The sequence below is a fragment of the Tiliqua scincoides genome, chromosome 3 (assembly GCF_035046505.1).
Source record: "Tiliqua scincoides isolate rTilSci1 chromosome 3, rTilSci1.hap2, whole genome shotgun sequence".
NCBI lineage: Eukaryota > Metazoa > Chordata > Lepidosauria > Squamata > Scincidae > Tiliqua > Tiliqua scincoides.
In genome coordinates, this window is record NC_089823.1 from 99,854,239 (window position 1) to 99,926,327 (window position 72,089).

General features: G+C 42.6%; 1 protein-coding gene and 1 pseudogene across 1 annotated transcript; one reads left to right on the forward strand and one right to left on the reverse strand.

Annotated features, from left to right (window-relative positions):
• The first annotated feature begins 38,718 nt into the window (after window positions 1-38,718).
• On the forward strand, window positions 38,719-49,710 carry SLC10A2 (solute carrier family 10 member 2). Its single transcript, XM_066622091.1, has 6 exons — window positions 38,719-39,167; window positions 41,742-41,860; window positions 43,351-43,439; window positions 44,393-44,568; window positions 47,978-48,135; window positions 49,538-49,710. The coding sequence occupies exons 1-6, from the start codon at window positions 38,719-38,721 to the stop codon at window positions 49,708-49,710; spliced, it is 1,164 nt and encodes a 387-aa protein (XP_066478188.1).
• On the reverse strand, window positions 46,407-46,523 carry LOC136646984 (5S ribosomal RNA; annotated as a pseudogene).
• Window positions 49,711-72,089: the final 22,379 nt, after the last annotated feature.

Sequence of the window (72,089 nt, forward strand, 5' to 3'; positions counted from 1 at the left end):
GAAGGCCTGAAGGCTTTTTCCAGCAGCCGCAGCAGCAAAAAGTAATAACAATAAACATTACTGAGCATGAAACATAGTAGTGTTGGGAGCACACAAAATAGTTATTTTCACTCTGAGGCCAAAATTTGATAACTATGAAAAAGCATTCCATGTTTCAGTATATGTCTTGCTCCCAAAAAGCCATGTGCACATAAAACAAGAATTAGGAATTCAGCTGAATTTCTTGTGAGTAAAATGCCTCACTGGTAAATACAGAAAATTTGAGCTAGCCTTTTCTCATTCCAGGGATGTCCTCATTTGTTATAGCCTGCAAATACACTGCTGGGACCCAAAGCTGATCCGGGACCAAAGCAGACCACTCACATAGTCTGGGTGAGACAGGAATAATGGCCATTTTGCCAAGGAACAATGGCAGAATAAAAGAAGAAGAAAAGGCACAGATAGCAGCAGGTTTTTGTTCAAGATCCAGACCAGGGAAAACCCAACAAGTTATTTTCTATCTCCTTGTGACTGATAAAATGTCTGATTTATACACTGGCCATTCTTTTGAGTCACAGGAGTTCTCCATTCACATGAGAGCATCACAATATGCCAATTCTTTGCTCTCAAATACTTGTGAGCTTACAGCTTACAATTCTACTTACAACTCTGTAAAGTAAGTGTGAAATGCTGCCTCACTTGTTACTTTGCAGCCATCTGTGGATCCAACCAAGAAAGCAGTTCCCAACATAACATATAAACTGGCTGTAGTATTTTTGCCTTCTCTCCTCTTAGAACATGACCTACTCCACTTCCTTTGGCATATAAATGTTGCTGTTGCTGCCATTTCGAAGTCAATATTTCCCCAGCCTTTTAAAGATGCAGCAGATGGTCCCTGCCATATCAAGCCGATTCTGGCCTGGTTCAAACTTACCCATCAGATCCTGGTTTGATATCCTGGTTTGTGAACAATTATTTGTTTGAATATCTGCATACCTTGCAGTTTTGTCGGGTTAGGGATCAACACCAGAAGGGTAATGCACTGCCCCAGTGCACAGGGCAGTGACATCACAACATCATGTGATGTCATGACATCACTTCCAGGTTCTCCCTGGAGGAGGAAATACTCGCTGCTGCTGATTCACACTCCCATTCCTTCTCTTGTGGAGGCTCCCCTTGAAGGAGAAGGGGCACAAAGTTGCCAGCAACTCTTCCATAAGTAGGGTAGAGCCTGTGAGGGGCAGTCATGCTCCCCCCTTGGCATAGTGCCTGGGTCAGGTGCCACTCAGGCTACACCCTAGTTATGCCATCACAACTTTTTTTAAAAAAGGGTCATACATTCTTTAACATTACTGAGCATCCAGAAGCAGCCAGTGCAGATTGGAGGCAAAATCTTCTACCTGGTTTGCTGCACACCCGACAGGAAATGGTGGAGCCACCTGCCCAGGCTCATGGAGACCCTGTGCTGCTTGTGGAGACTTGGGCAAGAGGCTTTTGCGCATGCCACTTCCAGATGCTCAGCAATGTTAAACAATGTCCAGCCTGTTTGAACAACTGCCACTTCCGAATGCTAGAAAGGTCGAAAGAAGATGGCCACAGAAGTTAAAGTATTGCTCCGTGTCCTAGATTCAGATACATAAAGTAACCCTGACTAGAAACTTTAACTTTTCTCCCCTACCATGCAAAAGAGGAGAGGACAGCAAAAGATCATAATTCACCATTTCCCAAACACATAACAACAAACCATGGTTTCATTATATATGAAACACGCCAGAAAGGAGGCCCTCAGTTTGAGCTGGGAGAGCAGGCAGTAGTTCGGTAGAAAGTCATAATTTACATATTGTGGAACTGATGTTGCTCACAGGAGAGTCCTATAAACACTCTCCATCCAAATCCTCAACCACAAATAAAGCAGATATCACAAATGGTAGACCTCTCCAAATAAAGCCAGAATCTGGGTAGTGCCATGCCCGTGCAACTTGCTCTACTTGAGAGAAATGAGTGCATGAGCACATAATTCTATTTTGGATTTTTAGACATCTTCTACGTACAGGGGCTGGCATGTCTTTCTCTGTTTTAGCTTTTTTTTATACTATTATTATTACAAAAAATAAAAATACAGGAAAAACAATAGGTGGGGGAGCGGTTTTTAGATTGTCACAGGCACCATTAGCTTCAGCTGCAAATACAATGAACATGTTTCCTGAGCTTAATGCTTAAAAGGAGAGTGTACTTCAGACCAGAATGGGGTGAACATTATTCCACAGCAGGCTCACATCAAGTTAGGTGTATGTCTGTATGAACCTAGCATTTACTACAAGCTTCAAAAAGCCCTTGCGCAAGACATTTCTCCAAAACGTCAGGCCATTAATATGTGAGAAGCACTTCAGTGCATTTTAATTTCCCTCTTTTGCAAAGTTTCCGAAGATTACAGTACTTCGTACTTTTTCAGAACGATTTAATCATGCGAGCTAAAAACAAATTTCACACACCACAATCACTTTTAATCAGCCTGCAGTGAACATGCCCGGCATTCAATGTCTTCTTCCAAATGTCAAAACAAAATTAACATTTATATATTTACCACTAAACTAGTGCTCTTCCAAAACCTACACTCAGTAATTTTCACTAAAGTTTTTTTTGTTTGTTTTTTAAAAAAGCAACATTGTCATTTACATTCATTTTCTTAAATTGCTCTTTGCTCCAGGGGCTTTCAAGACTTTTTTTTTTTTTAAAAAGAAAACTTGTGGCTTCTTTAACTAAACACAGCAGCAAAAATTAGACTACCCAACTAGTAATGGTCTTCTCTTGGAGTTTAAAACAATTACAACATGTTCCATTGGCACTTCCCCTAGAATTTGTATATACAGGTGGAGCCTATTTATCCGCGTTAGTTCCATTCCGTGACTTGGCGCATTTAACAAAAAAACGTTGTGCTAAACTCCATAGAGTTACGCAAATACACTGCAGCCTGACACTTCCAGATGGAAGGAAACTAAGGCAGCTGTTATCCATCCCCTCCTCTCCATACTCAGCCTTCCCTGTTGCCAGCTGCCCAGATTTTTTCACATGGAATGCTGATCTTTTAAGAGTCCAGCCCCATGCGTTTCTACTCAGAAGTAAGTCCCATTGTAGTCAATGGGGCTTACTCCCAGGAAAGTGTGAAGAGGATTGTAGGCTATATCTCATGCTTTGCTTGGTGGGAAGGCTTACTTATGTCAGTGATTGCCTGCACCATTTCGGGGGGGGGGGGGGATTTGGCAAACATTCCCTGGGTTTTTTAAAGCAATCCCCTCTGATGCTACCACACCTGCCCCTGTATGAGTGAGAGTGTGTTAGTGAGAGAGAGAGAGAGAGAGAGTGCTCCACCTTGCTGCATGTGCTCTGGCTACAGAGATTTTTGGGCCCCCTTCCCCTCTTCAGCCTCTTTGCTGGCTCAGGGGCTCCAGGAGTGTTACTGTTTGCAAGGGGAACCCCTTCCAGGGCTCCAGGGCTATTTCCCTGCCTGGGCGAGGCAGACCCTTTTTGCAGTGTTTTGGGCTGCCTGGAAATGGAGCGAGATGCCAGCTCAGGGCAAAGGAGACAAAGATGTGTGTGACTTTCGGTTCCCCCACCCCATTCTCATTAAGACAAATTTGCAGTTAAAAAATCTGTGGATGAATAGGCTGCACCTGTACTTTGCCCCATGCCTTTAACACACATATGGAGACTTCAGCCTGTACTGATGCTCTCAAGGAGCTGCCCAAGCAGGGATGCTGCCCTACTACTCCTGAACACACACATACACCAAAAAAAAACTACATCCCACATGCATGTTAGTGTGCACACACTGCTCCAATGCTTCCAGCTTTTCATCCTCCTCACCCTCCTGGCTGTTTAGGAAAGTAGTCAGCGTAGCAAGGAGAGGTCAGGGAGGCAAAACAGAGCCAGCCCCTCTTACCTTCTTCTCCAGCACCATCCCCACACTCTTACTTAGTGTGATCCTATTTAAAATAAACAGTATGGGTGAAGCATGCTGGGAGCATTCCCACCAAGCTCTGCTTATCCTGTTAAATTTAAATAGGACCCTGTAGAGGAATACCAAGAAGTGGCACCAAAGGGGAAAGTAAGAAGGGTGGGTTGCTTTCCTAAGCAGATGGGAGGATGAGAGGAGACATAGTGCATAGATTAGTTAGTGCATAGATATTTAAGCACATCCCTCATCAGTCAAGGATGTGTTGAAAAATGTGCATTTCTCAGCAAAATATTGAGAAGCAACAGATGCTGCTACCTCCATAGTGTCCACGACTGCCAACTGTAAATAGCATCATAGCAGATAGCTATGTCTCTAATGTAAGGTGATATAGAGGTGTGTGTTTCTGGTGGGTAAGACAGGATTACAGCCCAAGTCTTACTGAACACAATGGGCTTGCTTCTGAGTAAAACAAATAACACCTTTTTCAAACACCTCTAGCAACAAACCAAGTCACATAGGCCCAGACAACGAATAAAGGAACATGCAGTTACTAGCTAACATCCCACAATTGAAATCCTACCCACCAATTTTAAAATATACACAAAGGAAAGTTTCAGGACAGGGTCCACAAAAAGTCAGAAGAGACCAAGACTTTTGCAGCAAGCAAACAAAATAGCTTGGCACTCAGAAAAGAATGTCCATGCAGTGCTTGTTAAACTGATATAGGACAGAGCTCTGGGAATGGCCCTTCTGCCCATCACATGCAAAGAAATGCCAAACTGGAACAGTACTAGGCAATGACTTTAACAACCAGGGTCTCTGGTGACCCCCCTATCCTTCTATAACACTTCCTCACCACTCCTAAATAAATCAATGAATACACTGTGTTACCATTCATAATGGCAGCAATTTAACTTAAAAATAATAATAAACGACACACAGACAAATTATTTCCATGGACATATGTTTCAGAGGATGAAGGAGCAACAACAAACCACTATTCCCCATTCAGGTCTTCCTTCTTGAATGCAGTCACTTTATCTCTCCCAGTACATTTTTTGTATATGCCTGCATACACACAACCCCACAAAGAGTTCACTTCAACCTTCTGCCAGCATGTATTCAAAGCCAAGCCAGGTGGCAACCTGCCTAAGTAAAAAAAAAAGCCAGAGGGGGGAGAACAGCATGGTCAAGAACAAAACAAGGTGAGAGATGAGAGATGACAGTCCAGGTCGAAATCCAGCTCAAGGTTTACATAGCGTCAGAGGCAAGGCACTTGCCTCTCTTTGCCTAGAAAGCTAGAATGCATGGGGGCCAGCAGAACAGCAAAGAACAAGACAGGAGGGTCAGGAAAAGAAAGCTGGGCTTCCACATTAAGCAGATTCAGCCAGACATATGCATAGATGGAACACAAGGACACCCTCCAGCTTTTCACTGGTGAACATAAGGACAACACCCTAATTTTCTACATCAAGGATAAATTGCAGAGAGCTAGGTTGGACATTGCTGAAGGCCTCTGTTTAGCATGCTATATTGGAATACAATACTTTGCAGCAACACATCCTTCTTTTAGGTAAAAAGGAAAAAGAGATGGCTACCTTCCACCACCACCACCCCCCAAAACAAAACTACAGAAACAGACCTACAACAGTCCAAAATGTATCTCAGAAGTTGCTATATGCAAACTGGCAGTTGTGCACAGCATATAGTGCCTTTGGTGTGCATGCACAAATAGATAAATGCATGAGCGTTAGCGGCATGATGCAGCTACACATGAACAGGAAGTCCAATCCTACTCAACTCCCTTCACAGTGATGCAGCTGCAGCAATGTGGCAACCGCTGAATCCTGTGGGAGAGTTTTGGCTTCCAGAAACCTCTTCAGGATAAGGGAACTTTTGGATAAGGGAAATCCTATAAGCCTGCTTTATAGGATATTGGCATGTACCACCACCACCATTATCACCCCTTCCCAATCCACTGTCCGTCCTACCCCATCTCCTTCTTGTTCCTCTCCCTTCCCATCCCTTCCCATCCTCCTGTGCTAACTTACTGGCGCGAATGGGTATACCAGTCTGCTGGCACGTGGATCAAGTCACTTACCAGTTGTGGCAGCACCCAGGCCACACCAAATAGCTTGTCACATTTTGCAACTAAGGTCAACAAGCATTCTGGTGGCATAAGGCCCAAATAGAATTGACTCATGAGACACACAATTTATATAGATTCTAGAGTAGGAGCTAACACAGAAGAGTAACTAGCAAATTCCACAAAACAAAACAGTAGTAGGACATTCCCAAGAGGCACAAGTAGAGACATTTATTTACCTGTGAGTTGTAGTAGGGACTGTTGGTTTTCCTATATATGTGAACTTTTTCCTATTCAAAAGTTGTACATAAATATTCTCAAACTAACATATACAGAGAAAGAATTGGCATATATGTAGAAAGCTAAGGGTCTCACAGTAGCTCAAGTCCTAGAGAAGAGGTCCTTTTATGTTGAAAGGGGAGAAAAAGCCATGGAATATAACCAGTGGTTTTACAGGCAGGTTTTTTACTTAAACAGTTTACAGGACACCCTGTTTTCAAGTGTCCTCATCATGAATTTTACACACATAAAATTAGGAATGCTCAGTGGGCACCATAAGTACTATTGTTTCAGTCATAAGCTCCGCAGTCAACGCAGTAGGTTTGTTTACATACCATTTGAACCATGTAAGTGGGTGACATATTTAGCATACATCCTCACCAGCAGTAACAATCAGTGGTGCTTCCTATTTATCCAGGGAAGGGCCTTTGAAAAGTGATAACAGGTGTTAATTGTAATGCAAATTGCAGACACAGTACTGTTGGTCAACATGTAAATTAATTTCGTTCTTTACTGAGCCAGATGGTCAACTGTAGAGCACCAGCACGGGTAAATTTAATAAGCATTCTCACAGCAGAACATGATGTTTCATCTTTAGGTTCTCTGGTTTCTCATTCCAGCTCCCCTCTGGTTTCTAAGTCCAGCTGCTAGAGTTCTTCTCTGACAACAGGACTGGTCTGCTCTTTGCCAAGAAAACTACCCAACGGATCAACTAAGGGTGTCCAAGACAGCAAACAAAGTCCAAAGATTATCACATGCAACAATATTTTCATTATTATCTTTTCATCCTTCCACCCTGAGATTTCTGTATCATGAATCCCTCTTTGTTGTTCTCTGACTGCCTGACCTCACTGGAGCTTTTCAGAATATTTAACTACAGCACTAAAGTACAAAAAATACAGTACATTATTAAGAAGTGCCTTCACCTAACCAGAAACAATGGATATTAAAAATAACAAAACTTCCACATTATTCCTTATTTAGAAACATTTGGAGATAGATTTATAGACTCCTGATTTGATCACCTTAAAAGTCTTAGCTCCTTACCCCCCAGATGTGCAGGAAAGAACTTCAAATGCAAACTCAATGTCTTCACTAATGCTGAGAGATACACTCTGTGTTTTGCAAATAGGTCTAATGTGCCAAAATCTGGAGTAAATTCAATCCAGGTTGTATGGAAGAGGAAGGCTAGAAACAGAAGTCTGCTTAGGCAGTAGTCAGCCCAATCCTAACTAGTGCTGGCGCAGCAAGGCCACATTACATCCGCTGTAATCTACCTCCAGTTGGGAGCTGGCTGGAGGTCTCCTTGGGGTATTTTTTCCCTTACCCCGAGTAATGCCCCAGCATGCCCTATGGAGTTACTTGGATCTCTGCCAGCTATTTAGCTGGTGGAAGTCCGAGCAGCCTGGTGTGACGTGAGCAGGCCTGGGACAGACAATAGAATATGGCAGAGAAGGCCCCTTCCAATTCTGCCACCCTCCTGGACCTGATCCACCCCCCTGCCAAGAGACACTCCCTCCCCTCCTCCTACCTCCCACCACCCTCTGCCACCCCCGCACCAGTTAGTGCAAAACTCATCTCCACCAGTGTCATGGGGGCCTGGTTGCTGGACTAGAGATCAACCCACTGGCGCTGCTTGCTTGCAAACTCTGAGAGGAGTTCTCAGTTTCTGCTGGGATCTCTGAAGAATCCAACAGTGACCACCTTCTCTTTATTGCCTAGGCATAGATGTAGCAAACTTAGACATACCAGACAGACTTATGACTCCTCTGTAGCAGTGATAGCAAAGCAGGGGTGCCAACTAAACCCAGAAAGTGACAAAAAAGTTCTCAAGTTTTTATAAAAATTCTCAATACTGCAAAAACCACATAAATTAAGAAAAAAAGTACATTAAATTATGTGCATTGCTAAAATATAATTTGTTTAATTATTCAAGATTAAATCCTGCAAAACCTGCAATTTGCTTTAGACTAATGTTTCTCAAACTGTGGGTTGGGACCCACTAGGTGGGTCGCGAGCCAATTTCAGTGGATCCCCATTCATTTCAATATTTTATTTTTAATGTATTAGTCCGGTATGTGACTGCATTTGGGGAAATGTTATAGATCTGTTCTTTTAACAGGTTACTATGTATATGCTTTTAACAATGATAGTCACTGCTGGGTAAGTGTGGGTTGGATTCTAGCCTAGGATTGTTAAAAATTTTCCTGCTTGATAATGTCACTTCCGGACATGATATCACTTCCAGTGGGTCCTGACAGATTCTCATTCTAAAAAGTGGGTCCCGACTCTAAACATCTGAGAATCACTGTTAATGCATGCGCATGTACTTACAGGTGACCAACATGATCATCATTCTGTTGCAAGGCTGATAAGCAACTCAAGACAACTCGGTACACAGCGATGAAAGTTCACAGGCTTTTATTTGAATTGTATACAATTGGTCCACGGGACTCATGTCCAAAGCATGGACCCTGACGTGATGGGGTCCAGAACTCTTATAGATTTCTCACCTCTTTGTTTGAAAATCTAGATTTCCCATTGGCTGAAATTTGACATCGGAAATGAGGCTAATTCCTAATAGGATATAGATAAGATGCCATTTGCATTAAAGATAGAAAATAGGTGGGCAATAAGTGGGCAAAACCATTGATTGGCTCTGATTTACATACAGATGGGGTTTCACCTTAAAACTTAGCCAAAATTACACAATTCCCAAAAGTTTTCAAAAACCAGCAGGGTACGCTGTAACATCATTTGTCCAGTGTTGAACCTTATTCACATCCATCATTTCAATTAGGACTTCCTTGACAGGTCTCCGTACCATCCTCATTAAAGGGAACGTAAAAACACTTAAACACGGGTGTGAAGACCTCATCTTTGGCAGAACTTCAGACTCATTTCTTGGCATACATCCCCTTCAGACTCATCCTAATTAGGGTGGCCTTGTTTGAGCGACCTATCTTATCTCTTCTACATTTCTTTTCTATGTGTTCTGCAAACCTCTGCAAAGCAAAAACTTTTAAACTTCTTTTAACTGTTTCACTAAAATCAAGCAAGTTGACTTCTATGTCTTAATTCTACATATCTATTGTGACCAGTTACCTTGAGTACATACTTTGGTTTGGTATCAAGGGTCACACTGGCACACTGGCATTCCCAGCATGCTGCCTTGATTAATAAACACTAATCAGACTCCATCTGACAATTAAATATGCTAGAATCAAACTCAGAACTTAAAAGATCCCAGAGCATGCTTGAGTAAACTGGCATCTGAATTTTAAAAAAAAATTAAAAAGTGATGCACTAAGAATTTATAGAAAATTCCCCAATATTGTATGTTTTAACTTAAAAACAACTCAAATTCTCCTTTTTTTCACAACAATTGAGAAAAGTTTCACACTTCGGGAATTTTTTCCAGATTTCCCATCACTGTTCCCTAGCCCAAGTCCATAGCAATTTTTCTCCCTGTTATGACTCTGACCCCTGACATAGAGCCTACCCACATGATGCTTCTATAGGTCAGCTGACCACACAGCAGCAGTGTTCAATTATACCTTGGTCAGCTGCCCACTAGCAGGATTTAGAACTAGTGGGGCGGGATTTATTGAACATAGCTCTCAGTGTTAGTCTTTGTGGAATTTTTCTGCAAATTGGTGAACTGTGAACTTTCAAACACAGCAATCAAATGCATTAAAGCTTATGGCCTTATATGGCATTTGCAGAGGGATGTGTGATGATCTAAATAATTTGTAGATATAACCTACTGTTAAGCAGTCTTTCAGAAAGATGTGTGATTTAAAAAGAATTGTGCGTATCATGGTTTATTTCTCTTACACTAGGCAAAGATTAGATCTCTAAACAAACAGGAATCATCAGCCGATATCCTCTAAACATATGGGATCTTCTTCTTGCATGACCTGTTTCCATCTGTAGATGAAACAGAAGTAGCTCAAATTCCAAACCCAGATGGCTTTTGAATGCTCAGTCTTAGCAAGAGTGAACTGTTCAAGAACGTCTAACATGCAGTTTTTAAAACAGAATTGACAAGAAAATTTTGTGCATTATCAAAACTGAGCACAAGAAAAGCCACAGGCAGATCACAGCAACATGTTTTTGGTCTTGATGCATCAGAAAGCTCTGGATACAGCTATTCACAACTGGATTGTACTTCTATACACATTTTCCTGGGAATAAGTCCCATTAAACCCTATGGAGCTTAATCCTGAGTAGGCATGCCTAGGACAACGCCATCAGAGAAATAACTGATTATTCCCAGAACAAATTAAGGGTCTAAATTACACAATATACTTATACACAGGTCAGAATTGCTTGCATTTGCAACCACACAGCATTGTTATCCAGCATGAAAAGGGAATGGGGTTACTGGTTACCCAAATATATACCAGTTAAAGCTTTCTCAAGACTTTCAAGTCCAAATGGGCTCCCCCTGCTCCCTCATACTCCTTTCTTCAGGGCTCCCTCTGCAGTGCTGCTCCTCCCTCCTTTCTTCAGGACCTTGCAGGGATAGACCACTTCCTTCTTCAAGAAGGCCGCATAAGGATGCAAGTGGAACGTCTCTATTCCTTGATGGTCCTTGTGAAGAAAGAAGGGAGGAGTGACACCAGGAGTGTAGCTAAGGAAGGGCCAGAGGGTCTATTGCCCCAGGTGCCATGCCTCGAGGGGGTATCAAGGGGATGCCTTCTGAGGTCTCTCATCCTCAGAAGGATGAGACTGGACTGGATTTTTCCTGGTTTTTTCCAAAAACCAGAAGTGCCTTTCTAAGGCCTTTAGGAGGCCTTTCAAAGCATGGGAAGCCTGCGTGCAGCTTCTGGGGACCCCAGAAGGCGTCTGAAGGGCACTTCTGGTTTTTGCCTTCTGAGGCCAGGGCAGTGTGTTTTGGGGTATGGGAGGGTGTTAAAAATTTAGGGGCTTTGGGTGTCAAGACGCCCTAGCTATGCCACTGAGTGGCACCGTAGAGGGAGCCCTGTCAAGTACATGGGAGAGGAGGCTGGAATCCCACAGGGGGAAACGCAGTTTGTCAGGCATTTAAATCAAAGAAGTAGAAGGCAGTAAAAGGGTTAAGCTCTCCCTACCCCACACTCAGTTACTCCTTCTTCGAACTGCTCTTCCTTTAAAACAAACAGCTGTTGAAGTTGCACAACACATATTTGCATGCAATGTGTCTTAATACTGAAGTTCCCTCACGATAATCACTCCCACACTTCCTGTTTTCCCTTCACTCTCCTTTCAGCTATGAAGATAAAAAAGATCAGGGTCTATCCTGCCCTCTCAAGTCTGTTTGTTTAGTCAAGTATAAGTATTAGACTTTAGCAAGATGCTACATTTAGGGACCAATACTTCAATAAAAAGGCCTGCAGATTGAGATGAAAACTTGCAGCAGCCAAAGAGCTGGCACAGGTCCAAGAAGACCTATTGGTGATTGGGAGGCTAATGGAAGGGTAAGGGAAAATACATTTTCCTTTCTCCTCCTTAGCCTCCAAATCTCCCCACCATCACCACAGCATATGGCACGCACTATGGCCAGGAAAAGCGTAGATTTGGGCTGTAAGAATCAGAAATCTTATTTTTGTCTCTAATGAAGAAAGATGGAAGAATTTGTAGACCTAGCTCTGCCATTTCCCCTTGAAAAAAACACAGTTGCTACTGTTTATTCAAAGCAATCTAGTTATCTTTGAACCAAAGCCTGAAGCATATCTTCCGTTCTTACAGATTAGCTCACAAACTGGTTTATCTGTAAGAATTAGTTAACTGTGTTTCTTGACACTTCAGCTTAATACATGCAGTCGCCATATAATACCAGTATACTTTATAATTATTTTGATGTAGCCAGCTGATGAATTCTTCTCAGGCACAGGGTAATTATTTGCGAGTGCCTATTATACAAATAATGACAATTGCTGCTATATGCCATCATCATCAAGTTTTCACTGGGTTTGGGTTGTTGTTTTTTTCCCCATGTTATTTCATTATCAAATTCAGAGCTGCAGCTATGATGTTTCTAAGTTAATTCACCAAAAAAAAAAAGTTCACATATTTTAAGATTAACTGTTGGAGGGTCATTTTTTAAGTTATGTGGAATAATATTTGGGGCACAACACAACTAAAGTGAAGCACTTTTGATTCCATTTATTTCAGTGGCAAACATATCAGACTTAAAGGACATATGTTTGACGGGAGCCTGGGTGGACCTGTTGTTTTTAAGATAGGCTACAATCCAGTCTAGAATTTGGTGCAAATAAAATGTTGACTCTGATGCTGGTCTGTCCACAAAATTAAGAACAAAAGCTCTAATTTACACACACACACCTATGTATGATATATATATGATATATAGAGATATAGATATGCACACACATACACATATATACCCCAATGTGTGTATTGGGGGGGGGGGGACATGAACACACAGCACAGGTTCAGACCAACCAACCCTTCCCCCCACAAAGAAAACCATTGCTTTCTTCTACAAGAAACATGGAAGAGATTTAAGCTCATCAGCATCTCCCCCGTCTGCTCTTATTTTTTCACAGGTTTAGCAAAAGTGTCATTTCCCAGGCTCAAGTAAAGCACTGTTCCATGTTACATTTGCACCTGAGGGACTCTGTTTTATTCAAACCACCGTTACAACAAACTAGAAAGTAAAGCCATTGAGACCTGTTTAGGGCTAGCATTGGGTTTTTGCAGCATCTGCAGGAAAATAACCACATTTGTTTTTTGCAGTGTTCTGACCCTGCAAGTTTAAAGTGCCTCCAGATTTTGCAGTCACCATACCCAAGGGTCCTGGTGATTATTCACTGATGTGGATATATTCGATAAGCATATCCTTCCACCTTCCCCAAGGCACTAAACACCAACTTTCTCACTCTCTACAACATCCTTCTATCTCTTCCCAGAAATATCTTGCAAGCCAGATTCATATGCCCACTTTACCCTTTCTGGATGGGGGTTTCTGCTTCTGATGCCTTTGCTTGCATTCAAGTATTTGCTTCTCCATATTATGTGGGATAAAAATATTTTTTAAAATCATTCAATCAATCCAATAAATCTATTCATACTTTAAATGTTAGACAAACATTCATACAACAGTAATTATGCATCTGCTTCATAGAATTTAAAAAATGAACATTTAGACTTATAGATCAAATGAACAGTGAGCAGATTTATCCTTGAATGTGAAGTATTCTTCTGATTTATTATTAGTGTTTTAATTTTCCTTTATGGGAAAACTATATTTATGTAAATCAGAACATGGCTGAACTGTGAACAATTAAGTAAAAACTGATCATTTCAAATTTGCTGCTAAAGCTCTCTTTCAGAGTAATAATGTGATCTTCACCTTCTTCTAACTAAAACAGAGCTTCCACACCAGTCCGTAAGAGTCACAGTAAAATATTATTATGAATATTCATATACCGCTGTTAACAGGGATGGGCAAATCCAGTGCGAGCCACAAGTCTCTGCCCCGCGACTCAGCTTGAAAACGAATCCTCAGAGGGGCAACTTTTTAAAAATCTAGTTTGTGCTTGTTGGTTGCTCAGGTCTGAGTGCCAGCAAGTACTTGAACCAGGCAACTACAAGCAACCCCATCAGTTGGTGTAAACAGCCTCTCTGCAACAGTGTGGCAGCAGACTGGTAGCTTTACAGAAAGCAGTAGTATGGGATTGGATATCTCTTGGATCATCTGAAGAGGAGGGGCACTCACTGTGCTGTGATGTTAATACACCTCCCACCCCTGACTGCCTGAATGTCCCAATTTTGACCAGCTATTTCCTCTTTGGAAGACGCATGGGGTGAGTAGGAAAACAGTGCTGAACTTGAAGGGCTTCTAGTTTGAGCCCACCAGTGCATCTTCACTCTGCTTTCTAGATTTTGAAATACATTGTGTTTTAAAATATCATACCTGTAGAGTTCCTTGTCTCAAAAAAGAAAAATTCTGTATAAAAGAAAGAATACAAAAATTTGGCCTGCATAAGTTGTGTCCCACTAAGAGGAGTACAAGTTACCAGCCATGTGTCACAGCTGACCACAACCTCAGAAAACAGTCTGTTATTGCTGCAGAAACAGAGCTGCTAAGAACCCAGCATGCCAATAATTTCCAGAACCTTGCAAGCTGATGGGCTCCATCTGGATCACAAATTGTGCACTTCTGGTGTACTCATAGGTGAAAGTATCAAAATACGGCAAAGATAGTTAAATATAGACAGCTTTCAACATTGGCTGTGGTTGGCTCAATCCACTAACTAGCAGTCTAGCTCAGTTACTGAAATTGCTATACTAGTTGATATAGTAAGTTATTACTATAATAACAATAACAATATACTTTATAGTAATATAGTAATAACAATAACAATATAGTAATAACAGTAATGTTATTACTATAATAACAATAACAATATACTAAGTTATTGAAATTAATGATTTCCGTTCATCAGATCAGTACAGGTAGGTGCAAAGTTAGAGTAAGGATGTTGTTATCACAGTGTACCTGATTAGTGGCATAAGACAGTGACATATTACAACTTCGCTTCCTTCCAACTCAAATAATTCTGAGTGCCACAACCCATGTCTACAACATGACAGATATACTTAATCAGTGATACTAACAGTCTCATTAAGTCCTCATTAAACATTATAACCTTGGGATGTATGTTAAATGCTAATGAATGGATTCTCCTTTTATACTAACTCAACTCTTATTTTTAGGCTTCTCGGATGCTTGTGACACCACCACCACCACCAAGACAGTTTATAGTACTAACAGCGACTGTTACCCTGCACGTGCCTGATCTCATCTGATCTCAGAAGCTAAGCAGGGCCAGGCCTGGTTAGTACTTGGATGGGAGACTGCGCCGCAGAGTTCTCCCTCCATTTAATCAGTTGGTATAAACCAGGGGTGCCCAAACCCCGGCCCTGGGGCCACTTGCAGCCCTCAAGGCCTCTCAATGCGGCCCTCAGGGAGCCCCCAGTCTCCAATGAGCCTCTGGCCCTCCAAAGATTTGTTGAAGCATTGGCCCAATGCAACTTCTCTCAGCGTGAGGGCGACTATTTGACCTCTCGTGTCAGCTGTGGGATGAGGGCTTCCTCCACTGCTTACTCTTTCACGTCTGTGATGCAGCAGCAGCAGCAAAGGAAAGACCAGCCTTGCTTTGTGCAAGGCCTTTTATAGGCATTGAGCTATTGCAAGACCTTCATTTGTTCATATAAGTTCATCTTTAATATATTCATTTATGTAAGCTTATGTAAATTTATTCAAATTTTAAATGTAAATTAATTCTTTTTTTTTTCCCCGGCCCCCAACACAGTGTCAGAGAGCTGATGTGGCCCTCCTTCCAAAAAACTTTGGACACCCCTGGTATAAACTAATGTAGGTCCAGTAAGAGCTGTTAACATAGTTAATACTAACTCATGATGATGCCTCTGTCGACCATAAAAATTTTATTCTTTGACCTTCTGACCTCTAATCAATGTTAAAATGGGCGTAATGCTCATGTAATCTTTTGTACTATTTATTCCTACTTTTTGTTTGTTTGTATGTCTCATATGCCAATAAAGGTGAATGATGATGATGATGATGATGATGATGATGATGATGATGATGATGATGAAGCCCCATGACCACCACTGGGATTCATTTGGCTATCACTGCTAATAGCCATTGCTAGACCAATCCTTCATGAATTTGTCTCATACTTTTTGGGGGCAACCCAAGGAACAAATCTCAACAAATCTTGTGGCAGTGAATTCTAGAATTTCTTCATTCTATAAAACATAACACCTCTGCCTTTCCACCACAAAGAGGTACTCAGAACGTCTCAAAAATCATGTTTTAAAAAAATACAATACCGAAAACCAAAAAGCACCCTAAACCAGCCTAATCAGCATATCAGAAAGAGATGCTAGAAGCTATAGAGCAGTTCCAGCACAGCAAAGCAGCACTCTTTTTAACTTACATAGTAAATTAAAGAAAGCACACTTGCTATTAGACAACATGAACAAATGCAAAACAGTAGTTGCCAATAAATCTAGGTAGATGATGACTGTGCCCTAAAAGAATAGACACAATTTTTGTTGTTGATAAGGTTGGGCATTCCTAATCCAAAGTGTTTGGGACCAGAAGCATTCTAGATATCGAATTTTTCTGTATTTTGGAATACCTGCATATACATAATGAGAGATCTTGGGGATGGGGTCCAACTCTAAACACAATATCCATTGATGTTTCATATGTCCCTTCTCCACATAGCCTGAAGGTAATTTTATACAATATTTTCAATAATTTTGTGAATGAAACAAGGTTTGTGCATAAAGAAACAGTTTGTGATGTTATTTCTTTAGGCAAAAAAATAAAAATAAAAACTCGTGTTGGTGCACAAAAAGTTCTGTATTTCGGAGTACTCCATATTTTGGAATTCCAGATAAGGGATGCCCAACCTGAAGCAACTTAGAAGTCGATGCATCCAGCAGAGGTCTCTGCTTTAATTTGAATAATCCTACACTGCATGGCTTCAGACCATTGTGTGTTGTCACCTATCATTGCTAACCCAATGCAACCTCCTGCAAAAAGCCACTCCTGTGTGCTGGCATCTACATTGTGAACAATCATTTCCATGTCAGGAGCCTGCAAGAAATTGAGAACTCAATTAAATGCTGGTCACCTCCAATACACGCCACATCTCATCTCGTGCCAGAAACAGAAGTGGCATCACAAAAGAAAAACATCTCCATCAGCCAGTATTTGGTGTCCATTGTATGCTTACAAATTATTGTTCAGCTTGCATTTGAAGAGCCAGGAAGAAAAGGTCCAGCTCAAGGTAGATTTCTGTGATGACCTTCACGGTTAGAAGTGTTGTCAACCCCTGCCCCATGGCATTAGCAACTAGGCTGCCAGGGAGTCAGACCAAGCGAACAGTATATTTTAATAATGAGGTAAAAAATGTAATATGGCACAGAAAGAAAGAAAAACTGTGACATGATTAATTTGTACACCAAGACAGAGGGAGAACATGAACACATCTTCAGAGGCAATGTACTCATCGCGACAGTGATGTTATCTTGTAGGAAATCCGCTCCCTGCTCAGGACCTAACTGCATAACAGATTAAACATGATGGAGCTGAAATAGTGTGAACAGTGGGGTTTTTGAAAAAAAGAAGAAGAAGAAGAAGAAAACAGGCAACAAAAACCTGTCCTGGACAAAGTGAATGTTGCATACTCCTCATAAAGCAGATAATTAGCTATCACACAGTAAGCCACTGAATTCCAGAAACCAGTCACCTGTCGAGTAGACAGCTGGTAATTAGAGATCATTACCCTTTCCTGTCACCCCAGTATGGTCTTGTCATTCTCCTTGTGTCTAGCCACCAGTATCGCAAGCTTCTTAAAATTTACTTGTTAGGTTTGGGACAGTAGCGATTGGTGTAATGCAGGTGCTATAACACGAATCAATCCACTGAGATCTTCTACCTGGCTTCTATCTAACATTAATACCATCCATTTCTTTCTTCCCTACTTATTTTATTTTACTTATTCAATTTATATTCCCGAAGAGCACCCAAGGCGGCTGTTGGATGCACTGAAACCCCTTCCATCTCCCCTTTTCTTCCTGGCACTGTTACTGTCAGTTCCCAACTACTTATTAATCAGATATCCTCCTCACTTTTCCAACTCACCTACCCCACCTCCTCTGTTACCTTATCTCCCTGAACTCTATCACTGCAGGTACTTTTCTCCAAGCCCGGTTCCAATACCGGACATGGCCCAGAGTGCTCGAACAAATGTTTCTGACCCAGGTGACATTCCAGGAATGCAAAAGAGCAAACAGCAAGTAAGAGAGCAGGATCTTGTGCAGAATGAATTGCCCTGTGCAAAGAAAGTTCTCTCTGACTTTCAGGGTACTTTTATCCACACTGCCGTAAAGGTTCTTCTCCACTGCCAGCAGTGTCACTGAGCATGGCATCACCTAGTGTGGAGCCGCACACCACTTCAGGGTTGCCAAGCTTTCGCTGCCAGGAGAAGCCAGTTGCAGCACACACGTACAGGCGCATGTCTGCTCCGGCCACAGCAAGCACCACTGTCCGCTTGCTCTTTGGTTACAACTAAGCGACCTGTTGGCCAGGCTGCAGCATGTCTGAGGCTTGAAAAGGCCGGGAGCAATGCTGGCACCCCCTTTGCACCCTCTTATGGCTGGTACCCAGGGCAGACCGCACCCCCTGCATCCTCATTGCTACACCACTGTTCTCTACTTAATAGCAAGATATGAAAACAAAACCTGAAAGCCAGATTTGAAAGTAATTAAAGCTGGCACCTCTTTTTTCTTCACTATTATCAAACACGTACATTAGCGACAAATAGTTATAATTCATCACAGTACAATGATTCCAGTAAGATATACTAACTACTCCAAAATACGACTTATCTCCATTTGGCTCTAGTACTCTCTCATTCAAAGCTAATGAGATCCAATGGAAAGCAGCAGTGAACTGTGAAATGGGAGACTGAAGTTCAGATCGCATATTACCCACAAACTCATTAAATTACCAAAAATATTTAAATACTCCTTTTTAACATTAAATGTTCTCAAAGCAGTTAATTTTAATTAGTTAACCCAAGTCACTGTGCATATCCGCATCTCAAACATACATTGGTTTTATACCACTTTAACCGCCATAGCTTCCCCTAAATATATTTGGAAACCGAAGTTACGTGAAGTGCTGAGAATGTTCTGTGCCTTACTCTCCAGCCCCTTCATTAAACACAAACATCTACAATTCCCAGGGTTCCCTGGAAGAAGAAATGACCATGAAACCACAGTTCACCTTATCTTCTCCCCCCCCCCTTTTTTTGGGTGAATTGTGAACAGAAGTGAAAATAAGCTCTCAAGAAGATTGCTTTAAGAATTATTGACTTCAGACAGGAAGGCACTTTGTATGTACAAAGTAGTATTTATTTAGAGCAGGGTTTTCCAAACCACAGCCTGGGGGCTGGATTCAGGGTTTGGGGAAAGCCCTTCATTCTGTGAGACTAGCTTACTGTTCTGCCTCCATGCCACATGTATTCTCAGCAGAACTGGGCACCAGGACACTCTGGGCAGTCATGTTTGCCTGGATGTCCTGCTGCGCAGCTTTTCTGGGATGCCAGGCAACAGACACAACTGTCCAGAGAGTCTCAGTGCCCAGATCTACTAAGAATACACAAGGTGCAAAGGCGGAACAGTAAGCTCCAGTCTGAAGAGGGACCACTTTTTTGACAGAAAGTGGTCCTGAGCTTGACGACTGCTGATGTAGAGGATTTTTACCTAGTCATTCCATGCTAAAAAAATGCCCAAGGCAACATTCATAATAAACAACAAAACAATCTAACAGCAGTTGATAAGCAACTTATCACATTCCATAGAAAACAGAGAACTAGCATATAACTTCTCAACCCAAAGAAGAATTGCAGCAGCTAAGCAAAAGCTGGGGTCGTTCAGGGAGGATCATGGGCAGTTCAAAGTGGGGAGTGGGCCAGGCAAGGGGCAGAAGGGAGAGGATCTTGACAGCAGCTGCAAATGCTGAGATCCTATCCCACTTTCCCTGCCTTAAACCACCCCATGAGTCTCTTTGGACTTACATCAGAAAAACAGCTGGTATAGGTCTGAGGAGACTCATAAGAACATAAGAACAGCCCCACTGGATCAGGCCATAGGCCCATCTAGTCCAGCTTCCTGTATCTCACAGCGACCCACCAAAACTCACTGGACTCACTGGAGGCCAGGCAGTCTATGGAAAGGTAAGTAAGAAAAAGTTTCACATACCTCTCCTGGGCTATCTGATCATCCCCTCCCCCCCCCCATAGCATGCAGCACATGGTCTGTCACTGGCACTGCATGCTATGGTCTGGCAGGAGATAGGATTGGACCCTAAGTTATTAACTGAAAGAACAGGAAAGAAAAAAGTCTTCAGAATGGAGTCTAGCTCCAGCCCATAGATAGAAGCCTATACTATTTAACTTTTCGATGTACATGTTACTCCAATGAATCCCTCCCTATCCAATTGAGAGGTTTGTTTCACAGTAGAAAACTTAACAATACACATACTTACAAAAGCCAGCACACCTATACTGTCAGAGTTATCCCTTGGGATTTTACTACTGCATGAGAGCAGACCACTTAGAAGATCTCCTCCTAACAATCACACAGCATATGCATTTCTTTGGCAGAACTAGATAAATGATGGGACTAAAATCATTGGCAGGAAATTCCATATCCATTGCAAACTCCAAAACCCATCTGCACACCAGTGTCTTGTTTTATAAATTAAGCACAGGGACATGACTGTAGCATACCTGCACTTAGCAAATGAGAAATGCCAAAACAAATCAAGCAGTAAATCCATATTGGACCATGACAAATTGATTCTGAAATCATGTTTTCTACAATCAGTTACTGCTACAGTGATTGATAGTTGCAAAATTTCATGTGGATTTGAGGTTTTAGGCCTACATGGGTAAGAGCAGGAAAGCAACTAAGCAAATCCAATACAGATTTTTAACACAACTCAGCATTTATTTATTAACATTACTTTCCTCTCTCACCTGCCCTTGCAGAATCTTGTACATGAAATCTCAAATACAAGAACGCCTCTCATTTTATATCACTGAATATTTAATGCAAGTATCTATTTATAAATTCCCCAAATCATTAGCTCCTATGAAAATTCATCACATGCTACATTATTTTTTCCACAAAAACATAAAAAGAAGCTTTTTCATTGTTCACTTTACATTATGTATGCAGCCTAGCAAGTGTGTTAAAAATGCAACTATACACCAGTGCAGCTTTCTAAAAGTGTAGCTTTCTAAAACTTCCAAGCACATGAAATGTGTCATATAAAGAAGACAGCAAAAGAAAATGTTTAAATAAAAAAAAAAAACATTGTTAGCAGCATCCCCTTCAGTAGTATTGACTGTTGTGGCTAAACCATATGGTCTAACATTCATTCCCTCCCACCATCAGGAGAGCAACTGAGGAGAAATGGAGACCAGGACCTCCTACAGCAGAAATGGAGATGAGATGATATCATCAGGAGTGCTCAGGTGCTGCCTTTGAAAATTTCTCGAAGGACCTTAACCAAGAAGTGTCCAGCTCAGCATAAGGCAAATTGAGAAATCTGTTTAGAGGCATGTACAGGTTATCATCTTTCCCAAAGGTTGCCTGAGAAACAATACATAGCTCTTGTTACATTAACACTATAATCCTATATAACATTTTTTTAAAATGTCTTTTTAAGCCAGTTCTGCCCAACATTGCATATACACAACAGAGACCAAATGTGTGCACTTATGGGCTGGGCAGAAATGGTTTAAACACAAGGAAACTTACTTTTGAGTAAACATGCATAGACTAGCACCCTAACAGCTTACCCCTAACCATGTCTACTCAGAAGTAAGTTCCAACAAGTTCAGTAGGATCTACTCCCATGTAAGTATGCAATCCATGTAAGGATTGCAGCCCAATACACCTTTTATATTTATCTGGGGCAATTTTTACGCATTTGTTTTAATCTGTTGCAACCTACTTCAAGACTTTTGGATTAAATGAGCTAGATTAGAAGATCTTTAATACAATGAACCCTTCTTACCCATGGGCTTGGCATCCACAGATCTGAATATCTGTAGATGCCAAACTACAGCTGGAGGGCCTCAGAGGCACTTCCCTTGATCCACCTTCAGAACCCCCCTCCTGAGCTGCATATAGCAGCAACTCTAAAACTCCTTAAGAACTAAAGGATTTTGACTAGCAAGCTGTTGCAACTGGCATAACCAGATGCAATGGAGGACAGAATTCCTATAACTTTAACCATCATATAGAAGAGGGAAGACAAGCAGGTGCAGCTCAGCATGGATGGGTTTAAGAACATAAGAACATAAGAACAGCCCCACTGGATCAGGCCATAGGCCCATCTAGTCCAGCTTCCTGTATCTCACAATGGCCCACCAAATGCCCCAGGGAGCACACCAGATAACAAGAGACCTCATTCTGGCACGCTCCCTTGCATCTGGCATTCTGACATAGCCCATTTCTAAAATCAGGAGGTTGTACATGCACATCATGGCTTGTAACCCGTAATGGATTTTTCCTCCAGAAACTTGTCCAATCCCCTTTTAAAGGCATCCAGGCCAGATGCTATCACCACATCCTGTGGCAAGGAGTTCCACAGACCAACCACACACTGAGTAAAGAAATATTTTCTTTTGTCTGTTCTAACACTCAGTTTTAGTGGATGTCCCCCGGTTCTGGTGTTATGTGAGAGTGTAAAGAGCATCTCTCTATCCACTCTGTCCATTCCCTGCATAATTTTGTGTCTCAATCGTCCCCCCTCAGGTGCCTCTTTTCTAGGCTGAAGAGGCCCAAACACCGCAGCCTTTCCTCATAAGGAAGGTGCCCCAGCCCAGTAATCATCTTAGTTGCTCTCTTTTGCACCTTTTCCAAAACCTGCATATTATACAGTGGTTAAAGGTGTAGGTACTTGTCCTCCATTGCATGTGGTCACTACAACAACCTCTGTGTGTATTGGACCATCAGATTTTCCACAAGGGGCTCAGAAAAACCTCTTGACTCTCTCAAGATTCTTCGAAATCAGGTATTCATAATTGTGCTTTGAACCTTTCCTCTTTGCAATTTCACTGCCCTCTTATCTCACTCCCATTTTTTCATACTTTGAGTTGAGGGATAGGGACAAAGCATAGGGTTCTCCTAAACCCCTTTCCCTGGAAATCATTCCCTTTTCCTTTCTTCTAAAAAGCACATCACAGCCTAGGAATATTTCGCACAAACACACCTGTTAGGGCTTATAGACTGTTTTATTGAATTTGAATCTTTGCAATTACACCTTCCTTTAAATAGATCTCTTGTAACTTTGAAGTGGCTCCCTTGACTGTCTCTTAAATTAATTCTCTCTGAGGCTGGTGTTTGCACCTAGCCCCAAAAATCCCTCATTCCACTGGCTTGCTCCTTCATGAGAAAATAAAGGCTGGAGAGGGCTCAGCTACCCCAAACTTCCTGAAGCAATTAATTCCCCAAATAAATAATCTGAGCATCAGTGGTAACAATACGGTAGAAAAATATCATTAGTGCCTCAGAAAGGTTTTTAGCAACTAGACCTTTCAGTGGATGCACCCTCTGCACATTTTTTTAATTAGTTCAGCTTCTCAGTTTTAAGGTTCTGCCATTCACTCCGCATTTTGGCTGCAATGTGGAATTCACCTGAACCACTTTCCACATGAGTGACCCAGAACATATGCTATGGCGGGAATCGCAAATGAAGACACTTGTGTGATTAACAAACTGGCCACCTGGCAGAACTGCTCAGCCATATACAAAAATGCTACTAAACAGCAGTGAAGTCACAAGCAGCAGAAGTTTTTCAATTCAGGCTGAAAACGTCTATTTCTGCACACATTCTAAGACAACATAAATGATACATGCCCCTTTCCAAAACCCTTCTACTACAGTGTGATCACAAAAATCTTCCTATTAACATAGATTTATTTCTAATAGAAAAAATACAATAGCATCACATGGATGTTTCTAAAAAGGATTTCAGACCATAACAGCTTCCTATTCAAGAATGTAATAGTCTTTCAAAAAGGTCAAGGTATACCTTAAGCTTTAAATTGCGCTGGAGTTTCCTTCCAAGCATGTATAAAAATAGCAATGTATATTTATACAATATCTTTCATCATGAGCTTTTGACAGATATCACAAACTTTTGCACCACAAAGGTTCCCAATGATTGTACTGTGCAACTTTTGTACAGAGAAGTTGTACATCTCCTTGCCTTTTGGAATCTGCAATTTGCCAATCATAGGTACAATTGCACATCAATGTTTTGCAGTCAGTACAGGGATATTGAAAGAGAAACCAGTTTTCTTGACATGCTAAATGACTGTGTTTTGGAGCAACTAGTCATGGAGCCCACCAGAGGACTGGCGACTCTGGATTTAATATGGTGCAGCACTCAGGACCTGGTTAGAGAGGTAAATGTTACTGAGCCATTGCGGAACAGTGACCAAGCTGCAATTTAGTTTCACTATACATGTCAGGGGAAGAGAACAAAACAAATCTAACACAAAAACCCTTGACTTCCAAAGGGTGGACATCCCTCAAATGTGGAGGCTAGTTACGAAGAAATTGAAAGGGAAGGAAAGGAGGGTCCAATCTCTCCAGAATGCGTGGAAGCTATTTAAAGCAACAGTAATAGAAGCCCAGCAGAAGTGTATACCTCAAAGGAAGAAGGGCTCCACTAAGTCCAGGAGGGTGCCTGCATGGCTAACCAGCCAAGTTAGAGAGGCTGTGAAGGGCAAGGAAGCTTCCTTCCATAAATGGAAGTCTTGCCCTAATGAATAAAAAGGAACATAAACTGTGGCAAAAGAAATGTAAGAAGGTGATAAGGGACGCCAAGAGAGACTATGAGGAACACATGGCCAGCAACATTCAGGGAATAATAAAAGCTTCTTCAAATATGTTAGAAGCAGGAAACCTGCCAGAGAAGTGGTTGGCCCTCTGGATGGTGAGGGAGGGAAAGGTGAGATAAAAGGAGACTTAGAGATGGCAGAAAAATTAAATGATTTCTTTGCATCTGTCTTCACGGCAGAAGACCTTGGGCAGATACTGCTGCCCAAACAGCCCCCCCCCCCCCGACCAAGGAATTAAGTCAGATAGAGGTTAAGAGAGAAGATGTTTCAGACCTGACAAATTAAAAATCAATAAGTCACCAGACCTGATGGCATCCACCCAAGAGTTATTAAGGAATTGAAGAATGAAGCTGCTGATCTCTTGACTAAAATATGCAAATTGTCCCTTGAAATGGCCATGGTGCCAGAAGATTGGAGGATAGCAAATGTCACACCAATCTTTTAAAAGGGAAGGAGACAGGACCTGGGTAATTATCGGCCAGTCAGCCTAACATGTGTTCCAAGTAAGATGGTGGAATGCCTCATCAAAGATAAAATCTTAAAACGCATAGGGCGCAATCCTAACCCCTTATGTCAGTGCTTTCCAGCACTGATATAAGGGCAATGCAGCTCTGAGGTAAGGGAACAAACATTTCCTTACTTTGAGGATGCCTCCGTGAGTGACACCCAACTGCAGGATGCAGCACATGCCCCATTGGCACAGCTATGCCAGTGCTGGAAAGTACTGACATATAAGGGGTTAGGATTGCACCCATAGACAAACAAGCCTTACTGAGGGAGAATCAGCATGGCTTCTTTAAAAGTAAGTCTTGCCTCATGAACCTTTTAGAATTCTTTGAAAAGGTCAGCGGGCATGTGGATGCGGGAGAACCCATGTATATTATAAATCTGGACTTTCAGAAGGTGTTTGACACAGTCCCTCACCAAAGGCTGCTGAGAAAACTCAACAGTCAGGGAATTAGAGGGCAGGTCCTCTCCTGGATTAGGAACTGGTTGAGGTCCAGGAAGCAGAGGCTGGGTGTCAGTGCACAATTCTCACGATGGAGAGAGGCCCCAAGGATCTGTCTGGGACCTGAACTTTTCAACCTGTTCATAAATGACCTGGAGACAGGGTTGAGCATCGAGGTGGCCAAGTTTGCAGATGACACCAAACTTTTCTGAGTGGTGAAGACCAGAACAGATTGTGAAGAGCTCCAGAAGGATCTCTCCAGACTGGGCAGCAAAATGGCAGATGCGTTTCAATGTAAGTAAGTGTAAAGTCATGCACATTGGGGCAAAGAATAAAAACTTTACATATAGGCTAATGCAGTGGTTCTCACACATTTAGCATCGGGACTCACTTTTTAGAATGAGAATCCGTCAGGACCCATCGGAAATGATGTCCTGACCGGAAGTGTCATAATCAAGCAGGAAAATTTTTAACAATCCTAGGCTGCAATCCTACTCACACTTACCCAGGAGTAAGTCCCATTTACTATCATTGTTAAAAGAATATACATAGTAACTTGTTAAAAGTACAGGTCTGTAACATTTCCTCAAATCCAATCACATACCATGACAGAATGAAGTCTAATATATTAAAAATAAAATATTGAAATGAATGGGGACCCACCTGAAATGGGCTCACGACCCACCTAGTGGGTCCCGACCCACAGTTTGAGCAACACTGGGTTAATGGGTTCTGAGCTGTCTGTGACAGATCAGGAGAGAGATCTTGGGGTGCTTGTGGACAGCTCAATGAAAGTGTCAACCCAATGTGCAGCAGAAGTGAAGAGGGCTACTTCCTTGCTTAGAATCATTAGGAAAGACATTGAGAATAAGGCAGCTAATATTATAATGCCATTGTACAAATCGATGGTAAGGCCACACCTGGAGTATTGTGTCAAGTTCTGGTCACCGCATCTCAAAAAGGATATAGTGGAGATGGAAAAGGTGCAAAAGAGAGCAACCAAAATGATTATTGGGCTAGGGCACCTTCCCTATGAGGAAAACCTACAGCGTTTGGGCCTCTTCAGTCTAGAAAAGAGGCTCCTGAGGGGGGACATGATTGAGACATACAAAATCATGCAGGGGATGGACAGAGTGGACAGAGAGATGCTCTTTTCCCTCTCACCAGAACCAGGGGACATCCATGAAAGTTGAGTGCTGGGAGGACAGACAGAAGAAAATATTTCTTTATCCAACGTGTAATTAGTTTGTGGAACTCCTTGCCACAGGATGTAGTGATGGCATCTTGTCTGGATGCCTTTAAGAGGGGATTGGACAAATTTCTGCAGGAAAAGTTCATTACAGGTTGCAAGTCATAGTAAGTATGTGTAAGCTCTTGGTTTTAGAGGCAAGCTGCCTCTGATTGCCAGATGCAGGGGAGGACACCAGGACGCAGGTTGTGTCTGTTGTTTTGTGTGCTCCCTCAGGCATTTGGTGGGCCACTGTGAGATACAGGAAGCTGGACAAGATGGGCCTATGGTCTGATCCAGTGGGGCTGTTCTTATGTTCTTATCTCACAACAAAGTCTAAGAGTATCAGAAGTTTAAAGGCACTTCAGGAAAGGATACATTATTGCATAATGCTAAGTGTAGCTGTGGACCACATTCAGCTTCTGGGAAATGTTGCACCCCTATCAGTGTGGTAACTTTTTGACATAGTATTGTTGGTTAGCAGTCATTTCATTCAATACCTGCATACCAGCAGAACAGAAGATGACATGTGACTTTCCCACTGCCAGCTATGAGGAGTGAACATTGTCCGTGTGTTCACAGAGCTTATTGCCATTGAGCATCTGGTAATGGTGACCCAATGCACAAACGATCTTCTGTGTCAAGATCTAAGCATTGATGCTTGTAAAAACAAGAAAGAATATTTAGAAGCCAGTGAACTTTTGTGCTTTTCAGACAATATGTAACTATTTTCTGGAGTCTTTTCAGACAAGGTAAGAGGAATTGCATGTCACCATCTGTGAATATATGATCCTACTTTATACTATTGGTCCTTCTAGTCTGATACTGTTTGCTCCACCTGGGAGGAACTCTTTAAAGTACCAAGGACAAAAATCTTTTCTTGATTGCTGCACAAGATCCTTTTAACTGCATATTTGTATGGATCTTCTGACCATATTCTTTTGTAGTTTCTTATATTTGATATTAAAGGCCTATGATCTCTGGATATCCGTTTGAAGTTTCTAGTCTTGCCTGCTAAGGTTTACACGATCTTGTCCAGCACACAATGTCTATTATTTGTTATAATCAAATGTTGCTTTAAGTATGAAGGCTTCATCAGGTAGACAATATGTAACTATTTGCTGAAGAGTGAGTATTCTACTGTTCTTGCAAAAAACCAACATCAAATCTAATGCATAAGTCAGTGGTTCTCATTTGGCATAGGGACTCACTTTTTAGAATGAGAATCTGTCGGGACCCACCAGAAGTGATGTCATAACTGGAAGTGGCATCATCAAGCAGAAAATTTTTTAGCAATTCTAGGCTGCAACCCTACTCATTGTTAAAAGAATATACTTAGTAGCTTGTTAAAAGTACAGATCTGTAACATTTCCCCAAATGCAGTCACATAACATGGTGGCATCGAGTCTGATATATTAAAAACAAAATATTGAAATGAATGGGGACCCACCTGAAATTGGCTCATGACCCACCTAGTGGGTCCTGATCCATAGTTTGAGAAACACTGGTAAGCTGCCAAACTGCTGGCTGAGAGAGAAAGATTTCTGAATCTAGAAATTTCTGTAATTTGTTATTCATGAGATTAATTAGAAAAAATAGAAAATATGTTTTTTTGTTTTTGAACTCTGATTTACATATTATTTGCTCAACATGGGATGTCTGTGTATGTGTGTTTTGCTATCGAGTATGCTGATTAAGAATATTTGCTCATCATTGTTGTTCAAACTGATTGTTCCCTTCCAGCTCAGATACCATTTTAATATGAAACCTGACTCCACACGGGAATGTAAACAGTGTTATGAACAAGGAAACTGTGCATTGTCTTTATTCAGAATGCAACCCGTGGAATATCATTGACCAAGCTTTTCCTGTACCATCTAAAGTATGTATGTATGCCCTACTGTCCAGGATTCCTTGACACTGGATGAAGAGGACAATTGGCTCCTTTCCCATTACTGTAACATCAAGCCAAGCCTAGGCTCTATCCTTTACTGGGCAACAGTGGGAGCCAGCATAGCACAGTCTGGCAGAAACTGACAAGGGAGAGGTCTGTGACTCAGTTGACAATGGAGTTGTTACATCATCATTCTGAGGGCCTGTTGAAAAGGGCCTGAGGGTCTCCTGAAAAGCCCCAAAGCTTAAGGAGTATGTGTGCACCTTGTTTAAAAGGGATAGAGACAAATCAGCTACAGACAAAAAAAAAAAAAAAACACCACAACTTGTCAGGAGCCTAGGAGCCAAGTGTAGGAGGAAGTAATGAACAGAGTGAGTGCAGCCATATTGCATGCCATATCGAAAGTCAGGCGAAAGTGTTGGGTATCCTCTCAAGAACAAGGCAACCACAGGGCAGTGGCTTCACTGGGGAAGTGTGGGGTGCACCAGGTGACGTGTACGGGGTGGGGGGGTGATGTGCACTAGTTACCAAAACCACTAAAATTGCGATTTGTAGGAGTAATACCATCACGTTATATAACATTTGATGCATAATTTACAGCAGAATGCAACGTAAAAACCAGAGTGAAATATCTCCATTCTATCAAAAGTTATGGCCAAAAAACCAGAAAACAAAACTGCAAGTGTCTTATGTAACAAAAAAAGTACATTTCCTTAATTCAAAATAGACCAATGCAACTGGTTGTTCGAAGAGCCAATGAAATGTTATTATGACACAGCAAGGAACCAATAAGGTGTTAGTAAGGTGACATCCAAGGGGGTGACATTACTAGTGACCAAAATCGCTGAAATCATGATTTGTAGGAATAATACCATCATATCATTTGATGTGTAATTTACAGCAGCATGCAATGGAAAAAACTACATTGAAATATCTGTGTTCTATCAAAAGGTATAAGCCAAAAAGCTAGCAGGGGTGGGGCAATGGTACATCACCATGCCCACCACCTGGGTGATTGCCCTGCCCACTGCATGGGAAGAGGTCCATCATGGGGGTGACACGCTTGCTTCCCACACCGGGTGATGAAAATCCTAGTGACACCACTGCCACAGGGACAGAGAAAAAAAAGTGATGCAATCCCCAGTCCACTCCCTTGTACTGCCGGCATATCTGCCTTTCATAAGTAAGGAACCCTATGCTGCAAGTCGACTTAGGACATAAGAAAATATACAATACCTCTATCGCTTCTGACAAACTGAAGATGCTGGGGACTGAACCTGGGACCTAAAGCATCTGCTCTACTATGGTGGGCCCTTGCTCCCAAAGAACACAAGGCAACCACTAGGGTCTTTGCTTTGTTATTTTTGCGGCTAGAGACAAAACACTAACCAGTGTGTTTCAGCAAAATCTTTCATGGACTTCAACCCACTATGATCTCCATGCATTCAATGAAGTGGACTGCAATCTACAAAAGCTGGAACTTCCCTTGCTTCCAGCATGGGGCTTTTTTTGCCAAATCAACCATGCAAAACAAATTGGGGGGGAGGGTATAATGTGTGGGGAATCACAATGTTGCAATCACACTTTTTCCCCAAGAAAAGACTGTGGGCCCAATCCTATTCAACTTTCCAGCACCAATGCAACCTCTCACCTTGTTCTTACCAATGTTCTCTTACCTTGAGGAGGCCTGCATGTCTGTCCATTCCCCACCCCCACCCCACAGGATACAGTGCACAACCCACTGACAACAGCTGTACCAGTTGGATAGGATTGGGGCCAGTGTACACTAGATTTGCTTTTAATCCTGTTTGCTACACAGATGAAATGGGGAGTAAGTGTGAACTAACAGAGGGCATTTGATCCCCTCAGGAACTGACACATATCCCAAGAAAGTTACTAAACCTGATCAGCTGGCAGTTAAAAAGGAACACACCAAGTCATACCTTCATTTTGCCTTTATGTCCCCACACCTTTCTTCTTCAGTCATTTGGCTGCTTTTCTGTTCCTTTCTCGCTTAACGTTTCTGCCCCCTCCCAACACTGACATTCCAGAATTAATTATTGCCATTGTGCCGAAAGATTTGAATGAATGAGAATTTGTTCTAATTGAATTGTGAGAGATTACACACAATTAGTTTCAGGCTACCTTGTGAAATAACAGAATCAAGGTCTTAACATCAAATTACAGCGTGTTTGGAGTACACAAAAAGCCACTATACAAGCCAATTTATCTGGTAAAATGCAGTGCATCAATAAGATCTAATTGGAGCTTGTGAGTCAGATTAATTGGCTGCAGTACCTTGGAGCTACTGCATTGGATTTATTTTAATTACTGATGCAGCTTAAGTTGATCACTATTTTTGAGTGTGTGCACGTGCACACAATGCACCAGTAGCTTTGAGTTTCATTATTTTTTTAGATTTCTACTTTTATGTCCAAGTGTTAATGCATGATACATTGTAAAATCAACACATGTAGAAATAAACACTAAAACTATTACAGTATCTGGAAAATGTAAATTGAAACCCCTTAAACTCCAGGCAACCCTGAAAAGGGAAACTGCATTGACTCCATCCATAGTGGTGTACCTGGGGAGGACGACAAGGAGTGCAAATGTCCCAGATGCTAGGCTTAGGGGGCAGCGCAACACCATCATCCGCTTCCCCCAGCAGCACCCCCCCGTGGCACTCAGTTGGCTGCCAATATTGGCATGCCGATCTGAGGGTCACCCCCAAAGAACCTCCCCCAGAGGCATTCGGAGTGCCGGGGAAGCAGCGCCAGGCCTCTCAGAAAGCCTTCTGGAGGTAAAAAAAAAAATAGTCACTTCATAAGAACATAAGAACAGCCCCACTGGATCAGGTCAAAGGCCCATCTAGTCCAGCTTCCTGTATCTCTCAGTGGCCCACCAAATGACCCCAGTGGCACAACCTGTATCCCGATGCCCTCCCCTGCATCTGGCAATCTAATCTGCAGCCTGCCTCTAATACCAAGAGCTTGCACAAACCTACTATGACTTGTAACCTGTAATGAACTTCTCCAGAAATTTGTCCAATCCCCTCTTAAAGGCATCCAGGCCAGACACCATCACCACATCCTGTGGCAAGGAGTTCCAGAAACTAATTACACGCTGGGTAAAGAAATATTTTCTTTTGTCTGTCCTAACTCTCCCAACACTCAATTTGAGTGGATTTACCCTGGTTCTGGTGTTATGTGAGAGTGTAAAGAGCATTTCTCTATCCACTCTGTCCATCCCCTGCATGATTTTGTATGTGTCAATCATGTCCCCCTTCAGGAGCCTCTTTTCTAGACTGAAGAGGCCCAAACGCTGTAGCCTTTCCTCATAGGGAAGGTGCCCCAGCCCAGTAATCCTCTTAGTCGCTCTCTTTTGCACCTTTTCCATCTCCACTATATCCTTTTTGAGATGCAGCAACCTGAACTTGACACAATACTCCAGGTGTGGCCTAACTATCAATTTGTACAATAGCATTACAATATTAGCTGTCTTATTCTCAATGCCTTTCCTAGCCACTTCTAGTGACTACCACTTCCATCACTTTCAGTGCGCAGCTTCCCCAGCCCCCAGAATACCTGGGGGGAGGCAGCGGGCACTCCAGGAGGAGCGGCATCTGTAGGAGGGGGTGGCACCCCTGGAGGTGTGCCCCAGGTTGTGCAGTGGCCAGGAATGCCATTGCATCCACATCTCATATAAGTTGATATGAACTCAGTTTCTTTCAGTTCAAATTTCTGAAGGCGGCTCTCAGTGTTAGGGAGGAGAGATCTGATGGACCATTCTGTTAAATTTTTATATCTTTGGAATGCCTTTTTTTCTGCTGAAATTTGGTTGGGTAGACCCGGATTATTTGTCCCTGTAACATAAAACTATAACTTTTCAATCAAAGGTTGGGTTAATTTGCATAGTCTATTGTATGGCAAAGTCCAAGGGCAATGCCTGTTAGGGAAAATGAAAATGCCAGCTTTTATTAAAGCACTGCAATCCAATAAAATGATTTGAAAACATTAAAGTTTACTGTTATGACATGAGTCATATTTCTTTGACTTTAATAATACAGAATTATGTACCTTGCAGCTGTTTAATCAATCGTTTGAGGTCACTTTAGAGGTTCACATGCTAGAAGGGGAAAAAATTTACATTCTTAGTAACATCTGTCTCATAACAAGTAACCATTGATGGTGACAGGCAGGGGTGTAGAGGTGAGATGGGGTGGGTGTGTATGCAGGGGAAATTGCTCAATAGCTAGACCAGTGTTCCCCAAACCGTGGGTCAGGACCCACCACTGGGTCGCAAGCAGATTTTTTTGGTGGGTCATGAAAAGTTTTTGAAACATTCAAAAAAAATCAAAACTTTGCAAGCACCCTTGTCCAGTTTGCAGAAGAGAATTGTTTGCTGGAATGCTAACTTGTGGTATGAGGTTATCTTCATACCCCCCAAATTAAAATGTCGCATTTTCTCATTTTCTCTAATAATTGGCGTGCAATAGAACATATTTGAACCCAGTTTCAGTCTTTTGTCTGGTCTGGAAGTCTCTAACTGCACATCTTGCTCTCCAGTTCAGCCTTCTGGGCATCCTAGAATGACGGTAAAAATTTGGGGAAACAGACCTTGAGCTCCATTCTTAGGGAAGGTGTAGCAAATGTCTAAACACACATACTATATGAAAGATCTCTAGCAGCCTCAGGAGCATAGGACCCCAATTATTATTAATTAATAATTTATTATTAACAATAAATAAAATCTTTCTACATTTTTTTTTGTCTACTGGGTAGCAATAGATAGCCATTTTTAAAAGTGGGCCCTAGAGCTAAAAAGTTTGGGAAGTACTGATCTAGACAAACATACCCAACAAGATATTATCATGTTCTATTGATAAAGGTGCTGTTGTCCCCAGGCTGGGGGTATTCTTCATTATTGAGTGTTTTAATCTGCAGACCCACCTTTGATTTCACACCTTTGACAAATTTGGATTTGCTACACGTTAGCTTGGTGCATTCCAATAAAAGTGCTTTTCAACCTCTTCATAAATGACCTGGAGACAGGGTTGAGCAGTGAAGTGGCTAAGTTTGCAGATGACACCAAAATTTTCTGAGTGGTAAAGACCAGAAGTGACTGTGAGGAGCTCCAGAAGGATCTCTCCAGACTGGCAGAATGGGCAGCAAAATGGCAGATGCGCTTCAATGTCAGTAAGTGTAAAGTCATGCACATTGGGGCAAAAAATCAAAACTTTAGATATAGGCTGATGGGTTCTGAGCTGTCTGTGACAGATCAGGAGAGAGATCTTGGGGTGGTGGTGGACAGGTTGATGAAAGTGTCGACCCAATGTGCGGCGGCAGTGAAGAAGGCCAATTGTATGCTTGGGATCATTAGAAAAGGTATTGAGAACAAAACGGCTAGTATTATAATGCCGTTGTACAAATCTATGGTAAGGCCACACCTGGAGTACTATGTCCAGTTCTGGTCGCCGCATCTCAAAAAAGACATAGTGGAAATGGAAAAGGTGCAAAAGAGAGCGACTAAGATGATTACGGGGCTGGGGCACCTTCCTTATGAGGAAAGGCTACGGCTTTTGGGCCTCTTCAGCCTAGAAAAGAGACGCTTGAGGGGGGACATGATTGAGACATACAAAATTATGCAGGGAATGGACAGAGTGGATAGGGAGATGCTCTTTACACTCTCACATAATACCAGAACCAGGGGATATCCACTAAAATTGAGTGTTGGGCGGGTTAGGACAGACAAAAGAAAATATTTCTTTACTCAGCGTGTGGTCGGTCTGTGGAACTCCTTGCCACAGGATGTGGTGCTGGCGTCTAGCCTAGATGCCTTTAAAAGGGGATTGGACAAGTTTCTGGAGGAAAAATCCATTATGGGGTACAAGCCATGATGTGTATGCGCAACCTCCTGATTTTAGAAATGGGTTATGTCAGAATGCCAGATGCAAGGGAGGGCACCAGGATGCAGGTCTCTTGTTATCTGGTGTGCTCCCTGGGGCATTTGGTGGGCCGCTGTGAGATACAGGAAGCTGGACTAGATGGGCCTATGGCCTGATCCAGTGGGGCTGTTCTTATGTTCTTATGCTTCTGCACCTGTAATATTTTCCTACGCTACCACTGGGCATACTTAAAAGCTGCTGCCTAACATGTATGTGCCCATGTGCATATGGGTGCACACTAGAAGAGCTCAGCTCAGGCCAATCTTGTCCATCCAGACTGATGGCAAGAGACCATCAGACTCCATTGATCTTTGGGTACAAAAGGCCAACTTTGGTTCATTGGAATAGTAACAGCCCTCCCCTCACCAGCTTGCATAAAGCTTTTGGAAAATTCCAAATCGGCTGCACCTTCCTTGGCCAGCCCTTCAAACACTGCCACATCCTGGGAGCCTCCTGGCTCTGAGATAAACATGACTCTTTGTGGTCTTCCCCTCCTCTTCTTCCTCCAATACCAACCTATCTCTAGATTTGCTACCACCTGGCCCTTCTAGGCAATATCTCATTTCCCTAGCTATGAATGCCTCCCTCACTCAAGTCCTATTTCTTCCTCTTCTTTCTTGCCCTCTTCCTTTTTGTGTATTTTCAGTTCCTCCTGGAATTTTTTTTTCTTTTTTTTATTGTCTAGCAATTGCTACCATTTAGGGCTATATTACGCATTTGTACTGCATATGTGTGTGTGTACATTGCATTGTTTCTGACTGCCCCTCTGTTATTGTACATTTACTCCCCCAATAAACTGTATTGTGCTGCACCCACATCTTTGTCTCTCTTATCTATATTAAATGCCAATCCACTGAGGTGTGTCACGAGCCTTACACTTCAGTTCCTGCCCACACATTCAGATTCCCCATCTGCTCACATTACATGCATCTCACAGCATGCCCAGTAACAATGCTTTTTCTCATTCAATTCTTTGTCCAAGTTAGGGGCTATGGAAAACTTGAGGCCAGAGAATGGGAACAAGTTGGAAGAGAACATAGATAACTGCATTCCTGGTGCCATACAAAACCAGCTGAAACCATATTGATAAGATAGGAGTGTAGTAGGAAACATGACTACTTCTGGAGTGGGTAAGCAAAGTAAGCACTGCGATTATGTTTCTGGTGTAATGGTTCTGGTGTCGGACTTAGACCTGAAAGATCCAGGTTCAAATCCTTGCTTAGCCATGAAGCTTCCTGGGCCCCCTGGGGCCAGTCATTAGGTAGCCTAACCTACCTCACAGGGTTGATGTGTGGACAAAAGGAAGGAAGAAATCATGTACACCACCCTGAGCTCCTTGGAGAAGGAGTGGTATAAAAATAAGAAAAATATTGTGGCTTGACAGAAAATGCACTATACAGAAATGATTCTATAGTCTATAGACTCATTTATAGACTATTGTGGCTACTAGAACAGAAAAAGGGTGGGTGCCGATGACCTTTCCTGTGCCTGCAGAGAACAAAGTGCTTATTTCTGGCCATCTTATGCTTAGGGCGCAATCCTAACCCCTTATGTCAGCACTTTCCAGCACTGACATAAGGGCAATGCAGCTCTGAGGTCAGGGAGCAAACATTCCCTTACCTTGAGGAGGCCTCCATGAGTGACACCCAACTGCAGGATGCAGCACACGTCCCATTGGCATCGCTATGCCAGTGCTGGAAAGCACTGACATAAGGGGTTAGAATTGCACCCTTAAATGTTGTCACTTTCTACTTAATGATGTAACTTCCAGCCCTCATGAATGCTAGCTTTGGCCCCCTGTATGAAACAAGTTTGACACTCCTGGTTTAGATTATGGAGCCAGGCAAATTTATCCCACTTGCCGTAGACAGAAGGATGCTGTGCTGACCACAGCTAGGTAAGATTGTGTCCAAAGGCACAGCTGCAAGTGGTATCAGGAAAGTCACTACAATCTCGGAAGCACATACTGGCCCAACATATTTCTCCAATCGTAAAGATCATATAAAGTTCTCTGAGCAACCCAGGGCACGATCCTAACCTGCACAGGAACAGGCATGCTGACTGGGTTTGGTGCAGCATGGGTTTGGTGCAGGCTGGAGTGCAACTCAGAGTAAGGGAATTGCCTTCGCCTTATCCCAAGACTTGCCCCAGGCAGCTATATGGGGCTATTCAGATCTGCACCTGCAATTTCATGAGCACAAATCCAAGCAGCCCAAGTAATGCCACTCGGGCCGGGAACAGGGGTTGGGATCTGGCCTGCACCACTGCAGTTGATGCCACCACCCCCGGGCCTGATCCACCCCAGGCTGTCCTCTCCCCACCCAGAAACATGCCCTCCCCACCTCCGTTTTTCCATCCTGCCCTCTCCCACTCCCTGTGCCGATCTGCCCAGGCTGGCACAAACCTAGCACCTCCAGGCATGGGGTCAGCTCTGCAAGGCCAGCTATGCGCTGGCCTATCCTATTCCCTTTTTTCCTATTTATTTTTCATTAAGACAACTAAAATTAACACAAACCCACAAAACCTTAAACATACAAAAATAAGATGATCATGTATGTCAGCCTGCCCCTGAACAACATGGCAAAATCAGAGAAGGACAGATTGCAAGAGGAAATTATTGCAATCAAAAATGCATGACAGACAAAAATACACATAACTAGAATAGATCCATGGAAAATGAATCAGCCATTTCTGATCAAAATGTTAGTACCAAGATAAGGACACACTGGCAACTTGTCATCATACTTGTAATTTGGAAATATTTGGTTTAGGCCCAAAGACAGAGCTGACACCAAATACCAAACTTTAAAGTGTATTTATTTACTGAATGTCTCTAGGCAACTTTCCCAAGAGATAAAAGCTATCTGCAAACCATTAAAGAGAATAACAATCATAAGATAATGTAACAGTAGATACATTCGATTGGACACCTGAAGGCTAAAATATGGCAAACCAATAAACACAACTGGGATCTGCCACAAAAAAGATGAAGTAGATCTTCAGCCCCAACTGAGTACTGGTATGCAGACCTCCAGCCAGGGTGGAACAAAAGAGACATCAATGAACAGAGACTGGACAAGATGCTAGGCTGAAATATATAGGGACATATCGTGATATACCCCTGGGGGCTGGGGATAAGAATAGGCCCTCAGTTTGGCTGTACTTGTCGTAAGAGGCGACTGAACAGCCACCGGGTAGATGGGACTCGTCAGCCTGGGAAGGCAGCTCATCTGAGAGAAGGAAAACTCTGATCCCAAACCTCCACTGCCTTGTGGCTACATCCAGTTATGGAAAAGGCTTCAGGAGTCAACCTCGAGGCAAAATCCAGAGCTGGAGTCCCTGAGGCAGTTCATGGTTGAACACAGTCACGTTCTGGCAACTCCTGCGACGCCGCTGGAACCAACCGTATTGGCCTCTGCCTTTCCATTGGACCATTTCAGCGACGTGGAGAGGGGGGATTTGCTGCATGGTAACAGCCTATCCTCCATACCTACTTTACCCAGGCTTCGCGCACTGGAGAGGACACTCTGTTCCAGAACCACCATTCAGAGCGTAACACCATAGTCTTCCGAGACTGAAGGATCATGATAAATGATTAAACCCTGACTAAGGAGCTCTTGCGATTCTCATCGTAATGTTGTATCTATTATTTAGCTGTAGCTCACACGTTTAAATATTAAGTTAGTATGAAACTTTACTTTTCCTGGAGAATAAATAATTGATTCAACACGTCTGCTGGCGTATACTTTTGCAACACTGGAATGCAGTGACTCAGCAAGTGCGCACAACCCTAAACCTTGACAGCTGCCAGGTTTAAGTACAATCTTGCTCTTTATTACCCCTTGTCATTTAAAATGATAGGCCCAGAGAGGCAACCATCCATACAGAGTCAAAGAACTTCACAGGACATTTCTTCACCTTCAGAATGGAGGACCACCATCCAGAGACGTTTGATGTTTTGACTTTGAGGCTTTTGGCTACACAGCACACCCTCAATTATTCTTACTGTTCCATCAATGCCACCTACTGCAATGGCACTTCTTGCCTGCTGCCTTCAAAAAATGATGATGCATTTAACCAAATTCTGAACACGGTTTTAAGTACTGTCGTAACGATCATGCTGGCTCTGGTGATGTTCTCCATGGGCTGCAATGTGGAGCTAAAGACATTTTTAGGACACATCAAGCGGCCGTGGGGCATAATGGTGGGCTTCCTCTGCCAGTTTGGAATTATGCCTCTCCTTGGCTTTCTGCTTTCACTGATTTTCAATGTGCTCCCTATACAAGCGGTGGTGGTGATCATCATGGCATGTTGTCCTGGCGGAATGGCTTCCAATATTTTAGCCTACTGGGTTGATGGCGACATGGACCTAAGGTAAGAGTGTGTGCCATATTTTTTCGATGTCAAAGTAGCTAGAGCAGAAGGGGTCATTAAGGCGTCTCACTCAAACACCCTTCTGATCCATAGTGACTCTTTCAATAGAAATGGATTATTTGAAATTTATCATGAAACAAACAATCCAGAGAGCTGTCTTGGACTTTTTTCAATTTTCAAACAGGGGAGCTGCTGTTTGAGAAACAAGCACAAAGCTGTGTTGGATGCACAGAGCTGCTAATGAGACTTCCTGGATGATAGCCATTGATAGCAAATAATTGCTAATTCATCACTAGGACTACTGTTTTCTGCACATTTGCAAAGTTCTTGCTCCTCCCTATCCAGGTTTCTGGATGCTGGGGGTTGCTGGCTGCTATGTTGCTGCGGATCTTGGGGCAATGCCCTGCACTGGAACCCCCATAGTGTTCCTGGCCTGCCATGTGATGGCAATGCTGGTTGCTACCATTACCACCAGTACTGAGAATTCCAGGGTCAGTTCAGCCAGGTGGGCCTTCTGAATGGTGCACGACCTCAGCCAGTGCCTGACTTCTGATGCTACTTCTGTTACATATACTGTCTGCATACTATACTTGAAAAGCAAAAGTGTGGAGAGATGTGGGGTTGGTGACTGCTCCAGTTGGCCTTAACTGTATTTGAGAACAGCTGGAAAAAATTCAGTAATAGATTTGAATGCCAGCTTGATAGAATTGTATTCATCCCAACCTGTATCGCTGCTTGCTCAAGAAAAAGCCACAAGATCTAAAAAATCAAAGGCGTGATGATAGCCTTGGGTCACCTTATTGAGACACTAGGAGATCCATCGTTAAATGCCCCACAATTTTTTTGAAATGTTCAAAGCAACTGTGAGGAAGCAAATCAGAACAGAAGAGAAAATACTGGGAATGTTTAACATCATCGTCCCCACTACCACCACTTTCTCCATCTACATACTCCTAAAGCTTATATTTGTGCTGCAGGGGAGAATGCACAGATACATGTTGCCTACATGCTTTTGCCATGGGACAAAAAAACAGCTTAAAAAACAGTATAGCTCAGGGGGAAACATGGGGGGAAGGGTTTAACCCCTTTTACCAAGCTGACTGCAGAAAGAAAGAAAAAAGAGAAGCACTGGCTTTTGATGTTAGAATCAGAATGAACAACACACAGGTTATGTCAAGATTATCCTTATATTCTCACAGTTTGAACATGATCTTTAAAAGGATGTCATTCTTAAAAACAAACAAACATGTAACTTATTTTTGGCTACTCGTTTAATTATCCTTCCCCCCCAGTGTGCAATCAGCCTTTCCTGTAAGCAGCATGACCGCACAGCTGGAATCAAAGCCGCACACACCATCCACAACTGCTTGGCCACACTTGGGGCACTGCAGAGCTCAGCGATGACCATGACATCATTGCCAAGTGCTCAGGATGCTGACAGTCGCGCTAGCATAGCCTCCCTAGGGCCCAATGCAGTTGTAAAAACAAAGAGAGGAAACATTGGCTATGATCCTAACTGAAGTCGTGTCGTCGTCCCCCACCCCCCGGGTCAAAGTGACTATTTTGGGAGGGGAGTTTTCATTGGTGTTACTCACATTTAAGCATGCCTGAGACTCCAGCCTTCATTTTAACTACAGTTCTGTCATTTCTGTTTGGACCACCTCATTTTCAAGCTTTCATTTTTTTGGAACATAGTCATATGACAACTCTGGGAATGCAAAGCCTAACAGCTATGTATTTTTATTTATTTATACAGGTATTTATATACCACCTTTCTTTGGTCGTGAGATTTCTCCTCAGACTTTAATCCAAGGCGGTTTACATAGGCAGGCTGTTCTAATCCCCCGTAGGGATTTTTACAATTGAATAGTTCTAGTCTTTCATAGAACTCCTCGTTCCAGCTGGATTCCTTCCTGGTCTGGCCTCTCTCTGGCCCTTTGCCTCCCACGCTCCACTTGACTGCAACTCCTCTCTGCCACTGAGGGTCAGCTCAACAGTATATCAGCGTGTCGTCAGTTCTCGGGTACTTCCGGTTGTTTCGAACTGTCAGCCTCATATCTTCAGGCATACAAGGCGGCAGCTCTACCAACTGAGCCAGACTTCCTGCCCCTATGTATCAGGTTTCCATTCCCAGGGAAATATGGGATTCTTTTTTAATAAATAATCTATATTATGTCGGTTATAATGCCAACAAATCAGGAATGCCTCTGAGTTCTCATGGTGGCCAGAGACTCCTGTCCTTGCTATATTGGCCTTATATGGAAAAGACTACTGGAAAGGAGATGGAAAGACCCACTTCCACCACTCAGAGCCACGGAAGCCAACATACAGAAAGGATCTCTCCCCATTCTGTCATGAAGACAAGTTGCTGACCACGGAGCAGAACTTCATGAGCTTATGGGTTGAAGGGGTGGGAGCCTATGCCACAGCACTGCCAAGAAGCCCTCACACATACTAGAAAGAATGGGGGCTAATTTCTGAAGAAGGCATCCACCCATAAGCTACTGACATGTCAATAAATACTTCTTGTGCTTAGTATGATATGATGAATAACTACGCTTAATTCCCTTGCAGCATCAGTATGACAACATGTTCGACCCTACTAGCCCTGGGCATGATGCCACTCTGTCTCCTGATTTACACCAAAATTTGGACAGACTATGACTCCATTTATATCCCCTATGACAGTATTGGTAAGTAACTTTCTACTATTGGTAACCACTTTGGCAACATGTCTACAATGCCAGTGAACCATTGACCTGCTGCATGGAACACCCCTCCAGTTCTAACTGGGGGAGGGGGTTGTTGGGCAGCTGCGTTAGCAGCGCCCTCCCTTCAGTCCAGACATACAAGGTATTTCAGCCCACAATGGATTCCTTCCAGACCACAAAGCTGAAAGAGATTGGTAGCAACTTCCAATGTGCCACAGCAGAATGATGAACACAATTAGGGCACAATCCTAACCCACTTTCCAGCACCAACATAAAAGTAATACAACTTCGAGGTAAGAGAACAAACACTGCCTTACCTTGAGGAGGCCCCCACGACTGCCCCCAACTGCAGGATGCAGCACATGCCCCAATGGCACAGCTATGCCAGTGCTGGAAAGTTGGTTAGGATTGCACCCTTAGTGTAGCACTAGCTTTCATGAACCACATTTGAAGAATCTGATGAAGGAGAACGTAGTCCATGAAAGCTTATGCTAAAAAAACAAAAACTGCTAGTCTTTAAGCTGCCCCAAATTCTCTTTATCAACATTGTAATTACAGTTTGCATTGTCTGCTTTAGAAAAGTCATGAAATTACGAATGAGCTACAGCCCTATACAGACGTGACACTCTCCGCATTCACGAGCCCTAGAGAGGGCAATAATGGCCAAAAAACACTCAGGAGGGACTGACACTCACTTACTGATTTCCACGAACCAAGCTTCTCTTCCAAGTTTAGTTGCCTTCTGATCCAAAATTGCCTTTCAACTTAATGCATACCATTCTGGTTATAAAGCAACCTGCAGTCATACCAGTATTGCTCTCAGTCTCCACTTTCACAAAGCAGTAAGGTTTTGAGGAGAAAAAAAAATAGGTTCATTTTTCCCCCCTTTAAATCAAAGACCTCTAATCCCATACTCTGAAAGAAGCTTTGAATTAGCTTTAAACTTTGCACCCAAAAGCAAATATAAAAAATTTTAAAAAATCATTGTTTAGTAGTATTGGTTTTTTTTAAATCACAACAGAAAATGACAACATCTAACATACACACGCTATATTTTTGTTAGGAGAGGTTATGTAACTACGCACTGCCCTGTGATTATGTAGCCAGGCTATCATGCACAGGGTGAGTATAGCGTAATGGACCTTTGACCAGGGGGAACTGGTCACACTTGCGGTTTCTTGGTGATCCTGTTCAGCCTCTCTCTCTCTCAGCCAAACCTACCCTTTAAGAAAATGCCTGCAAAGACAGCCCCAGGTTTCTTGGAAGTTGGATGGGATACATATAAGATAAATAAATCATCCACTGTATAAAATAGGGAGCACAATTGTGTGTGTGAGAGAGAGAGAAAGAGACTGGGAATAGAAATTGATTTACCCAAGTTTGCTTTTACAAGGAATGTTGTTGTTCTATGTCCACTGTTCCCCTCAGTCTAGCTGTTTTCTGCTCAATCTAACCTGACATTATTTTTGCAGGTCTTTCACTGGTTGCACTTGTAGTTCCTGTTTCTATTGGAATATTTTGTAAGCATCGATGGCCCACAAAAGTTAAAAACTTAATCAAGGTAAGGTCTGAAGTCTCCAAATGCTTATTCAAAGATTTCTAAGAAAATTCAAGGTGGTGCAAATAACATTGGAGCAATATTTTCCATTTACTATTTATGGACAGTCCAATCCAAACTAGGATTAAGCAGCCCATAGGCCACTGGAGGTCATTTTGGGACTGCCATCACAAATGGCAATAGTATACTGTTGCTGCTTGCTACCTCTGGAAGGTAAGCCGGCAGCACAAGTGGGGAGCAGCTGGAGGTAGATGGAACGGGGCAGGGAGGGGATGGGAGAGAGGTGAGGGGTAGGCCAGATCTCAGAGGCATCAGCATGCACCTGATCCTGATCTGTTCCCCCTTTCCTTCCCTCGGACGTGGGCCAGGAAAAGATCTAGTATAGATCTGAGGAGACCCACTGGGGCAGCAAAGAGTTGCCTCAGAGTATGGGAATGAAGTAAAGTTTCCTTCTCTCGAGGAGACCTCTGTGACTTCACACACACCCCTCCAGGATAGAACATAAGCTCCATTGGTATGGCTGCATCATTGGGGAGGGTTTTACTTAAGTCCAAGCCCTTAGTTAGTTGCTTGGATTTCTAACTCATGCACAATCAAGGGCTTGGGGTCATAAAACTGCTAGTCACCAAAGCATCCCACAACCAAGAGAAGAGCAGTGGGCAAACAAGGGCTATCTCACATCACTCACTGCTTTCTTGTCTAACTAGGGACAATTCTCAACTCTTTCTCGTGAGAGACAGAATGTGTTTGGGGAAAATAGCAATGAACAAAAATAACTTGCAGCGCGCAGCCCTTTAAGGGCAGCCCAAAATCTGCCACTGGAGATGGGCTGCCTTATCCCACCTAAAAGCTTGTTTCAACTAGGGCAGGATGGGAAACATCAGGGCTACTATTTCTGTTGGCTGACCTTTGGTGAAGGGTTCAGGCTTCACCGCACATTATCATTTCTGCTTCAGGTTGGTTCCGGTGTTGGGGCAGTTCTTATTCTGATCACAGCAGTGGTTGGAGGAATATTGTACAAGGGATCCTGGGTCATCGCTCCTCAACTGTGGGTTGTGGGAACCATCTTTCCAGCCGCTGGTTATACACTAGGTTTTCTTCTGGCTCGCGTAGCTGGCCAACCCTGGCACAGGTAAAGCTTCCTCTGCTATTCACGTTTTCTCTTCTCTTTGTGCCATAACAGATTATAACTAAGTCTACAGCCAATTTTTTTTTAATTCAAAAGTTAGCTGATTGCAACAAACTTATCAGTTCTCAAATAACTGTCAAAGGGTAATTTACTGTTATTGTTTATGACTTCTGTACACTGTCTAAATCAGGAGTCAACAAACCCTGGCCCGGGGGCCAGATGCGGCCCTCGACGAGCCTCTATCAGGCCTGCGGCCAGCCTCTGATCCCCTGAGAGCCTCTGGCCCAGTTGACCAAACACAACTGGAGTTGTGCTTGTGGGGTGGAGGAATGGGGGTCCATTTAAGTGTGTGCTTTATTTCTTGGGCTGTGTTGGTGCTTGGAGAAATCCTGGACATTTGAGCCCATTTATTCACTCATCTTTGTTCCATCTCTAATGTATTTATTTAAATTTTATATTTAATTTTTTTTCTGGCCCTCAACGCTGTGCCAAATATTTGATGCCACCCTTCGGCTGAAAAGTTTAGAGACCCCTGGTCTAAATCCTTAAAAAAAAAAAAAAAAACCCTTATACTCTTTACTCCTCCACTATTCTGAAGTGCCCTCAGGTTACAATCATCCATTTAAAAATGCAGCTTTTATTAATAAGATAAGAAATGTCAAAAAAATTAGGCTGAGTTTGAAAGCTCATACATGTAAACAAGCCACATACTAGAATCCCACATGTATGTCTAATTCAGGACCATCAGCAGAAGGAACGTCAATTCTTCCCAACACATCTCAATGTTCTGCAATTTCTCCCATATAACCTGCCGGTGCTCCCAAACCCACTCCTTTCTTCGAGCCAATCCAACCTCGTTCTGCCCCCATTGCCCCTTCTCTAACCCTCCCAGCCCCATTCTGTGACGATCAGAGGGAAAGATATGGACGAGCAGCATGGAACAAGAAGTGCTGTGCACAATGGGAAAGGATTCTTGCTGACACTGGATCTGGCCATAGTTTGGTGCCTGCTGCCCTATTGGATTGGGCCATTAGAGAGCTGCTGCCAGTCATAGGAGTAGACACTACTAGGCTAGATGGATAGTAGTATAAGGAAGCTTCATACCTACCCTGATATTTTGGAGATGCTATTGCACAGACTTTGTTTCCAGCATGCTCACCAGGTTTGGGGAAGCAGAAGCCATTCCCTTTTATACACTATCTCTGCTAAGCTGCTTGTGTACAAACATGAGTTCAGCCCTCTTCAGTTGTTATACAACTGGGTCTAAGGAAAGTATTGCTCTCTTCAGGAAAATACTATCTGGAGGGGGCCAGTGAACTTGGCAATGATGGCAATCAGTACAAGGAAACATGACTAGCGGATGTCATCACAACCCCTTTCCATTCAAGGACAGCATACCCAGTTTTTTAACAGCTGAACACAAAGTATTATGAACGTTCCAAAAGTTGGTCGAGAGCCACAACGCTTGAAAAACATTTTTACAGCACTGATGAATCACAATACGTCAGAGACATTCTGTACTATTTTCATCATCTGTCTTCAACTAGGGCAGGCAGAGAATACGGAATGAAGGAAGTGGTTTCACTTCCCCCAGACTTGCTATACATGTGCAACAATCTTTACAAACATCTTAACACATTTTAAAAACAAACTCACCTTTGCTAATTTCTGCCATCGCTCTTCTGTGGCCACAAGCAACAAAAAATGCCATCTAACTACTGCTGCAGGTTTTCCTTTGCAGCCGATTGGAGCTACAATTTGCAAGTTATATCTATCCAACTATCTGAAACAGGTGCACAAGCCATGGCTGGCAACCTTCAGTCTCGAAAGACTATGGTATAAGCCTACAGCACCCAGTATTCCCAGGCGGTCTCCCATCCAAGTACTAACCAGGCCTGACCCTGCTTAGCTTCCAAGTTCAGATGAGATCGGGCATCTGCAGGGTAATACTCACAGGAGATAACTAATGGCTTCAACACTCAGAAGTTATTTGGGAAGCCACTTGGATATTTCCCAAGGGTATTTTAATTAGTGTGTATAGTCAGTGAAAAATTGGCAAGGGGCAGCCAACTTAAGTAGACCCATCAGGTACTACAATACAAGCAACTTAGAGCCCAATCCTATCTAACTTTCCAGCATCGGTGCAACCACAAATCAGCCCCAAGGTAAGGGAACAAATGTTCCAATACCTTAAGGAGGCCTCTGTGAGTGCACTCCCCATGGGGACAACTGCACTGGCACTGGAAAACTGGACAGGATTAGGCCCTTAGGCTTTACTCCTATGTACACTTTCCTGGGAGTAAACCCCAGTGACTATAATGGGACTTACTTCTGAGTAGACATGCATAGAATTTGGCTGTTATACATGTCTCAGAGGGAACTTCAAGACTCAAAATGCATGCACTTGTATACATATGTACCATCCTAAGTGAGCATCAACAAGGTTTTGCTACAGGGTAACAATTTAATGTTCATTCTGTAGTATAGTTAGGAAGGTCATTCTACTGCTGTATCTGCAAGTTGATGTGTCTGTCTTCCTCTCTGCTCTGCAACATACACCAACACCAAATACACTGAAACAACAGAATGGTAGTCACACACTCTTGCATCACGTAATTGGTCCCAGATCAGTTCTGGATGAATGTGCTCTTGGCCAATTTCAAGATGCATATCAAGTATGCAGGTAAGGAGACTGGTGGTTAGATTGGTGATAGATAGTTCAACAGGGACGTTTACTCAAGATTCTTAAGGAATACAAAATTTACCACCCACCACCAAACTATTTCCATCTTGCTGTGGGTTTAATGAATAGAAGCATCACAAAAATTGAACCGGTGCCCTCTCCACACCCTTCCCTTTCTACCTTTACTCTTCCTAATATGTCAGCCAATTTTAGACTATGTGTCTCCAGGCATGCAATTATCTTTTTCTTGAACTTATTGTATAGCATCTAGTCATTTTAGATTCTTTATGATAACTGCGAGGTTTGTTGCAAGTCCCTTTACGCAGTGTTTCTCAAACTATGGGTCAGGACCCACTAGGTGGGTTGCAAGCCAATTTCAGGTGGGCCCCATTCATTTCAATATTTTATTTTTAATTTATTAGACTTGATGCTCCCATGGTATGTGACTGCCTTTGGGGAAATGTTACAGACCTGTACTTTTAAAAAGCTACTATGTATACTCTTTTAACAATGATAGTCAATGGGACTTAATCCTGGGTAGGACTGCAGCCTAGGATTGTTAAAAATTTTCCTGCCCGATGATGTCTTTCCCAGTCATGACATCACTTCTGGTTGGTCATGACAGATTCTCATTCTAAAAAGTGGATCCAGTTGCTAAATGTGTGAGAACCACTGCTTTACGTTATATGTGAACCTTCTTTTTTTAAAAAAGAAAGTCATTTCTTTTAGGTGTCGCACAGTGGGAATGGAAACAGGGATGCAGAACACTCAGCTGTGCACAACAGTCGTGCAGCTGTCCTTCACCCCTGAGCAGCTGGACAAGATGTTTGCTTTTCCTCTCATCTACAGCATTTTCCAGATAGCTTTTGCAGCAATATTTTTGGGAGGTAAGCCAGATTCAATTGTTTTAATGATTCCAGTTCATATGTTTTCATGAGTTGGATTTTTATTTTTTAATTGTACACTCCCTTGAGCACAGGAAAGATGGTATAAGGTGGTATAAATCTTTTAAAGAAATTAAGTAAATAAATAATTATACATGTCTCCTAATATTTCAGGAGACTTTGGGTGCAATCCTAACCCCTTATGTCAGTGCTTTTCAGCACTGCCATAAGAGCAATGCAGCTCTGAGGTAAGGGAACAAACATTCCCTTACTTTGAGGAGGCCTCCGTGAGTGATACCCAACTGCAGGATGCAGCACACGTCCCATTGGCACAGCTATGCCAGTGCTGGAAAGCACTGACATAGGGGGTTAGGATTGCACTCTTCATGTATTTCTTTATTTCCTGCCATTCCTCCAAGGAGCACAGTGCAGTGTACAGGGCTTCCATTTTATCTTCACAACAACCACAGGAAGGAAGTCAAGCTGGGAATCACTGTTCTAAATAAACAAATATACGGGAATGCCCCCTTATCCATGGGGGATCAATTCCAGAAGCCCCTGTAGATAGCCAAAACAGTGGATAGCCAAAACTGTCCCTGCAGCCTGGACCCTCTGGAGGTGAGGAGAGCCCAGCTCCCTTTGCCTCTGGAGAGGCTTCTGAGATCCGCCGAGGTCATAGGCATCCACCCACAGCTTTGGCAGGCCTCAGAATGGCTGTTTTTGGCTGAAATCCGAAAGTGATGTTTTTGGCCAAAAACGGCCATTCTGAACCCCGCTGAGGCTGCGGGCAGATGTCCACAGCCTTGGTGGGGCTCAGCAGCTCCTCCAGAGGCAAGGGGAGTGCAGCTTCCCATGTGGAGGGGGGGCCACCCGTATCCGCAGATATGTGAAACTGCAGATAAGGGGACCCCCTGTACATACATTTGGTGCCTCTCAGCACCAAGCCAGCTACAAATAAGTCCTATCTTCACTGCTGGCTCTATTCAAACCATGAAAATTATATTTGCTGCCCACATAGCCTGATCAGTGGTCTCAGGTTCCTACCCTGCAGGTAGATACAAGGAAGTAAAAATAAAAATGGACAATTCTTGCCTGATGAATCAGGGAAGACTTGGAAAAGTTTGGAATGCTTGGATTTCTGCTGCAATATATGCAGTGGAAACAAAACATTTATCTCCATAAGAACATAAGAACATAAGAACAGCCCCACTGGATCAGGCCATAGGCCCATCTAGTCCAGCTTCCTGTATCTCACAGCGGCCCACCAAATGCCCCAGGGAGCACACCAGATAACAAGAGACCTCATCCTGGTGCTCTCCCCTACGTGCTTCTCCTCCAACGTGCTTCTTCAGTCACGCGTGCCATGATTCCTGCCCTTGACTTCTCTTGCCTTTCTTATTCGTAGTCTACCTGTTGTACAAACGATATTTTGGTGATCGAATGGAAGACTTCACAAAAAATGAAAATGAATCCGAGTCAATGCCAGAAGCAACATATGAAACAAAACCTGCCGAGCAGACGATGGCGAAACCAGCAGCTGAGAACCATGTGTCAGTGCTAGCTAATGGAAGAGTATAACTATCATGAGGAGAAATGTCACCAATGTCTCATCAAGGGTGATTGAAAAAGCAAAGGCCTGGGTTTGAAAGCTTGTGACAGATCTGAGGCAAGCAAGGGCCTCCTCACAAAGGGTCAAGTTTTTGTGCGCAACTAAATCAACTGCTCACAAAGCCTTGAATGTAAAGTGCTCATCGCTGCTGCCGCTGCCGCTGCTTCTCTGTTCACCTTCCCCCAAAGCAAAGTTCTTACCTTTGGAGGCGAGGAAGGCAGTGGGTACCTTCCAGGGTCCTGATGGCATCTTTTCCTCATGGAGACCAGGAATACTAGTTCTGGAATCCCCGAAAGAAAACAGATAGTTTTTGCTTTCTGTTCACCTGAGAAAGAACCTTGACAGTCTTTTCTTCCAGGTGGAAATGCCAAAAATAGCATGTGCTGACTCACAAAAGGCTCAAGTTTGACAAATTTTTCCAAGCCTTTTTGAGCATCCAAATTAACCACTCGCAAAAGCTCAAGCTTTTGTGAACATTCACAGTTCAAACACACACAAAAGCTCAGCCCCATTTCAACTGAACTCTGGGTGCCTGTGCATTCCTCAAGTGGAGTTTCTGCGACTTCTACTGTTTTCAAAAAAAATGTGCAAAAATTGCTCATCTGGAACTATTTCATATGTTAAAATATTTTCTCTAGAAGCTGTGTTACGTTTAAATTATTTGTGGATATACTGAATTCTATATTTTTTTCTTACTTCTGAGTAAAATCTGAGGACAGGGAAATTGCTTTGATTTTTATTGTCTAAAACAGGGTGGGCAAACCCCGGTCCGCAGGCCATTTGCGGCCCTCGGGGACCCCAATCTGACCCGCAGGGAGCCCCTTGTCTCCAATAAGCCTCTGGCCCTTATGAGATTGTTGGAGCCTGCAATTGCCAGTCGTGGCTGCCAGACATAAGTTGCTGGCTAAGTTAGACTAAGGATTTTTATAGTCTCCATGTGTTTTCTGCTTTTCCCTGGGCATTATTTTAACCACCACTACCCCATTGCCTCTGAACAACTTATGCCTCCATGTGTTTCTGACTTGGTCTGTATGTTTTCATTGTGCAAGAGGTGTGTGGCAAACAGTTTCTAGTTCTCATGTAGTTCTACCTGCCTGTATTATAGTTCTCATGTGTACTATAAAAAAAGCTCCGTAAAATTCATTCATTGATGTAAGTTCCATCTCTAATGTATTCATTTATGTAAATTTATTCAAATTTGTAATGTACATTAATTCTTTTTTTTCCTGGCCCCCAACACAGTGTCAGAGAGATGATGTGGCCCTCCTACCAAAATGTTTGCCCTCCTCTGGCCTAAAAGATGGAATACTTTATTCCAATAAAGTATACTACAATAAATTGGTTAACTTAATCATCAGAAATCTTCACTGTTTGTGTCATGATTTTGTGATGTAATCTATTAAAGTAACCCAGAGAATATTTAGATACATCGAACAGCTATGAATGCATTCAAGCGAATGAGCTGGGTAGAGATTGGTGCTAACAAAACTAGTGAAAAAAACAGGAGCCTTGTTGAAGAGTGTAATGGAAACAAATGAAGAGACAATAATCTTCTCCACATACCTGCAAGACTGATACTCTTGTTCACCTTCTCCTCCTAAACCTCTTTACTGGCAGGAAAGGAGGTAACATCAGAGTATCACTTCTTTCTGCTACCTTAAGGAAAAATCACTGCCTTCCAATTATATCAGTACCATTCTTATCTTAAACTTATTTGAATGGCCAGCAACAACAAACAGATTTTACAACAAGAAAAGGGGCAAAGAACACTATCTTATTTAGTAGGCCTAAAAGCAAAGGGTCAAATACCATTGCTTTCACCTGCTTAAAAAGTAATCCTTGTCATCATCCATTGCACCAATCTCCATCCTCACCTTAAACTTATTTGCGTGTCTAACAGCAACCAACAGACTTCATAAAAAGTAATGAAAGACTGTTGTGTTTATCATAACTGGAAGCAATAGGTCTAAAAGAAATATGGTTATACAGAAGAGCAACAATAATCACAACTACCCTGTAAACATTACCACACGTCTTATCACATATATTTAAATTAGATCACCTTTCTTAGAGTTTTTGGATCTTTTTTCATGTCATGGGAATTTGTTTCTCACAGAAAAAGGACAGGACAGCCCCAAACTTACTAAGTTACAGTTTTGTTTCTACTGTTGTAGCTGCTGCATTGTAGAAAGGTCTACCATATCTTTTTCTGTCCTGAGAGCAATTATGAATAGGAAGGATGAATTTTGAATGAAATCTGTGCTGTTGGTAGTTTTGCAAATAAGAGCAGCCAAGGTTCAATCCTTCCCAGATTGTGCAATCTTACCAGAAAGCCTTGCCCAAGTTGGTAGGAAGAGGAGGTCTTTATTCAGGAGTAAAAGAAAGACAGGGGCTTCAATCCACAAAAAGATTATCATACTGAACTTTCACTGAAATCAACAGTGCAACTTCTTCAGAAGTCACTTCTTCATATGAACCTACCCAACTAGTGATCATCAGAGGCCCTTCTCCGGGTCCCACTGAGGCACAGTGACCCTTGACCCTAGACTGTAAAGTCGCTGGATAGCCCAGTATAAGCAAAGAAAGAATCATTTTTAAAGTCTGACTAAAGCATGGAAAAACACAGAATAGAAGAAGCTGTTTGACTTCATTTAAAGGCAAAACTGTATTCTCACAGGGCTGCTTAGGCATAAACACCTTGGAATACAAATAGATAAGATTGCTAGGTAACGAGCAGATAGGCCCCAACTTGGCAGAAGTAGGTCAGTCCAACTGTGTTCGTTTATAGTTTTAAATTGTTATTCTTCCATGTGTTCAAAGCAAAAGACACATATAGGTAAAATAGTCTTTGCCCTAAAGTGTAACCAACATATATGGGGACATATATGGGGACATAGTAGTTATTAGAAGTAAAGCAACCTTTGCTGCTTGATTTTAGAAAAGTCTTAAGAACAGACAAAAGCTTTAACATTGCAGGAAGGCTTCACAGGTGTTTCTATGTTGACATTAGCATAGGAGATGGCAAGAAGAAGACAGAAAAGCATGAACTTAAGGGGAAAGCTTCTCTGCTCATTAACCGCTCTGCTATCAGTTGGCAATGTTTCTTGGCAAACTAACAAAGCATCTAGCTAGCTAACCACAGACACCTGCAAGAAATGAACTTTAGAAGACAGCACACATTTTAATTAGATAAGCAAGCATCCTTGAACAAGTCAAAGTGAGACAAGTCTACTCCCACTTTGAAAGTAATGAGAGGGCGAGACGATGAAAGGGACAGAGTGGAAAGTATCAGGAAACTTCTGCTTTTGGAGACTCTTGTTTGAATTGCAACTTTTCCACTATGCAAAAGACATAGTGGAAATGGAAAAGGTGCAAAAGAGAGCGACTAAGATGATTACGGGGCTGGGGCACCTTCCTTATGAGGAAAGGCTACGGCGTTTGGGCCTCTTCAGCCTAGAAAAGAGACGCTTGAGGGGGGACATGATTGAGACATACAAAATTATGCAGGGGATGGACAGAGTGGATAGGGAGATGCTCTTTACACTCTCACATAATACCAGAACCAGGGGACATCCACTAAAATTGAGTGTTGGGCAGGTTAGGACAGACAAAAGAAAATATTTCTTTACTCAGCGCGTGGTCGGTCTGTGGAACTCCTTGCCACAGGATGTGGTGCTGGCGTCTAGCCTAGACGCCTTTAAAAGGGGATTGGATGAGTTTCTGGAGGAAAAATCCATTATGGGGTACAAGCCATGATGTGTATGCGCAACCTCCTGATTTTAGGAATGGGTTAAGTCAGAATGCCAGATGTAGGGGAGAGCACCAGGATGAGGTCTCTTGTTATCTGGTGTGCTCCCTGGGGCATTTGGTGGGCCGCTGTGAGATACAGGAAGCTGGACTAGATGGGCCTATGGCCTGATCCAGTGGGGCTGTTCTTATGTTCTTATGTTAACTGAAATAGAGGCAGGCCATAGGGGACTAAAAGTTGAAAAGTTTTAGACTTTTAGACTAAAAGTTTAAGAGAGCAAAGAAGCTGGCTGAAGCCTTAGTTCAGAGAGATTACACTTTAGCAGGTGCTAGGAAACCACTGAAGAGGAATGAGATCACTTCTTAGCAAAGATATACACCACTATGCCTGCCAATATCTTTCATGCTTTTTAGGGCAAAAGACATATCCCTTAATACCAATGTACTCAAGGTAACTGGTCACAATAGTTCTATAAAATTAAGACATAGAAGTCAAAATGTTTGATTTTAGTGAAACTGTTAAAGGAAGTTTAAAGGTCTTTGCTTCGTAGAGGTTTGCAGAGGGCTCCACAGTGTTTTACTAAACCCAGGAGAAGAAATGCAGAAGAGATAAGATAGGTGGCTCAAGCAAGGTCATCCTAATTAGGATGAGACTGAAGGGGATGTTTGCCAAGAAATGGGTCTGAAGTTCTGCCAAAGGTGAGGTTTTCACACCTGTCTTTGAGCATTGGGTCATCTCTTCAATGAGGGACCTTCTCATTAACAATTTTTAATTGAATTGATGGATGTGAAAAAGGGTCAACAATGGGTCAACGCTGGATAGATGATGTTATAGCACACTCTAGTAGTTTTTGAAAACTTTGTAATTCAATATGTTTAATAGTTTAATTTTACCTTTTATGGGAACGGCAACCTGAAACAAGCCTATCAGGTGTCTCTAAAGTTATCTATAGCCTATTAAGAGTTAGCCCCAACTATGATGTCAAACTGCAGCCAATGGGAAGTCTAAATTTTCAAACAAAGAACCCAGAATTCTATAAAGGGTCCAGTTAACATTGGGAAATTGCTCTCAGTGCTTTGGACACGAGTCCCTTGAGATGCCCATTGCTTGCAATGAAATAAAGCCTGCAAATGATCACCCTTGAGTACTGAGTCTTGCTTTCTTGAACCTTGCAACACCCCCTCCAGAGCCCATGAGAGAGGGGTGCAGGGGTAAATTGTACCCAGGCCCAGGGTCAAAAAGGGGGCCCAGGAGCCAAAGGAGGAGGCCCAAAAATTTCCTGGGATCTTATATTTTCCAGTTTCACCAGAGCTAACCATTTCACCAGAAATGTCCTGGGTTCTCAGAAAATGATGTGTATATTGCGGGAAAACTAGCATTCACATTTTGTGCAAGCCTACACAATTTTATGTATCATAAATTGTAGATCAAATGAAGTTATGATCCAAAGGAGAAGGGAAGGGGTCTAAAGGAAACTTTGTATACTCCCTTATTCTCAGAGGACCTGCCCTCCCTAACATTAGAGGCAGAGAGTAAGCCAGAAAGAGGCCCTCAACTCTGATATCCTTGTCTGTTGAATCTCTTTCCCAGGGAGGCTCCATTGGTGCCAAGTCCAATCTCTTTTCAGTACTAAGTACAGATTTATTTACCAAGCCTTTTTATTTTTGTTAGTAGTAAGCAAGCTTCAGTCTCGAAAGACTATGGTATCGCTCTCTGAATGGTGGTTCTGGAACAGCATCTAGTGTGGCTGAAAAGGCCAATTCGGGAGTGACAATCCCTTCCACACCAGGAGCAAGTGCAGTCTGTCCCTAGTCTGTCTCCCTGGCTATGGGCCTTCCTTCTTTGCCTCAGTCTGTTGACCAAGTGTCTCTTCAAACTGGGGAAGGCCATGCTACACAGCCTGCCTCCAAGCGGGCCGCTCAGAGGCCAGGGTTTCCCACTTGTTGTGGTCCACTCCTAAGGCCTTCAGATCCCTCTCGCAGATGTTTTATTTTTGCAGATTTTTGTTAACTATATGTTTGTTTGTTTGTTTGTTTTTTGCAGATTTTTGCTAACATTGCAGATTTTTGTTAACTATAATCTTATTTTAATGCTGGAAGATTGCCTGCTCTTCTTTTTATATGTATTCTTGAGTTTTATTGTTGTACAATTCATCTCTGAGCCACACTAGGAGTCCTCCTGGATCAAAATGTGGGAAAATAAATGCTTAATAAATAAGTAACTTAAATTCCATAGATTGAAATAGGATTTCACACAACTAAGATTATCTGAGTAATCTTTTGGTGATGGGAGAACTATTTGGCTCAATTCAGAATTCAGTGTCATCGTTGCAGAACTTCTCATTGCATTTGATTTGTAATAATGGTGTAAACAGTATATGGACAAATGTATACTCTGCACCAGATAGTTATAAAACTTCAGCAATATCACTCATTTAATTGCACTCACATCCTGCCATTTCACAGAGGAACTCAGGACACATACATCATATTACCCCCATTTTTCCTCACAACACTATAATGTAGGTTAGGATGAAGTATATAGTAACTGAGAGTGTGAGACTGGACCAAGGTTCAGTTTGGTGAGTAAGGATTTAAACTCAGGTCTGCCTGATCCTAGGCCACCACTCTAACCACTAGATCACACTGTCTCTAGTAGTTTATGCATATTAGAGGCAAGGCTTGACAAGGAAAACATGGTTAAACTCTGGTACCAATTAGGCTGTGAATTTAAATCCAAGTAAGCATGCACAGAATTGCATCCCAAGAATCTCCTCCTATGTGAGGGACCAGCTGTTAAGTAAGAATGCCTTCTATCGTCTTGGCAGTGTATAAAGTGCCTACTGTACCTTTGATAATGCAAAGTGCATATCTTTTATCAGTGTACCTTATCTGATAAGTTGTAAGGATAAATGTTCTTTAAATTAAAGGGTAGGTTCTCTTTGATTTTTATATAGATGCCTTATCTTTCATTTACAGCACAGCTAACATTGATTTTGAACTTCTGAGGACAACTATTAGGCAATTAACTCCTTTTTTTAAAACTTTACATGCCTGCAATTTTAAAATTATGTACTCTGAAAACTTAATATTGCAAGTCAATTATGTTTATGGAAGAAACACTTTAATTGGGTCATAAGACAAAAGCTATGATGGGGGTTGCCAGCTGATTAGGAAAGAATCTCAAGGGCCTGGCCTGGCCTGCCCTTGTGCCATTAACCCCCAGGTAATGCACAGAAAGCAGCAAGTGACACTTTTGACATGTGTCACTTTTGATATGTGGACCAAGGTGTTGTTAAAAGCACAGCAGCAGGGGCCAAAGGAGAAGTTGGCAATTCTACCCAAAATTTTGAAAGCACTTACCCTGAAATAGTCTTAACATTTGCAGTCCACCTGCAAATCAATGGAAGGCACTTTGTCTGAACTGCATTTTTATATACATGTATTTGTCAAAGGAACCAAACAGGTAGATTCAATTTTTGTATTCAAAAATCACACATTTCTATGAGTACTACCATAGTCAATGGTACATGTCCACTATTAGCATCTTAACTTGAGTCATTCCATTTCTGGAAGTTCTGTTTTCTCAGACATCTAGCCATTAATCACTCCTATAGTTCCACTGCTTCTCAGCTCTATAGATCTGAATGAAGGATGGGCAGAGTCAAGTCTGTCTTACCAAAGTGTAATTGTGCCAATACCTCAGAGAACCAGGCCTGTTGCAAGGACTTAAAACCGAACGGTACAACTAGAAATACAATGAAATGGAGGCCTTTCTCAAAGGTCCTCTTCATAATGCAGGTGGGGTTTGCATGCAACACCAGGGTGGAAAATAACTGACCCCTCTTCTTCAGTTTTGCATGAAACTGTGTTAAGATGAAAGACTAAAATTGAGTGTTGGGAGAGTTAGGGCAGAAAAAAGAAAATATTTCTTTACGCAGCATGTAGTTGATCTGTGGAACTCCTTGCCACAGGATGTGGTGATGACATCTTGCCTAGATGCCTTTAAAAGGGGATTGGACAAATTTCTGGAGGAAAAATCCATTACGGGGTACAAGCCATGATGTGTATGTGCAACCTCCTGATTTTAGAAATGGGCCATGTCAGAATTCCAGGTGCAAGGGAGGGCACTAGGATGCAGGTCTCTTGTTGTCCTGTGTGCTCCCTGAGGCATCTGGAGGGCCACTGTGAGATACAGGAAGCTGGACTAGATGAGCCTATGGCCTGATCCAGCAGGGCTGTTCTTATGACTTTCTCCTCCTTTTGGAAATGTTTTTTTTTTTCTGGTGCACATGTAAGAGCACACACAGAATACACAAGGGAAACGAGTTGGAAAGTTGAGACAAAGGACTCAACTGGGCTAGCCTACAGTCATTCCTCCCTGGGACACAAGTCAGAGCTGCCCACAGAAATCAGTGAGTGGATGCAGAATTTTATCATCTGTTCCAGGGGTGTCAAACATAAGGCCTGCGGGCCCAATGCGGCCCATGGAAGCACTTTTTTCAAGCCCTCAGTCACTCCCAGCACCACCAATCACTACTGAGCTGTGTTGAGGTGTCACAGCAGAAAGGGAAGCCCACATGATGATTGGGCTCTTCCATATCTTGCAACTATGATCAAGATTTTCATATTTTCTCTTGACTTTAACAGCTAATGAGTTGCTAAGTGAGAAAAAAAGTGCTCATTTCTGGTCACAACCTGATTAATGACATCACTTCCAGTCCTCTGCAGTGTCTGACTCTTTAGTTAGCTACAGTTAGATGTTTTTAACTCAGGTCTTATTTCTTAGATGAAAAATGTGTTTATTCTAAAACTCTGAAACATTTAGAAGTGCAACAAGGCCACATGCAAATGAATGAATCATAAAAAAATTCAGTCCTTCAAACCTGCCCTCGCTCATGGCCAAATTGCATGCTATGATAACAATACTGAGAGATTCACTGGTTTTTTTCCCCTAGGAGGGATCTCCCATTGGTACCAATAAGAACTGAATTAGAAAGCACAGGAAGAGATTCCTCATTTTGCTAGCATGGGGGGGGGAATATGTTGCTCCCAACATATTTACATTAAAATTACATTAAAATCCTGAATTTCTTCACTAGTTTATATGGGGGAGCCATGTCACTTCCACCCTGCGAACCAGGACTGGCCCATTCATGAGGCCAACTGAAGCAGTTGCCTAAGGCAGTGGCATAGCTGGAAGGAGTGCTACCCTGGGACACATCTTCCAGGGCCTCCCCTTCCCTCTCAAGTTGCGTCTGGAGGGTGTTCTAAGGGCCAAAAATGTCACTTCCTGGTTTTGGCTGAAAACCGGAACTGACCGTTTTCAGCCCTCAGAACGCATTCTGAGGGCCAGGGAAGCTGTGCATGACCCCTCCAGCCCACAGAACGCCTACCAGATGTGACCGGAGCACAGATCTGGTTGTGTTCAGGAGTGCAAAGGCAAGCCGGAGGCAGGATCCAGGGTCTTGTGACCCCCCCCCCAACTATGCTAGTGGCCTCAGGTAGAAGATTGGTGAGGGCCACTCATCTATTGTCCACCTATGTTCCACTGCTCCTCCTCTCCTTCCACCATTCCCTGGAAAAGGGGAGACAGAAAGAAAGAGAAATGTTGAGAAGACTGCTGAGCTGGAACACTGGAAAATGGGAGGAACTGAGGCTGGTACATCATCAGCTAAGGTGGGGTAGGATTTGGCATGCTGCCACAGGAACATTTAAAAATGCCTTCTCCAATAACCCAGAATTCACATCTCAGATCAATCTCTCTCATCTTTTTGAAACTTTGTATCCAACTGCAGCATGGTGATCCAGCCAGACCGTGAGATGGATAGATGTCAGGATAAATTTGTGTTTCCTCAAGTGAGTTTCAGGGTCTCCTGAAGCATAAGGTTAAGCACACTGCTTACACATAACCCTTACCAACGTTCCCCACATCCCTCCAGTGAAACAGATAAGGACTGAAGTTTCTGTTAAACGTAAAAATGCTCTGCACGTTCAATCGACTCAGCATAAAAGGACTGTAGAACTGGGTGAAGGTTGGTATCCTGCTTTCCCAGCCATACTTCCCAACAATAACCATAAACCAGTAACCATCTCACGATCACCCTAGTGAGAACATTTACCTTTAAAACACATTCTAAGGACAATTCTGTTTTATGAGGCTAAGAATACCTAGAACAGAAGGGGGGGGGGAAGGATGAAAGAGACCTCATATTTAGAGAGTTTTCCAATACCGCTTAATGATTCAGCAAATCAAGTACAACTGAATTACCATTATAAACTGCAAAAGAACAGTGAGTGCATGTGGGATGGTTATGTAAGGTGTTAAATGACACTCTTCTGAGTCAGGGACATCTGGGATACTTCCTTATACAGGCTTTTGTGAGTCCTTGGAAAACTGTGGGAGTTTCTGTGGGATCCAAGAAAGAAAATGTCAAGGCCAAACTCCACACTCCTGCACATAGAATTTCTACCATGTATAAGTTAAAAGTTGACATTCAGCACTCCCCAGTGTGCTGTAGGCATCTTTTAAACATAAGGCACTGCCTTGCTTGAGTCAGACTACTGGTCCTCAGAGAAGAGGTGCACAAGAATTCCCCTCCCCCCATTTCAGAATTTCATTTAGATTTGCTATTAAAAACTTCATTCACATATTCAGTGTCTCATTAAAAAAAATTAAAAAGCCCTTTAGGACAAGTACCAGCCCCCATTTTCATTAACCTATTCAGAGCACAATCCTAAGTGTGCATTGGTCCAACGCAATTCCCTTGCACCACCCCGGGAGGACCAACGCAAGGGGCCAACTGGCCAGCTGGGACAATGCAAGGACGTGCACTGACCCACAAAGGCTGCATCCAGCCTCCACTGCGCCAAAGCCTGGTAAGTTTGTGCCAGCCTTTCCAGGTGAGCGCAAGGTTCTGGGGGTATGTGGGGAGGGCAGGGAGGAGGCATTTCAGGGCAGGGGGAGGGCAGGCAGCGAGCGGGCCTGTGGGTGGGCAAGCAGAGAGCAGGAGCTGGGGCCAGAATCCAGCACTTTTGTTGGATCCTAGCCCTATTCCTCAGCAGCCCAGGGCAGCTCCAGGCTGCACAGAATTGCATTATCTCTTTGGGTGATGTAGATATGAATAGCCTGAGTAGCTGCTGTGGTTTTGTATGGGGTAAGGGGAAGTCTTTCCCCTTGCCTCGGGTTGAGCCTCAGCCAGCCTGAAATGTGTGCTGGATACAGCACAGGTCCGCTGGGCTACCTGTTCCAGCACAAGTTAGTACTGCACGCTGCCCTTTTCATAAAAGGGAAGGTGGCTTGAGGAAGAAGAACCATGAACAGGGATGGCGAGAGGAACAGACAAGCAAACCTGGCAGGGGGTCAGATGGCAGCCACATAGTGTGGAACCCAATGAGTCTCAGGGAGCCCCAAGACTCCTAGGATCACACTTGGAGAAATGCTGATCTAGGAAGGAGGGTACATATGGTAGCTCGTATGGTTAGCCAACTCAGTGTCTGGGTCACTGGGGGATCCCAGAGGCTTCTTTTACACTTTAAAAGATGTTCAAAAAAAGGGGGGGAAAGGCCCACCACACTACAAGATGAGCCCTCCCCAGCCCTTTTGCTGTGCAAATTGATGTGATGAGCAGTTCTATGCATTCAATATGTGTCCTTTTCATCCAGGCCCCACAGGCATCCATTTCATAGCAAAGGAATATTAAACCAAATGGGCCCAATTTTTCAGTTTGGTTTTCTAAAAGCTCTGAAATGAAAGCTCATAACCACGGCTATCTATGCTAATGGGCAGCCACTCTTGAAAATTTCAGGCCTAAGATACTTTTAACTATGTCAGGAGTTGAAACCTTCCACATGCAAAGCATATGCACTACTATTGAGTTATGGCTCCTTTCCATGATCTGAATTCCAAGATGCTCCAGCTCTGGAGAAAAGATGTTTAAGCAGCCCTTCTTTGGATAGTTCATTATACGCCTGGCTCACCTCCCACTTCATTGTTCTTGCATGCAACATTACAGCCATCCCACACACACACAGGCAGAAAATCTCCTTGAACTGGTCCAGCACTTAGGAGACCATTTTTTTTTCAGTGCTTGCCTTTGTTCTCCCCTCCTTTGAAACATGAAAATGAGCACTTGGCACCATCCAAAAGTGGCACCGTGTCAAAAGTGGACATGTAGAACAGGCATATGGATTCTGATCTAAGCCAAACCCGAAATTGCTGTCCTTCAACCCCCATGGTCTTGAGAAAGCATCCTTTCTAGGACTGATTGGGTGAATCATTCCATACAGCTTCACTCTCACTAAGTACCCCTTTCTAAAAAGCAAGGACTTTTTTGCATGGAAACTTAGACTGTGAACATCTTTAACAGACCCTGTCATTCCAGTTGTAAGTATAGGAACTGGAACTTAGGGGCTATTAGATTAGCAGCAGGTTAGATAGAAATTGTCTTCACTTTTGAGTGCTATTTATCTGATCTCTTTTTACTCTGAGTTTTTACTCAGTTTTACTCCCTTTTTCAGATCTTAAATAAATCTTTCTTCATTTGGAGTGTGGGTTTTAGCAGAGAGTCTTTTAAACTCAAAGAATCTTCTCCTGGAGCAAAGTTGTTCACCCTTCATGCTAAGATGAAGGGCAAGACAGGCTTAGATGCACCTCATGCAGATGAGGGAATTTGGCTGGTAGTTGATCTCTCCCTGATCTGAAATAACATGCTCTCAGAGGTGTTTCCTGCCAAGGAAACAGAGTCTAACAAAGAGACAATGACATATCTACCAAAAAAGATAGTGCGGTGGAATCGAAAGCTGGCTGGGGGGGCCAACAGCATTATTGATCTGCATCATAATCTGAGCAAGTGCACTTTCTGGGAAGCATCAGTGAGGCCTACATGCTACCTTGGAAGCAAAGAGGCCAGAGAGATGGGTAAAACTGCTTCAACCATGGTTTGCATTATGCAGATAAAATGCTTAACCTTAGTTACAAACCATACTTTTTAAGATCATGACCATGATTTCATATCCAGGTTTGCAGACAATTCTTAACTATCATTTAGGTCAGCAATCTTCAACCTTTTTCATCTTATAGCACACTGATAAGGTGCTACAATTGTCAAGGCACATCATCAGTTTTTTGACTATTGACAAGGCACACCATGCTGCTGGTAGGGGGGCTAAAATTCTCCAATAGCTCGATTAATAAATGACCCTCCGCAAACTCCTGCAGCACACCTGTGGACTATCCATGGCACACCAGTGTGCTATGGCACAGTAGTTGAAAATAGCTGATTTAGGTATTCACATATAATCCCCAACCATTGGTCTGAATAGCCCCATTGTGTGAATAAAGCCTTCTTCCAAAATCTAGATCACGGTGATGCAGACTGTTGAGACTTCTACTGAAGTAAACAAACTTCACTAAGGTATGTGCAAGCTCTTAGACACCCTAAAAGCGCTCTCAAAATGAAGGGTATCAAATACATTACATGTAGTAGGCCAAATAGCATTCATAGCACCTGCTGAGGGTTGGAAGTGACATTACTAAGCAGGAAGTGACATCATTAAGCAGATGATAGCCAGAAATAAGCACTTTGTTCTCCCATAGAAACTCATTAACCACAAATAACAGAAGAGAAAATGTGCAAATCATATTCATAATTTCAAAATATGAAAGAGCCCAATTATAACAGGAGCTGGATAAATTGCTTCTGATAGCCATATCCAGCCTATAGGCCTTAGACTATAGGCCTTACCCCTGCTCTAGACTATAGCCTTGGCTTCAGATTTAGCACCAGATGAAGATGAAATACATGTTTAAAGCAAAACTCAAGTTTGGGAAAGATGCTGGAAAATTATTTCAAAAGCTACAGGTTATGGTAATGTGCCTAAGGAAAATACTCAGCCAACTCACACCTTCCTATTAAATAACTGCCATGCAATGTATGTCTTTTTCCATCCACTAAAATATGTTACACCAAAGAAGGTGCAAATTAATCCAGTTTTTGCCTTCTCACCATGTAAGCAAACTTGCAGTCTCTTAGGCAGGTGCAAGTCACTCCAAATCTTATTTTAGTATCTCTCTGTTGGATATCATATTGTGTTGAAACAAATAAGAACTGGTTAGAAAGTCAATACTGGAATGATTTATCAAGAGTACCAGTGCAATATGACCAATACTGTTGGGTCTGGACATGAGAGGCTGAAAAGTGCTAAAGTAAATAAATAATAAGACTAATAAATTAAACAAAACCCAATTATTCTGCATAGGCGATAGCAAAGGTTGGTAGTTTTCAGACTATGTTATTAGGAACCCTTGAGTTCCTTAGAAGCTTAGCAGGGGTTTCTCCTAGACTGTCAGTAATGGCAGCCAAGTTTGCCTGACAAGTCGCTTGCTTCCTGCTCTGTCCTTCCACTGGCCCCTTTCCATTCACTTTCTTCCCCAAACTGTGGAACAAAACTGAAATCCTGCTTGCAGCAGGAAGAGTGGAGGATCATAGACTGGTGGACTAATGGGAAAGGAGGCAAAATGCATGAGCCTCTACCAGGCCTTTGCAACTTTTAAAGAAACAGATATCTTGTCTAGCCTAGTGACTACACTAATTCCTTGAATACCTTGAGCTTCTGCTGTGCTCACTTTGGGAATGATGTTAATGCTCCAAAATTCATTATGGAGCATGTTATTGAAATCTACTGCGTCATGGCCATCACCACTAACACAGGTATGTCTGTTCCAGGGCTGCCGCCCCCCCCTCCCCATGCAGATATTGGACCTAAGAATCCACGGGGATCCACAGATACTGGGAATGCACATTTTGCATTGTTACAGATGAATCTCCTTTCTTGAATCAGGACAAATGACCTTATCCAGTTTATAGGAAGTTTCACATCAGTCTTTGTATGATGAAATAGTAAGGATTTTCATTACGGACATACCCTGCTATCCGCAGATTTGGTATCTGCTGTTTCAGTTATCCGCGGATACTGGGGACGCCCTTTTAAAAGAGGGGGAAAGTGAAGGGAAATGTTAAAAGTTAAAAAAAAACAACCTTTGTGAACCTAAGTGCAACAGAACTGCTGCATTTTCGGTAGTCTCTTCCTGGCCGCTCCAAGGTTCCTCTTTTCCCTCAGTGTCACCCCTTCCTGGTCACAATGCTTTCTGGGCCAACATTGGGGGGAAAGAAGGAACCTTGGACAGACGAGGAAAAGGCTACAGGCAGCCCTGAAAATGCAACAGTTTCACAGCACTTCATAGCTGAATGGGGATTTGAACCTGGATCTTCCTGTTCTCGCTTCCAATCCACACCATCCTGGTATCCAACATGACTTCAATCTGTCTCTGCTTTCCTTACTGTGAAGTAGATTCTTTTTGGCCCAGTTCTATCAATGCTGAATAATTCTGTTTACACTTGTTGCTAGTATATCTATTATATGTTTTCTCTAACATATTGAGTAAAACACAACAGCCCCATAAATGAATTTAACACTACATTTAAAATAATATTCATGGCCACCTCTTTTTTTTTAAACAGTCATAAAAATGAACACCATGAATTAATGGTCTGCATGGGAGAAACTACCAGAATTTTATATGCTAAGCACTGGAGAGCAAATAAAATACCTACAGCAAAATTAATGGGAGACCAAGTCAAATATTTAATTATGGCAAAATTAACAAGCTACATAAGAGACAAATATGGGAGACAAAAAGTAAATAGTTTTGTAAGACTCTTGATACTGTTTATTAATTACCAGAATACTAAAATCCAATTTCTGCTGACATCTCATCAGCTTTCAGATTAATACAAGTTAGAGTATTCATTTGTTCTGCTCACCCAATGTAAACTCACCTTTTTAAAAAAGCTCAAATAAAACTTTACTGAAGAAAAGAAACGAAGAATGCAGTCAAGCGTTAAACAATGGCCTATGCCTATTTATATTTCCCAGAGTTACCCAAGAAGCTAGTTTTTTTTTAACAAAACTATTTTTAATAGGTATAAACCTCTCTTGCTTTGAAGAGTTGTCCACAGATAATTATGGCACACATACTGCTAAAGATATGATAACATCTTCATTCATTTTGAATGGGGCAGTGGAGCTGGAAAACTACAGTTCCCAACAATTCTTGCATCAGGCACACAGCCACGGCAATGTGATAGCATACATCAGGGAGTGAGGAGGACAAAAGAAAAAGATACCCTTCATTTGTCTGCTGATGAAAGGTCATTGGGAGGAAAGGGTGAGTGGGTGGGAAGAAGGGATGACATTTCTCTCCTACTCAGATTAAAATCTAAAGTGGAGTTTATTTTTGTTATCGCTTGTCTTCCATTGGAGGTGAGAATATACAAACCCACCAGACTGAACTTGCTCAGAAAAGGTTTGGCAGTATCACTGAATATAAATATGCAAATACCTTGTCACACAATGTTATGAAGTTTAGTGGGGGTTTCATCCCAGGAATGTCATGTGGCTGCCTCTTGTGTGTATCTCATGCAGCTGTGAGCAAACGAATGAGGGCCCAATCCTAAAACAGCGCGTGCCGGCTTACCACCGGCACACTCTGTTGCAAACATGCCATAAGGCAAGTCTGTGGCCCTCAGTGCCGTTGCCAACGTAGCACCTGCCAGCACTGGGCTAGCACCAGTGGACCACTGCTGTTCCGTCGCTCCGCAGTCACCCGAACGGCCAGGCAGCAGAAAGGTAGGTGGGGGCATGGGGGAGGCGGTGTTCCAGGGCAGGGAAGAGGTTTGCCACGAGAAGGAGTGGGGCAGGAGGGAGGTGGGACCAGTGGAGTGAAGCTCTGCTGGATCCCGAGTCTCCGTGTCAGGCCCGACACGGAGGCTCTTGATTCTATGCTGACCCTTGGGTTGCTATCGAATCAAGTAGCCCCATTGTGGGGCTTCTTGCCTTAATCAGGGGGAGGGGACTAAAGTCCCCTTCTTCCGAGGTAGCAGCGGCAGCCATTTTTGGTGCTGCTGAAGCTCCATGTCCAGGGCAGCTCAGGATTGGGCTGCAAATCAACACACAGATGTGGTAGCCTCAAATCAAACCTTTTTCACTTGTACCCCCCCCCCCAAAAGACCCATGTTTTCTGTAATACTAAACGATATTAAAAGGTGTGATGTCTACAACAGCAGCCAAGGCAGAAAGTAGTTGACTATGTAAATATACAAGTCACGTTAGACAGTTAAGCATGTCCTGGGGGCAAGCTCTGCTCAAGTCCAGGTCTGGGCAATCCTGGAAGCAAGTTAGCACCAATTGTGGCCTTTTTTCACTTAGACATGCAAAGGCTTTTCCCTTGAGTCACTTGGCACTTGTTGGAGAGCTCACACCTCCAGAGGGCCAAATGTCTCTTGACTTTCTCAGTTCTTTAGCATGGGGTGGATTTTTTAAAAATCAGATATTGAGTTATGTACTTTGGGCCAATTAGTGTAAAAAATACAAAGAAGATTGCCAAAGAGACATAATATGCCAACATAAAAAATAATTGGGCTGAAGTAGATGGTGTTCAGATTCTTTTTGACCAAAATTCAGCACATTACATGTGTTACTTTGTAATACTGTAGTTATTTTTTACCACCAGATGGACTAAAGTCTACAACTGAACAGCTCAAAAATAGAGTTATAATACACTGTCTGTTTGACATACATACATTTACAGAGAAATCTGCAAGATATTCACACATACAATGAGTTCTTTCAGACTCAGGAAAGGCAAGTGTTGGAAGAATGATAACCAGTGACTAGTGATAACTAGTGATAACAAATGAAAACTAGTGACACCACTGCTGATAATCCATTACCATAAACATTAGGGCTGCAGTCCTATACTGTACACATTTACCTGTAAGTAAGTCCCACTGAACTCAACGATACTTACTTTTGCTTAGACATGTACAGGCTTGCATGGCAATTTTATATTCCAAACTCATCCAGCCATTCAGATTTCAAATTCAATCTAGACTGTGGCTTAAACCCTATTCACCAAAGTCCCTACAAGTCCCAAATAAACCATCCAAATAATCCCCTCATGTTCTGTCACGGGTTGAGCCCCAGTCCTGACAAGTACTTTACTGGCTGCATAGTGACAGGCCTGAAGCCTTGGCCAGAGCAAGCCAGCACAGCCCCCTGGGAACTTGGAGCTGATGCAACATCGGGTGATGTGCATCATGTGACCTTATGTGAGTGTGTGTGTGTGTGTGTGACTGCACCTGCATAGTCAGCATGACTATGCAGTATTTCCTGCACTGTGATTGGTCACTAGAAGTATAAGTTCCAGCAGGGGCAAGCAAAGTTGTGGGAGATGCAGAGTAGTGTTGAGCCGGAGGATACGGCTGTTGTATTGAGAATCGTGTACTGTATGTACCATCTGGACTGTAAATATTTTGTATATAGTAAAGGAGGAGTGTGGTGGAGAACTTCTGCCTTTGAGTCCTTCTTTCTCGCTGGGAGCAGAGAGCGCTCCGACCTTGGGAGATAGGCACAATAACAACTGGGCAGCTATCTGCGTGCCACGCCGTCGGCAGAGCTCCAGCAGCAGCAGATATCAGAGCAGAGTCCCAGCGGCTTGAGCACAGCAGCTCGCAACAAACAAACAGAACAATCAAAACAAACAAACCTCAGCACTTACATTTGTCCATCAGACCAACCGCTGAGCATCATTAAACAGAACTGCTTGCTAGGCAAGGAAGGCTGTATGAACCTAAAACCCTTACCAGGGCTTTTTTTCTAATGGAACGCGGGGGGATGGAGTTCCGGCACCTTTTTGCAGGGGCCCCTCCCCTTCGGAGGCATTCCAGGAGGGGGGGAGCAAAACAGAGGCAGAGTAGACAGGCACAGGATTGTATTCTAAGGCTGCCATCCTATCCACAGTAAGCCCCATTCACTAAAGTGGACTTCTGAGTAGACATGCATAGGATTGGGCTCTTAGGCTGCAATCCTAGGCACTTTCCTGGGAGTAAGCTCCATTGACTAGAACGAGACTTACTTCAGAGTAGACATATCTAGGACTGGGCTGTTAATCCTGGCAGAGATATATATCTGCACCCATTTTCACATGCTAAGGGCAGGTGAAAAGGGATTCTACGTGTGTACAACGTGCTGTCCAGCCTTGCCAGAGATCCTCCTCATCCTTCCCCCACAAGCATGCCCTCTGCCAGCCACATTTGCAGCTCCTCTCCAGCAATGCACAGCAGCTGCTCAGGGCAGCAGAGAACATACAATTGCATGCCAAGCGCCTTCCCAAAGTCACAGAGTATTCTGATACCTGAATTAAACCATATTTAATTGCTTGTTTGCAAAAGTAGCTGTTTCTATGTGCACCTAAGGACCCCTCTCATGTAAGAATTCCTTTTTTGTTCTTACTCCCACAGTTGCTTAGAGTAATTTTACTACATGGAACTCATGTAAGCCATTTTCGGAATCCATTCACTGCTTCCTCTCCTCGAAGTAGTGCTACATACTACACGCTACAAGGGCACCTGTACAGTATTTTTCCCCATGTGTAGAAAAAGTAGCTGGGGGAAGGGGATGTGGAGATTGACAGCCCAATCCTAAGCATGTCTACTCAGAAGTAAGTTCATCTTTAGGGGGGAATCACATAAAAATATTTTATTTCTCCCATAAAAAATGGTTTATAAATAAATAAATACATACATAAAAGATTAACAAGTTGTGAATTCCTGCACCTTTTTTTTTCACAAAAAAAGCACTGACCCTTACACCCGGGAGTGAGTCCCATTTAAAAAAATGGGACTAAGTTTCAAGTAAACATGCATAGGAAACGTGCTCTTTTTCACAGATATGAACAAATCTGAAGTAAGCATCTAAGCCATTCTATGGGTGGCTCTTGTACTTGCCAGTCTCTTAGCAGGCAGCTGACTGCCTGGGAAAGATACCCAGCCTGTTGGCATGAAGGTTTCTATTTACATGTACCCAGCAGGGATTTACAACATTTAAAGACTGGATGCAACAACTCACAAGGACCACACTGCAAGGTATAAACTAAGAATAGTTGATCAAATATTACTATTAATCTGTTAAAAGAGGTAGAACCAGCACCTGCCAAGCCTCTTTTCTTTAGTGATCTTCATTTCTTGCCAGGGACATTTCCTTCTATGCAATCTCAGGTCAGCTGGTCTTAATCAACCTCAGCTGAATGACCCCTTTCAGCATGTGCTTGATCATACATTTTCACAGGACACACACGTGATCCAAATTCTTTTTTCTTGTGCTATAAAACAGAACACATTTGCTCCACATATGGAATTGTCTAGAACAAGCAAAAGGGCTGTAATTCGGAAAATTGGGGTGGGAGGAAGACATTTTACTGTTTTCTTGCAATTGATAAATCAATGGAATGTATATGATCTATTAACCTGTATGAGACAAGAGGAAAGGTTGCATTCAGGAAGACAGCCTAGCTGGGGCTTCAGTCTCCTCACTCTAGAACCCAAGAAGAGTAGGTCCCCACAGTCGCACCCATACAAAAAGTCAACTATAGCCATCATATAGTGCTATCATAGGTTGAGAATCAGCATATAAGCTATCTAGGAGCAAGGAAGCTACATGTTACTCTACCAACCTACCTGAGCATGAGTTACAAGTGAGTACGGGCATGCCCCTGTATCCACAGGGGTTCCGTTCCAGAACCCCTGTAGTTAAGTGAAACCAGAGAAAGCCCCCTACCCTCCAGAAGCAAGGGGAAAAACCTTCCCATCACACACCACCTCAAGTACTACTAGTGCTATGAGCACCACTGGTTGATAAATGCTGTTCTAGAGCAACCATTTTCAACTACTGTGCCATGGCACACCGGTGTACCGAGAATGGTTCCCAGGTGTGCTGCAGGAATTTGGGAGAGGGTCATTTATCAACAGAAGCATTAGGGGATGTGACAGTACAGTGTGCCTTGTCAATTGTCAATAAGCTGATGGTGTGCCTTGACCATTTTAGTGCCTTGCCAGTGTGCCGAGATGAAAAAGGTTGAAAATCACTGTTCTAGAGACTAGTTGATTCTTAAAGGGGCAGTGCACAGTCAATTAACGTAGTCTAATACACTACCTGAAAACTTTTAAAATAGTTGTTTTTTTTAAATAAAACAATCAGTTTAAACATGGGCACTGGAAATGCCTAACTTTTCAAATGGAAAGAAGTCATGTATTTCTTAACTGAAAGTACAAAAGATGTAAGATGTGCTTCCATAATATTTTGAAGCACACTGACAGTCCAATTCCTATCCAACTTTCCAGCACTGGTATTTAGCTGTAATGCAGCCCTGAGGTAAGGTAACAAATGTTCCCATACCTTGAGGAGGCCTCTGGGGCTGCCTCCCCACCACAGGATGCAGTGCACGCCCCATTGGCACAGATACACCAGCACTGGAAAATTGGATAGGACTGGGCCTTGAGCTATTCTTGAATGAGGAAGAAAAGAACACCCATTGCTACCACTGATCTCATACACTTGTTCCCTCTATCCTCAAGCATTATGGTAATAACAGCTGCTGATGCTCTATGATTATAGTTTCTATGATTTGTGCACATCCATTAGCAAGTCAATTTCTCCCAAAATAAATATGCTTGACTTTTTCCCCCCATAAACTGATTGAAGAGTTACAAACACACTCATCTGACTACTGCTTCCCAGAAGTAATAATCTAAGTATTTTTCTCTATCTGAAACTCTTCGCAAGATACATTTCTCCTTAGCAAGATGAGAACAAGAAGATAAGACCTCATATTGTTCCGTAGTCATACTACTTCGCTGAGTAGCTGCTTTCATATATATAGATGCAAGACTCTCCTACATTTTGGTTGCCACTGTTTTTCATGTTCAGAGTAGCAGAAAGCTTTTAACAGCTTTTCTTCTAGTCCTGCATCTTCCTGCCATGTAAAGCTTCACTGTTGCTTTATTCCTACCCATCAAAAACCTGTTAGTGATCGGTTGTGTACAGAAAAGCAGGACAAGCTTGAGAAATTTGATCAGACTTGCTGTGTTAAATATTTTAGAACTGATGAACCCTTGATGATATTGGTCACTTGTTCTATTTTCAGTAAACTTTTTTATGGTCTACTTATTTCTCTGTTTGCTTTACTTCTTGCCTTCATTTGGCTTTACTCAGTTCATAAAGTTTGCATTGTTTTGCTTTAACTTTGTTTAGCTGCTTCTTGTCCATTTTGTTGTTTCTTCCTGTGTGTAGCACTGAGTACAGTTTTCTTAGTCCTAACAAAAATCTGTTTGCAATGTGTGTTTTGATTCCTTCAACTCTGCAAACAAAAACAGTTTCTAAATATTATATAGGTTTCATATCCACTCAAAGCACTGATGTTCAAAGGCCTAGTAGTTTCACACAACAACATGAAGGTTGAACCATAGGCACCAGGCTAAAGAATAATCTCTTTTTACATACAGGATCACTTTAGCACCTTCTTTCCCCATTATTATTTATTTATCTACTTATTTAAAAGATTACTACCCTGTCCTCCCCCCCTCCTCCCCACCCACAACATGGTCACCAGGTTGGCTTCCAATACAATAAAACAAAGTAAAAATATTAAAGCAGTAAAAGGTTACCAAAAAAAAAAAAACAACAACAGAAGCCAGCTTACTTC

What these genes read in the sequence shown, in the direction of transcription:
- SLC10A2 (XM_066622091.1), top strand. Translation starts at nt 38,719, where the DNA reads ATGGAGGACCACCATCCAGAGACGTTTGATGTTTTGACTTTGAGGCTT. An exon ending in TATCCCCTATGACAGTATTG is followed by an intron (nt 41,861 to 43,350) that starts GTAAGTAACTTT and finishes TTATTTTTGCAG; the next exon opens with GTCTTTCACTGGTTGCACTT. An exon ending in TGCAGCAATATTTTTGGGAG is followed by an intron (nt 48,136 to 49,537) that starts GTAAGCCAGATT and finishes TCTTATTCGTAG; the next exon opens with TCTACCTGTTGTACAAACGA.